The sequence below is a fragment of the Gossypium arboreum genome, chromosome 2 (genome assembly GCF_025698485.1).
Source record: "Gossypium arboreum isolate Shixiya-1 chromosome 2, ASM2569848v2, whole genome shotgun sequence".
NCBI classification, from domain to species: domain Eukaryota; kingdom Viridiplantae; phylum Streptophyta; class Magnoliopsida; order Malvales; family Malvaceae; genus Gossypium; species Gossypium arboreum.
This window is the reverse complement of record NC_069071.1, coordinates 70,710,678-70,782,766: the sequence shown is the minus strand read 5'-3', so window position 1 is coordinate 70,782,766 and position 72,089 is coordinate 70,710,678. Positions and strand designations below refer to the sequence as shown.

General features: G+C 36.6%; 2 non-coding genes across 2 annotated transcripts; one reads left to right on the top strand and one right to left on the bottom strand.

The window, feature by feature from the left end:
• Positions 1 to 40,092: 40,092 nt before the first annotated feature.
• LOC128290006 (small nucleolar RNA R71) lies at positions 40,093 to 40,199 on the bottom strand. The gene has a single exon (XR_008279646.1). It is a non-coding gene; the product is annotated as a small nucleolar RNA R71 (small nucleolar RNA).
• Positions 40,200 to 48,532: 8,333 nt separating this feature from the next.
• On the top strand, positions 48,533 to 48,638 carry LOC128289443 (small nucleolar RNA R71). The gene has a single exon (XR_008279091.1). It is a non-coding gene; the product is annotated as a small nucleolar RNA R71 (small nucleolar RNA).
• The last annotated feature ends 23,451 nt before the right edge of the window (positions 48,639 to 72,089 follow it).

Below are 72,089 nucleotides of genomic sequence, written 5' to 3'. Positions count from 1 at the left end.
TTTATGTTTTGTTTAATTAAAACATAAATTAGTTACTAATTTACCAATTTGACCTTGGTTTAAAACATTAATAAACATATAATGGATGGCTATTCATGTCAATTCCCACTATCCATGGTCTACTCACAACATAAGGACTTCACATTTGATTATCCATAGCAATTAAGCATTTAAAAATTTAAAATGCAACTTTTGTATTATGACAGCCCTAAATTGACCCTAGTCGGAAAGTGGTTTTGGGACCGCTAAACCGAGTCATCGAAGTATTTGAATATGATATTTATTGTCTAAAATATGTGAATATGAATGTGTGAAAGTTTTAAGCTTCGATTTAGTCGATTGCATGTGAATTTAATTAATAGGACTTATGTGTGACACTTTTAAAAGGTGATAGGTTAATCTATAAGGACCTATTAATGCATGTTATAAAAATGATGGGTTTACATGTCAAATTTCCATTTATAATAAGTAGTGGCCAGCCATGGTATGGGTCATTGATGATAATATGTATTTTCTATTAGCATTATTAGTTTACAAAATAAAATAAGGAATTAAGAATAATAAAACATGTGGTAAATGGGAGGAGAAACCAAAATTTTCATCTTTGCTCCTCATTCTTTGTGACTAGGAGAGAACAAGCTTGGAAAAATTCAGCTATGGTGGTTAGCTAAATCAAGGTAAGTTCAAGGATGATTCTTGGATTTCTAGCATTTTTTGAGTTAGTCATTAAGCTCCTTGCTTAGCCCATGTCCAAATTTTGAATCTTGTTGGTAACATGAGTAATCGGTTAAGAGAAAATGTTCAAGAAATGGTTGTTGTTCATGTTATTTGGATGAAAAGAAAAAAATTGGTAGTTAGGTGAAGTAGAGTCTAACAAATGAGCACATATGAGCATTAGTTGCTAGATGGAGAAAAATCGGCTAGCAGGTTGAGTACTAAGGCCGAATATGATTTTGGATATTATTGGGCAATGTATGTGTTTTGAATTGATGGAATGGAGAGGATGCTTTAATTGTGTTATGAACAATTATATGTTAAATTAAGGTTTGCTAAGCTAGCTATTAAGGTGAAGTGCAAATGTTAGTATTTGATTGCTAGTGTATATATGTGTAATAGCCGAAATGAAGATGCTTGATGTCATGAATAAATGTTGTTTATGAGTATTGGGATGTAAGTATATGTGTGTGCTTGGTCATAGGAGTTTGCTATGAAATTTTGTTTGGTTGAGTGATGAATGGCCGAATGAACTATAGGCTAGGGTGGATAAATTTTTGTACATAAGTAGTGTGTGTGACTATTGGTTAATGAATATTCGGCATAATGGGGTTTATGAGTAAATGGCATAATATATATATATATATGTGTGTGTGAATATGTGGTAGTGCATAAAACAAGAAATCGATTAAATTGGGATGGTCACACATAGGTAAATTTGGCTTGTAGTTTTATAAATGTGATATGAGTATTTTGTTTGTAAATGAGTAGTAAATATGTTAAGAATGGTTCTAAAATGTATATGGATGTCGTGTGATTGTGTTTGATTGGGAAGTAAATTGTTTGATTTAGCTCAAGAGGTTAGAGGATCAAAGTTGGATAAGGGAAAGGAAAAATTGATCGAATAGCCGTTGAAATCGTTTGACAACATTCGAGGTAAGTTTTCGAGTAATGAAACTTAGTTTATGATTTGATTAAGTCATGACATATAAGCATAACAAATAAACGGTGATATAATGATTCTACTAGAATTGTATATTGAGGTGATTAGTTTATACCCATGATGGGTAGCCGAATGTGTATGGAGATCATGTTATAAAGCAAATCAAAATCATGCTCTTTGTATGTGGCTATTGAGCCGAAAATGGTAATGGTTGATAAGCGTCTTGTGTTTGAATTCTAGTTATGATAATGAAATATGGATGTGTCATGATTTATTGGTATATGTGCTTGATTATTCAGATGATATTCGGGCTAAGTCCGAAGGCATTTGTCTTGATAGTTGCTATACCCGGCTAAGTCCGAAGGCATTTGTGCTAGTGACTATATCCGGCTAAGTCCCGAAGGCATTCATGCTAGTGACTATATCCGGCTAAGACCAAGGCATTTGTGCGAGTTGCTATATCCGGCTAAATCCCGAAGATACTTGGGTTTGGAAGCGAGTGATCTTGCTGTAATAATTTCAATTAATACGCTCATAAAATACAAACGATAAGGTATGTTTCGTATATACATCGGAAAGGTCGATTCCTTTCAAATAGTACTCGCTCAATTGATTAACGAGCTTCCAGCCTCTAGTTAGGTTTGATACCCTATGTATGAATATATTGGTTGAAGCGTGAAGAAATTATGATTTTGAGAATGTGCATATATGAAATTATTCATTTAGTCATATGAACGCTATACTTTAGTCGTAAATAATTTCGTTACTCAAAACTTACTAAGCATTAAATGCTTATTCCGTTTCTTTAATTCTCTGTTTATAGATTTTTGTTCGTCACCATCGACTCGGGATTGTCGAAGTCAAGTCGTCCACACTATCTAAGCCCTTTTGGTACTCTTTTAGTTAAACGTTGATAATGGCATGTATAGGACTAACCTTTGTTGTTAATCAAGTACCTTTGGTAATGTGTATATATTCGGATAGCCATTCAAAATGGCTTAAATATTTTGAGCATAGTATTAAAATCATTTTGTATATATATGGTTATTGAGAGGTGTGGAAATGCTTGGCAATGATTAGCCATTGGAATGGTTAATCACGATCATATTTGGTGCTATGTATGTCAAATGGCTAGTTGAATCATGGAAACTATGAAATAGGTGAAATTTACCTTAAAATAGATGCTGACAGCAGCAGTGATGTGAGTTTGATAATTCACTAAAACTAGTATGAATGTAATTAAATAATGAATAAATTATGTAATCGAACCTTGATGAGTCTATTTTCATATGGAAGAAGCGAAACGACCATATGAGCCGTATTTTATGAGATGTTTAAGTTTTCGTGAAACAGGGCAAAACAATTACTGGATCCCCTGTTCTGACTTTGGAAATTTACCATAAATTAACCAGAAATAATTAGAAGTCATGATTTATATTTAAAGATTCCTTTTTGAGTCTAGTTTCATTAGAAACAAACGGTATATGTATTGAATCCCTGAACAGGGAGATATCTAAGTCGTAATGCATGAAGGTCAGAGTAGTCGAACCCTGAAACAGGGGAGACTTTAACTAATAAACTGTACTAATTGGCCCGACCAAAAATTCTAGAAACAAATCTGTAGATGGATATATGAGTCTAGTTTCAGGGAAAATTTACGGAATCAGTTTTCGAGTTTTGAAACTCGAGATATGATTTTTAAGGTGACAGTGACGCAGTTAGCCAGCTTGTCTGGAAATTTTAAAATGAACTGTGTAAATAAATGAATTAAGTTCGTTAACACCTCGTGTTCGACTCCGGCAACGGTCTCGGGTGCGGGGCGTTACATGTATTTTACGTGATTTAGTCATTTTGTCAAATTAACCATCCAGTTGATAAAATTATTTCATGAAACTTTCACACATATATAATCGCGTGCTATATACACCAAAAATAACATTAAAATAATTTTTTGACCTCAGATTTGTGGTCCCAAAACCACTGTTCTGATTTAGACCCTATTCCGAATGGTGGTTTCGGGACCACGAATTCAAGATAAAAAAATATTTTAAAAATATTTTCTGTATTTATTATGTGTGAATTTATATCTGTGAAATTTTCATGTTTTAATTTTGTAGTTTGAGTGTCGATTTAATAAAAAGGGCTTAATCGCGTAAAATGAAAATTTAATGGTTAAATGTGAAAGGGCTGAGTTGTTGTTGTATTTTTAATTTAAGATATTTATTATGCAATATAACCATTGTTAAAGTGATGGACGGTTACAACCATGGCTTATAATGGTTTAAGAATTTTATTTTAAAGGTTAAATATGTAAAATAATAAACATGTTATTATAATAAAACATATAATAAGGTTATGATGCATTTGTCTTTCATTGTTCATGAACGAATATGAAAATAAAGGAGAAAGAAAAAGGTTTACAAGGTTTCGGCCATTGTTGAGCTTGATTAAGATCAAGAACCAAAAAAATTAGATTTGGATTGAGGGAAAACCAAAGTTGTCATTAGTCATCCTGTTCCTATTACTGTTGTCTGAGGTAAGTTTATAAGCGAATAGATGTTATTTATTTGATCAGATACGAACTGTATATGCTTAAATGTATAATGTGATATTATATATGTGGAAACCGAATATGTATAAGCTTGGAGTATATGTGTACAAGTTCGATTCGACCGAGTTACGACATTCGAAAGCCCTGTGTGAACCTTAGGAATAGCTAGGATACATATGTCATGACATAGGATTCCGAAATGTGATGTGCGAGTAAGACCATGGCATCGATATATGTGTGCGAGTAAGACCACGTTTAATACGTTGGAAACGATATGTGACTCCAATTTATGTGTGCAAGTAAGACCCTATCTGGGACAGTGGCATCGATATGTGATTACATGTAAGACCACGTCTGGGATGTTGGCATTGTACGATATGTGTGATTATCCGAGTATCCTATTCAATTTCGAATGGTTCAATGGGCAATGATAAGTTGTGATTGAATGTGTAAAACGAACTAAAACAATCAGGTATGAGTTAGATGATTACCTATTTGAAAATAAGGTAAGTTGGCTATTTGATATGTGATGCAAATTATACAAGTTACTAATGTAAACAGATGTATATTTGTGTAGTATTTGATCATATGCTATGAATATGTATGTGATGTTATATTTTGATTCATAAGTATATGTTTATAAGTGTAAATGTACTTGGTTACATAATGATATTCAGCCATGATAAAGTTTCCATGTGAATGTATATGTTATACATGAAATTGTAAGCTTGAGATTAAATGTGACTATGATAGTATAATTTGGTTTGGTTTAAATGAGTTGATTATGTCATTAAGTTGTTTATTTGCTTATGACTTACTAAGTTATGATAGTTTACTGTGTGTGTTTATATTTGCCTCTGTTTTATAGATTTTGGAGATTAGTTACGAGCTCGGGGATCATCAGCAAAGTCCGTCACACTATCGACTGTTTTTGGTATTTTATAAGTTTGAACTTGAATCTATGGCATGTATAGGCTAGATTATATTTGGCTAAGTTTGAAGTTGTGTATATATTAAGCTATACGAAAATGTCATGTTTATTTTATTAGATCCAGTTTTAAGGTTTTATTGAATTTCGGTTATATTTGATGTAACACCCCTAACTCGTATCCATTACCGGACTAAGGTTAAGAGGTATTACCAAATATATCGAAACACTTTGCATTCATTTCACAAACATCATAGCATCATAGCAAACATCAACATAAAGTCCCTTTCTAAGGTCAACGAGACCTTAAACATGCATTAGGAATCAGCCGGGACTAAACAGAACGCATTCAAAATTTTTAGAACTTAGCAAAATTTCTCAATTCTGTTGAGGTCACACGCCCGTGTAACCAGGTCATGCAAAACAGAGTTTACATACTGACTTTTCCCCACGGCCAACAGACACGCCCGTGTGCTATGGCCGTGTGGCACAATGTAGGCTTGGTTTAAGCCAAATTGCCACCCCTTTTTGGGTCAACCTGCAAGCATGGAAACAAGCATATATGTACAATCCAATCAACCAATTTTTTTTATGCTAAAACACATATCACTCATACCATAATATTATCAACCATTTACATACTTATAAACCTTACCTATTTATAATGAACATAATGTAAGGTTATATCAAATCATCATAAAATCTCATTCCAAAAATTCACAACACTTACCATTTTCTTTATCCAACTAAGCATACTACAATTACAAATTAACATCACACATCATAAACCATTATCAACTATGAGTTCAAACACAAATTAGCCAATTCACATGAATAAATATATATACATCACAAAACATACTTCCACAACTACTAGCCTATACATGTCATACTTTAAATATATATACATTTTCAAAAATACCAAAATGAGGTTCGATAGTGCGGCGACGATCGTTGATGATCCCTGAGCTTGGTAGCTTTGATATCTACAAAACAATTCAAACACACACACAAAGTAAGCTTTCAAAAGCTTAGTAAGCTCATACTCAAATCATCAACAGTATATGAAACATAAAATGACAACATATGAGTATTTGTACAATTTCAATCCATAAGACCCTATCAACTCAATGAAATTCACATATATAACATCATCTACCATTTCGATACTATACATACTTGAATCTTCCTGTACTTATTCACTTTCGTACTTACCTCTTGTTGAATGTTATAAGACTTTCCATAACTTATTTGTATTTTAGACATCTGCACACTTAGAGCAATAAGATTAGCCGAAGCTAAATATTTCTGCACACTTAGTGCCATCTCAAATAACCGAGAATAAGTTGAAATCACACACTTGGGGCCTCAAGTAGCCGAAGCTAGCTTAAATCGCACACTTAGTGCCAAAGCTAGTTTAAATCGTACACTTAGTGCCAAAACTTCCAATTCATCATGATATTATCCAATTCAATTATATACAAGCCATGTATAATAAAGGCATCGAAGCTTAATTAACATCATATTTTAAGTACGAACTTACCTCGTACTTGAAGGTGTCGACTCAAACGTTTATTCTACAATATTCGATTTTCCTCGATCTAAATCCGGACTCCTCTTTTCTTGATCTACAAGTATTCAAAATTAATCCTTTTATTCACCAAATACTTCAATTCAATCCATAAACACATATTTAGGGCAATTTGCAAACTAGCACTCACATTTTCACATTTTGACACTTTAGTCCCTATTTCACAAAATCACAAAATATACATAATTTGCATATACACAAGCTTAGCCGAATTCTCCTAGTACTCATACTAGTTCACACATTTCATTTATTTCACATTTTAGCCCCTCAAAGTAACATTTTTACAAATTAGCCCAATTTACTCAATTTCGTCAAAAATTCAAAGACAACATATGTCAACCCAAAACATACCTTCCATAATTCACCATTTAACAACACAAAACTCAAGAATTCATCCATGGAATATTTCAAAATCATCACCAAAATCAGAAATTGAAGCTTGGGCTTTGTAGTATACTAACAAACGATCACAAAAACATAGAAATTATCAAAAATCGAGTTAAAACCATACCTTAATCACCAAAAAAAGTAGTCGAACCCTAGCTTTGCTTTTCTTTTTTATTTTCTTTTCAATTTCGGTGAATGAGCATGAAAATGAGCTTATTTTAAGCTTTGTTTTATTAATATTAACATAAAAATTTAAATGACCATTTTGCCCTTTCATTAAACCAATATAAGTTCACCTATCACATGCCTTTTTATGTCCATTCGAACTTCTAATGGTCAAATAATCACATAAGGACCTTTATTTTAGAAAGCCAACTCAAATAGGTACTTTAACATCTAGCACAGAACTTTTACCTTTTACGCGATTAGGTCATTTTTACAAATTAGGCACACAAACAATTAAATTTTCACACGAGACTTTCACATATGTCAATTCACTTATAATAGGCACGAAAAATAATATTAAAATATTTTTTGACTCGAATATGTGGTCTCGAAACCACTATTCAAACTAGGGTCAAAACCAGGCTGTTACAATTCTCCAATTTAGGGATTTTCGTCCCCGAAAATCTTACCGTTAAACAGTTTTGGATATTGTTGTTTCATAGCATCTTCAGATTCCCACGTGGCCACTTCAATGCCGTGTCAATGCCACATCACTTTAACTAACAAAATCTTCTTATTACGTAACTCTTTAACCTCCCGAGCTAAGATTCAGACCGACTTTTCTTCGTAAGTCATATCAGACTGAATTTCATTCTCAGATGGAGGAATTACATGCAAAGGATCAAATCTGTACTGTGACAGCCCAAAATAGACCCTAGCCGGAATGTGGTTTCGGGACCCCTAAACCGAGTCATAAAAATAATTAATTGTTATATTCTATGCTTACTATGTGTGTGCATGCATATGTGGAAATTTCATTCTCTAATTTTACCCATTTGTATGAGAAAGTATTAAATAGGGATCAAAGTGAAACATGGTGAAATATGATAGGCTAATTTTAAATGGCTTGTTAGTACATGTTAACAAAAGGTGGAGTTGCATGTCAAATAATCCCTTCCTAAGGAGGAGTGGCCGGCCATGACAAGGTTATGGGCAAAGGAACATGTTTCCAACATGTTTTGCTAGTGGTGTATGTAGGAAGTCATAAAATAAAGACTAGCATTAAAGAAAAAAAATTGTTCATCCATTCTAAACACTTTGGCGAATGTCCTAAAGAAAGAAAAGAAAAATTTGTTCATCCTTTCTCATCTTCTTGGCGAAAATACTAAGGGAAAAGGGGAGGATTTTTGCTTCATGCTTGGGTTGGAGGAGACCTAGAAGGAGATTTGGCTAAGTTTGCATCAAGATTAAGGTATGTATGAGGTTGTGTTGGGAGTTTCATGCATGGTTTGGTTGCTAATTTGATGTGCATGTTAGCCATGGCTCAAATCCTTGTTATGCCATGGAAATGGTATTTGGCCAAAGTTGTTATGGTGATAAAGCCATTGCATGCTAAGTGTGAAGCTTGATGATGATGCATGCAATGATGGATTGTCTACTCTTGAGTAAGATTTTGAGTTTTCTTTTTGTGTTTAACCATGATTGAAGTTGAATGGAGCATGATTGTCATATTCGGCCATGATGCATTCATGAGCATGGTTCATGCTTCTTGCATGTTAGTTAAAATTTGTATTTTTGGATGGCTATGGACACCTTGAAATTCGGCCATGCTCATATTGTATATATATGTTTGCACATGATGTTTTGGCTATGAAGTAAGTGATGAATATATTGGTTTAAAGAAGAAGATGTGGAAGAATGCTTGTGAAATTGCAAGCACAATTCGGCCTAGCACACATATAAGTGCTTGATGCTATATTATAAGTTTTGGGCCACAATGTGCAAAGCATTAACTAGTAAAGTGCATGCTGTTTTTGTGAGGTATTAAGTGCAAAATTGACCTCAACATGAACATGAATATTCGGCCTTGTGTAGCCTATTGAAGGCCTTAGCTTTTCCTTGATGCTCAAATAAATTGTATTGAATTGCTTGATGTAGTATAAAATGTGCATGACCATTGTGTATTCAAGCTAAAGAGTGGCCATATGACCATTTAAACTCCTTGTCATATTCGGCCATACGCAAGCACAATGAGTTTTAATAAATTGAATTTGTTTGAATTAGCTCAAGAGCTAAGAGGGCCACAATTGGACAAGGGGAAGGAAAAGGTGATCGAATAGCCGAAAAAGCCGTTCGACAACATCCGAGGTAAGTCCTCAAGAAGTGACCTTACTTGAATTATGTGAGATGAAGTATGGATGTGTATGATTATTGATTTATGTGTGTATGAGAAATTGAATGATACCCGGGCTAAGTCCCGAAGGCGAATATGCTTGTGAATATATGTGCGTTTGAGCCTTAGTAACGAAAATGAAATATGTATGTCCAATGATTATTGATGTATGTGTACATGAGAAATTGAATGATATCCGGCTAAGCCCGAAGACAATTATGCTGAAATTATATCCGGTTAAGACCAAGGCAATTGTGCTAGTGGCTATATCCGGCTAAGACCAAGGCATTCGTATGCGAGTTATTCTATCCGGGCTAAGACCAAGGCATTTGTGCACGTGATTATATCCGGTTATATTCAAGAATCTTGGGCTGGAGGTGAGTGTTGGTTGCTGTAATGAATTCAATTAGTACACTCGAAAAGCCCAAAGGATAAGGTACGTTATATGTGCATTGGAAAGTCGACATGTTTGAGCAACATTCGCTCAATCGACTAATGAATTTCAGTTATTGAATTGATTGATACTTTGTGAAAGTATATAATGATGAAGTGTGAAGTAAGAATGTGTATTAATGAAATGATGCATTTGGCTATGTGAATGTATTGCTGTAATTAGAGCTGATTATATTCCTTGAGACTTACTAAGCATAAAAAATGCTTACCCGTTACTTTGGCTCTCTGTTTTATAGATTTCGCCGATAGCAATCGGATTCGGGATCAATAAAGTCGAAGTCATCCACACTATCCACGCCTCTATTTTGGTATAAATTTTGGTTGAACTTTGAAATGGCATGTATAGGACTACCCTTGTTGGTTGAATATGTTGTGATGTATATATATACGGCCATGCGAAAATGGCTCGTAAAAGTGAAGTATCGACTTAGACTAATTGTGGTTTGTATGTATATATTTGGTGTCATGATGTGGCTATGGCTTAGAAATGGGAATGTTGGTCATATGATCAGCCATTGGCATGGTTAAAATGATCATATATGAACCTATGTATGGCAAGACTAGTTGGTTCATGGAGACTACCAAATAGGTAAGACCTACCTTAAAAACAGATGCTGCCAGCTGCAGTGACGTGAATGTGAAAAATCACCAACATTCGTAGGAATGGAATTAAATAGTGAATAAGCTATGTAAATGAACCTTGATGAGTATATTTTCATATGGAAGAAACGAAATGGTCATAGGAGTTACATGTTAAGAGATATTAAAGCTATTGTGAGACAGGGCCAGAACGGTTTCTGGGTTCCCTGTCGCAACTTTAAAAATTTACTATAAATTATCCAAAAATAATTAGGAGACATACCTTATATTTACAGATTCCATTTTGAGTCTAGTTTCAGTAGAAACAAACGGAACCAGCATTAAAGCCCTGTACAGAGAGATATTCAAGTTATACCGCGCAAAGGTCAGAGCAGTCGATCCCTGTAACATGGGTGACTTTAACTAATAAACTGTACCAATTGGCCCGACCAAAAGTTCTAGAAATAAATCCATGGATGGATATATGAGTCTAAATTCAGGGAAAATTTACGAAACCAGTTTCCGAGTTTTGAAACTCGAGATATGATTTTTAAGGCGACAGTGACGCAGTTTTCCAGCCTGACTGGAAATGTCAAATGGATGGGCAAAACAAGTGAACTTGGCTTGTTAACCCCTCGTGTCCGACACCGGCGATGGTCTCGGGTTCGGGGTGTTACAATTTTATTGGTATCAGAGCCACGGTTTAGTCGATTCTAGGACTTTCGTGATGTGTTTGGGGTCTAGCTATACATGCCATTAAATAATGAATCGATAGTGTGGTGATTTCTGACAATTTGACTTTGTGTTTGTTTATAGCAATGGATCCCGATCCCAACCGAACGATAGCTGATGATGTGGAGAGTGTGGCGCCTGCTCCCGCGCAAGGGACAGCGCCGGCGGACTCTCAACCTATGGCCAGCAATCCTAATGACGAGGCTAGGCAAGCCTTTTATAGTGTGATGAACGAATGGTTTAATCAATACATTCGAACCAACACGGCTGTTCCACAACCTCCATTCCCGACAAATGCAACCCCCGCACCTACAATACCTCCGGTGATGACCAAATAAGGTCAAGTAAGCCCCAATCGATAGGATTCAAAACATGGGACCACTGAATTTAAGGCTACGGATGATGATGATGCCGAGCGAGCTGAATTTTGGTTAGATAACACTATCCGGTGCTTGATGAGCTATCCTGTACACCGATGAGTGCTTAAAGTGTACCATCTCCTTGCTACGCGAGTCCGCCTACTATTGGTGGAGTACTCGACTTGTGGTGCCTAGAGAGCAAGTGACTTGGGAATTCTTTCAAACCGAGTTCAAAAAAGTATATCGATCGAGATTCATCGACCAAAAGCGGAGGGAATTCCTTGATCTTAAGCAAGGTTCGATGTCGATTACCGACTACTGAACGAAAATTTGTGAGGCTTAGCCAAGATCTGCGAGAATGCATTTCTTCCGAAGCTATTATGTAAACGCTTCGAGGATGGGCTGAATGATGATATAAGGATGTTTGTTGGCATCCTCGAGATACGAGAGTTCGTAGTACTTGTTGAGCGAGCTTGTAAAGCCGAAGAGCTTAGAAAGGAGAAACAAAAAGCTAATGTGGGAACTAGAGAATTCCGAAAGAGGTCCTCGGGAAAGTCTCTTCAACAAGCATCGAAGAGATTTTGAGATGATGTGAGCCGGTCTAGAGGCGTTTCGGGCTTTTCTAGACGAGGACGCGATCGACCCCCTGTGACCACACGAGTCACCTCGACCGCCGGTGGTGGAAATGATCGCCGAGAAAGGGCGGAGTGTCCACATTGTGGCAAATGGCATTCGGGGAGCTGTAGGTTTCGTGATCGCTCCTGCTATAAGTGTGGATCGGCCGACCACTTTATGAAGGATTGCCCGAGGATGCATGAACAGAATGTAAGTCAGAGTGCAAACTCGGGTGCTACCATCGCCGAGGTAGGCCACCTAGAAATATGGGCAATGTCGTTGGCGGTCGAGAGGATCTAGAGATGCTACCATCAGATCTGAGGCTCGTGTTCTGCTAGGACTTATGCCATCTGCGCGCACGCGAGGATCTGCCTCTCCGGATGTTATTACCGGTACTTTCACTCTTTTCAATACAAATGTGATTGCTTTGATTGACCCCGGTTCTACTCATTCATATATATGTGAAACCTTAGCATCCAAAGAAGACTTTGCCCATTGAGTCTCTCGAGTTTGTAATTCGGTGTCAAACCCTTGGGTCATTACGTGCTTGTCAACAAAGTGTGCAAGAAAAGTCCCCTAGTGTTCCGAGGTTCTTGTTTTCCAGCGGACTTGATGCTTTTGCCGTTCGATGAGTTCGATGTTATTCTTGGTTTGGATTGGTTGACCATGCACGATGCGGTTGTAAATTGCAAGAGCAAGACTATCAATTTGAGGTGCGCGAATAATGAAATAATTCGGGTTGAGTCTACGGACTTAAAGGGTTGCCGGTAGTAATATCGCGATGTTGGCCCGAAATATGTAAGAAAAGGGTGCGGCGTACCTTGCGTCGTGCTTTCGATGACAAGGAATCGAAAAAGAAACCCGAATCTGTGCCCATGGTTTGTGAATACCGGATGTTTTCCAGAAGAATTGCGGGTTTACCACTGTTCGGGAAATAGAATTTGGCATCGAATTGGTACCGGTACCACTCAATTTCGATAGCTCCGTATCGTATGGCACCAACGGAATTAAAGGAGTTGAAAGCTCGGTTGCAAGAATTGGTGGATAGAGGTTTTGCTCGCCTGAGTTTTTCGCCTTGGGGTGCGCCAAGATTGTTCGTGAAGAAGAAGGATGGAACCATGCGGTACGTGCATCGACTATCGTCAGCTTAATAAAGCGACGATAAAGAACAAATATTCGTTGCCACGTATTAATGACTTGTTCGATCAACTGAAGGGAGCCTCGGTGTTCTCGAAAATAGATTTGAGATCGGGCTATTATCAATTGCGAATCCGAGATTCGGACGTACCCAAGACTACCTTCAGAACGAGATATGGTCACTATGAGTTCCTAGTGATGCCATTTGGGCTCACTAATGCCCTCAAGGTATTTATGGATTTAATGAATCGGATCTTTAGACCATATTTGGATCGATTCGTAGTCGTGTTCATTGATGACATCTTGGTCTATTCAAGAAATGAGACCGAACATCTTGAACACTGCGGTTAGTGCTGCAAATTTTACGGATAAGCAATTATATGCTAAGTTCAAGCAAGTGTGAGTTACGGTTAAGAGAGGTTAGCTTCTTGGGCCATGTGGTATCAGATCGGGTATTCGAGTCGACCGAATAAAATTTCAGCCATACTTAATTGGAAGCCTCAGAAATATTACTAAGGTTCGAGCTTTTTGGGGCTTCTTAGGTTATTACCGACGATTTGTAAAAGGCTTCTCAACGATAGCCACGCCGATGACGGCTTACTCCAAAAGGATGTTAAGTTCGAATGGACGGAGAAATGCCAAAAAGTTTCGATCAACTGAAAACTTATTTGATGAAGCCCCAATTCTAGTGCAACCCTAGTCCGCAAGGAGTTTGTCATCTATAGCGACGCCTCTCTACTTGGGTTAGGTTGCGTATTAATGCAAGAAGGTCGAGTTGTGGCCTATGTGTCGAGGCAATTAAAGCCACATGAGAAAAATTATCCGACTCATGATCTCGAATTGGCCGCCATCGTATTCGCCTTAAAGATTTGGCGACATTACTTATTTGGTGAAAGGTGCCATGTATACTCGGATCACAAAAGTCTCAAATATTTGATGACCCAAAGAGACTTAAATCTGCGACAAAGACGCTGGCTTGAGCTGTTAAAGGATTATGAGCTGATCATTGACTATCACTCGGGAAAGGCGAATGTGGTTGCGGATGCCTTGAGTCGTAAATCGTTATTCACTTTACGAGCGATGAATGTGCACTTGTCTGTTCGATCCGACAGTGTGTTAGTGGCTGAATTGAAAGCCAAACCATTATTGACACACCAAATTCGAGAAGCTCAGAAAGTCGACGACGAGTTGGTTGCAAAATGGGCTGCGTGTGTTCCGAACAAGGACTCGGAGTTTCAAATCGACGATGACAATTGTTTGAGGTTCAAAAGTCGTCTGTGTGTCCCAAAGAATTCGGAACTCATTTCGATAATTCTGAATGAAGCCCATTGTAGCCAAATGGCAATCCACCCGGGGAGTACGAAGATGTACAATGATTTGAAACATCGGTTTTGGTGGCATGGTATGAAGCGAGACATCTCCGACTTTGTTTCGAGATGTTTAATATGTCAACAAGTGAAAGCGGAACATCACTTGCCTTCAGGATTACTTCAGCCAATCACGAAACCCGAGTGGAAATGGGATCGAGTCACAATAGACTTTGTATCCGGACTGCCATTGTCAGCAAGTAAGAAGGATGCGGTTTGGGTCGTGGTAGATCGATTGACTAAGTCGGCCCACTTTGTCCCCGTACGTACGGATTTTTCAATGGACAAATTAGCGGAATTGTACGTTTCTCAGATTGTGAGATTACAAGGGGTGCCTATTTCCATCGTGTCGGATAGAGATCCGAGATTTACCTCGCGATTTTGGAAAAAGTTGCAAGAAGCTTTGGGTACCAAGTTGCATTTCAGACCGCCTTTCACCCCCAAACCAATGGTCAATCCGGCGGATAATTCAGATACTTGAGGATATGTTAAGATGTTGCGTCCTCGAGTTTAGTGGTTCATGGGAACGGTATTTGCCGTTGATTGAATTCGCTTACAACAACAGCTTTCAATCAAGTATTAAGATGGCACCCTACGAGGCCTTGTACGGTCGTAAATGCCGTACACCATTGTTTTGACCGAGCTCGGTGAAAGCAAGATTTTCGGTGGATTTGATTAGGGATGCTGAATGAAGTGAAAGTAATCCGTGAAAGTCTCAAGATAGCCTCCGATCGTCGAAGTCGACGCGGATCTGAAGCGTAAGGATATCGAGTATCGTGGGTGATAAAGTGTTTCTCAAGGTATCGCCTTGGAAAAAGATACTCGAGTTCGTAGTAAGGGCAAGTTGAGCCCGAGGTTCATTGGGCCATATGAGATATCGAGGCGAGTCGGTCCAATGGCATATCGCTGATTTTGCCCCGAACTCAAAAGGTTCACGATGTCTTTCACGTTTCGATGCTTGACGCTATAGATCCGATCCATCGCACGTGATTAGTCCATCGAAATTGAAATTCAAGCTAATATGAGTTATGAGGAAGAACCGATTCGTATCCTATCACGAAAGTGAAAGAGTTATAAAACAAGCGGGTTCCGCTAGTGAAAGTGTTATGGCTCAAGCACGGATAGAAGAAGCTACTAGGAGACCGAGAATTCTATGAAAGAGCGATATCCAAACCTATTTACGGTAAGATTTTCGGGACGAAAATTTCTTAAGTGGGGAGAGTTGTGACAGCCCAAAATAGACCCTAGCCGGAATGTGGTTTCGGGACCACTAAACCGAAGTCATAAAAATAATTAATTGTTATATTCTATGCTTACTATGTGTGTGCATGCATATGTGGAAATTTCATTCTCTAATTTTACCCATTTGTATGAGAAAGTATTAAATAGGGATCAAAGTGAAACATGGTGAAATATGATAGGCTAATTTTAAATGGCTTGTTAGTACATGTTAACAAAAGGTGGAGTTGCATGTCAAATAATCCCTTCCTAAGGAGGAGTGGCCGGCCATGACAAGGTTATGGGCAAGGAACATGTTTCCAACATGTTTTGCTAGTGGTGTATGTAGGAAGTCATAAAATAAAGACTAGCATTAAAGAAAAAAAATTGTTCATCCATTCTAAACACTTTGGCGAATGTCCTAAAGAAAGAAAAGAAAATTTGTTCATCCTTTCTCATCTTCTTGGCGAAAATACTAAGGGAAAAGGGGAGGATTTTTGCTTCATGCTTGGGTTGGAGGAGACCTAGAAGGAGATTTGGCTAAGTTTGCATCAAGATTAAGGTATGTATGAGGTTGTGTTGGGAGTTTCATGCATGGTTTGGTTGCTAATTTGATGTGCATGTTAGCCATGGCTCAAATCCTTGTTATGCCATGGAAATGGTATTTGGCCAAAGTTGTTATGGTGATAAAGCCATTGCATGCTAAGTGTGAAGCTTGATGATGATGCATGCAATGATGGATTGTCTACTCTTGAGTAAGATTTTGAGTTTTCTTTTTGTGTTTAACCATGATTGAAGTTGAATGGAGCATGATTGTCATATTCGGCCATGATGCATTCATGAGCATGGTTCATGCTTCTTGCATGTTAGTTAAAATTTGTATTTTTGGATGGCTATGGACACCTTGAAATTCGGCCATGCTCATATTGTATATATATGTTTGCACATGATGTTTTGGCTATGAAGTAAGTGATGAATATATTGGTTTAAAGAAGAAGATGTGGAAGAATGCTTGTGAAATTGCAAGCACAATTCGGCCTAGCACACATATAAGTGCTTGATGCTATATTATAAGTTTTGGGCCACAATGTGCAAAGCATTAACTAGTAAAATGCATGCTGTTTTTGTGAGGTATTAAGTGCAAAATTGACCTCAACATGTACATGAATATTCGGCCTTGGGTAGCCTATTGAAGGCCTTAGCTTTTCCTTGATGCTCAAATAAATTGTATTGAATTGCTTGATGTAGTATAAAATGTGCATGACCATTGTGTATTCAAGCTAAAGAGTGGCCATATGACCATTTAAACTCCTTGTCATATTCGCCATACGCATAAGCACAATGAGTTTTAATAAATTGAATTTGTTTGAATTAGCTCAAGAGCTAAGAGGGCCACAATTGGACAAGGGAAGGAAAAGGTGATCGAATAGCCGAAAAAGCCGTTCGACAACATCCGAGGTAAGTCCTCAAGAAGTGACCTTACTTGAATTATGTGAGATGAAGTATGGATGTGTATGATTATTGATTTATGTGTGTATGAGAAATTGAATGATACCCGGCTAAGTCCCGGCGAATATGCTTGTGAATATATGTGCGTTTGAGCCTTAGTAACGAAAAATGAAGTATGTATGTCCAATGATTATTGATGTATGTGTACATGAGAAATTGAATGATATCCGGGCTAAGCCTCAAGACAATTATGCTGGAAATTATATCCGGTTAAGACCGAAGGCAATTGTGCTAGTAGCTATATCCGGGCTAAGACCAAAGGCATTCGTGCGAGTTATTCTATCCGGGCTAAGACCAAGGCATTTGTGCACGTGATTATATCCGGTTATATTCGAAGAATCTTGGGCTGGAGGTGAGTGTTGGTTGCTGTAATGAATTCAATTAGTACACTCGAAAAGCCCAAAGGATAAGGTACGTTATATGTGCATTGGAAAGTCGACATGTTTGAGCAACATTCGCTCAATCGACTAATGAATTTCAGTTATTGAATTGATTGATACTTTGTGAAAGTATATAATGATGAAGTGTGAAGTAAGAATGTGTATTAATGAAATGATGCATTTGGCTATGTGAATGTATTGCTGTAATTAGAGCTGATTATATTCCTTGAGACTTACTAAGCATAAAAAATGCTTACCCGTTACTTTGGCTCTCTGTTTTATAGATTTCGCTCGATAGCAATCGGATTCGGGATCAATAAAGTCGAAGTCATCCACACTATCCACGCCTCTATTTTGGTATAAATTTTGGTTGAACTTTGAAATGGCATGTATAGGACTACCCTTGTTGGTTGAATATGTTGTGATGTATATATGTACGGCCATGCGAAAATGGCTCGTAAAAGTGAAGTATCGACTTAGACTAATTGTGGTTTGTATGTATATATTTGGTGTCATGATGTGGCTATGGCTTGGAAATGGGAATGTTGGTCATATGATCAGCCATTGGCATGGTTAAAATGATCATATATGAACCTATGCATGGCAAGACTAGTTGGTTCATGGAGACTACCAAATAGGTAAGACCTACCTTAAAAACAGATGCTGCCAGCTGCAGTGACGTGAATGTGAAAAATCACCAAAATTCGTAGGAATGGAATTAAATAGTGAATAAGCTATGTAAATGAACCTTGATGAGTCTATTTTCATATGGAAGAAACGAAATGGTCATAGGAGTTACATGTTAAGAGATATTAAAGCTATTGTGAGACAGGGCCAGAACGGTTTCTGGGTTCCCTGTCGCAACTTTAAAAATTTACTATAAATTATCCAAAAAGAATTAGGAGACATACCTTATATGTACAGATTCAATTTTGAGTCTAGTTTCATTATAAACAAACGGCACCAGAATTAAAGCCCTGTACAGAGAGATATTAAAGTTATACCGCGCGAAGGTCAGAGCAGTCGATCCCTGTAACATGGGTGACTTTAACTAATAAACTGTACCAATTGGCCCGACCAAAAATTCTAGAAATAAATCCATGGATGGATATATGAGTCTAAATTCAGGGAAAATTTACGAAACCAGTTTCTGAGTTTTGAAACTCGAGATATGATTTTTAAGGCGACAGTGACGCAGTTTTCCAGCCTGACTGGAAATGTCAAATGGATGGGCAAAACAAGTGAACTTGGCTTGTTAACCCCTCGTGTCCGACACCGGCGATGGTCTCGGGTTCGGGGTGTTACATGTACCGTCGAAGCATCGACGCATGAAACACATTATGTATCTTTTTTAACTCAGATGGTAGCCTCAATCTACAAGCAACAGCCCAACTCGCTCGATGATTTCATACGGTCCAATGAACCTTGGACTCAACTTGGCTTTTCTGGCAAACCGAATCACTTTCTTCCACAGAGACACTTTCAGAAACACTTTATAGCGGACCTCAAACTCAATGTCTTTTCTTTTCAAATCTGCATATGATTTTTGACGTTCAGAAGCTGCTTTCAAACTATCTCAGATCACTTTCACTTTCTGTTCAGTTTCTTTTATCAAATCAACCCCATAAATTTTATTTTCACTGAGCTCTGACCAATATAAAGCTGTACGGCATTTGCGACCATATAAAGCTTCGTATGGTGCCATTTTAATGCTCGACTGAAAACTGTTCTTATAAGAAAATTCAATCAAAGGTAAATATTTTTTCCACATACCTTCAAACTCAAGAATGCAACATCTCAACATGTCCTCGAGTATCTGAATAATCCGTTCAGATTGACCATCTGTTTGAGGATGATAAGCAGTGCTAAAATGCAATTTGGTACCCAGAGCATCTTGCAACTTCTTCCAAAATAGTGACGTGAATCTCGGATCTCTGTCAGACACTATAGACAATGGCACACCATGGAAACTCACTATATCAGAAATGTATAATTCAGCTAATTTATCAAGCGAATAATCAGATCGAACTGGAATAAAATGAGCTAATTTCATCAATCGATCAACTACAACCCAAATTGAGTCTTTCTTTCTTGGAGATAGGGGCAAACCCGACACAAAGTCCATAGTTACTCAATCCCATTTGCACTCCAAAATCATAATCGGTTGTAATAATCCAGATGGCACCTGATGTTCACTTTGACTTGCTAACGAATCAAGCATTTAGAAACAAAATTAGAGATACCTCTTTTCATTCCGGACCACCAATAATGCTGCTTCAGATCATTAAACATTTTCGTACTGCCCGGATGCACAGATAACCGACTACTATGGGTTTCACTCAAAATCATTTGAATTAACTTTGGATTTCTCGGAACACAAATCCTATCTCAAAATCTTAAGCAATTATCTTTATCAACTCTGAATTCTGAATCTGTCTCTACATCACACTGAGCTCGTTTAGCCAAAATCTCATTATCAATCTTCAGAGCTTCGGTAATTTGCTGTAAGAACAAGGGTCTTGCTTTTAATTAAGCTAAACTGAACCATCATCAGATAGAACCAAATGAGCATTCATTGCACTCAAAGCAAACAATATTTTCTGACTTAAGGCATCAGCAACAACATTTTCTTTTCCCGGATGATAATCAATTCCAAGTTCGTAGTCTTTTAATAGTTCTAACCACCTTCTTTGTCGTAGATTCAAATCTTTCTGAGTCATCAAATACTTCAAGCTTTTATGACCAGAAAACACGTGACATTTCTCACCATACAGATAGTGACGCTAGATCTTCAAGGCAAACACAATAGCAGCTAACTCGAGATCGTGAGTTGGATAATTCTTTTCATGTGGCTTCAACTGTCTCGAAGCATAAGCAAATATTGTTCCTTCTTGCATTAGAACACATCCCAAACCAATTAAGGGAGCATCACTATAAATCACAAATTCTTTACCCGATTCAGGTTGTACCAAATCTGGAGCTTCAGTCAATAAAGCTTTCAACTGATCAAAGTTGTTCTGACACATTTCAGACCACTCAAACTTCACATCTTTTTGGAGCAATTTTGTTAACGGAGTCACAATCATCGAAAAACCTTTTACGAATCTTCTATAGTAACCAGCAAGTCCCAGAAAACTACGAAATTCAGAAACATTTCTCGGTGGTTTCTAATCCAAAATATCTGAGATTTTACTTAGATCAACTCGGATACCAGAGGCTAATACAATATGACCCAGAAAACCCACTTCTCCCAACCAAAACTCACATTTACTGAACTTTGCATATAATTGTTTATCTCGCAAAGTCTGTAACACTATTCTCAAATGCTAGACATGTTCAGATTCGTCACGTGAATAATTCAATATGTCATCAGTGAATACCATAACAAATTGATCTAAATACGGTCTGAAATTCTATTCATCAAATCCATACAAATAGCAAGTGCATTAGTCAATCCGAAAGGCATAACTAAAAATTCATAGTGGTCGTACATCATTCTGAAAGCAGTCTTCGGAATATCTGAACTTTCACTCGTAGCTGATAGTAGCCCGATTTCAAATCTATTTTCGAAAACACAGTAACGCCTTTCAACTGATCAATCAAATCATCATTTCGGGGCAAAGAATACTTATTCTTGACAGTCACTTTATTCAACTAACGATAATCTATACAAATTCTCATCGTACCGTCTTTCTTTTTCACAAATAGAACTGGAGCACCCCAAAGTGAGAAACTTGATCTAGCAAATCCTCGATCGGTCAATTCTTGCAACTGAGACTTTAATTCTTTTAACTTAGTTGGAGCCATTCTATATGGAGCTATCGAAATTGGATTAGTACCAGGTACCAATTCAATGCCAAATTCTACTTCTCTAACGGGAGGTAATCTCAGAAGTTCTTTAGGAAACACATCAGAGAACTCATGAACAACAGGTACAGATTTAACTTTCTTTTCTGACACTTTCGAATTAATCACATAAGAAAAGTAGGCTTCACAACCCTTTCTCACAATACTCAAAGCTTTCATCGAAGATATTACAGAAGGCAATCCATTCAAATCACTAGATTCAATTCTGACTATTTCATCATTCTTGCATCTCAAATCAATACTTTTCTATTTACAGTTCACCACAGCATCATGCAAGGTTAACCAATCCATACCCAAAATTATATCAAACTCATCAAAAGGTAATAGCATCAGATCAGTTGGAAAACAATTATCTCGAAACATTAACAAACAATTCTTGCACACTTTATCAACTAGAACACTTCTGCCTAGGGGGCTCGAAACTCTAATCACAAATTCAGTAGACTCTACAGTTAAAGTCTAATTGTTCACTAAGTTCATGCATATATATGAATGTGTTCATCCAGGATCTATCAAAGCAATCACAGAAGTATCATAGCGAGTAAATGTACCCGTAATCATATCTGGTGATGAAGCTTCCTCGCGAGCTCAGATAGCATACGATCTAGCAGGTGCACGAGCCTCAGATCTAATAGCTCTGTCTTTCATTCCTCTTTGACTACCACTTACATTTCTTGAATTTCTGGAAGGTCTACCACGAGAAACATTACCACTCTGCTTCAGATTCTGAACATTATCTTTTTCAGCTGAATCTGGACAATCTTTAATAAAATGGTTTCTTGAACCAAAACTATAACAAGCTCGATTATTACTTTTCCCCAGCATTCACCAAAATGTCGTCTTCCACATTGATCACATTCAGGCCTTTCATTCTTTGCATTAGCAACACTAGCAACAGACGTGGCTGAAGATTTGTAATTCGATTGTGATCTAACACGATCTCTATTCAAATGCCCCGCACTAACCTTTGAACGACTGCTATCATCTCTAAACTTTTTAGAGCCAGATTGAAATGATTTACCCGCTGATCTCTTTCATATCTCTCTAGCTTCAAAATCATCCTTTCTTTTCTCTTCCCTAAGATCTTCCGGTTTACATGCTCGTTCAACAAGCACCACTAATTCTTTGATTTTTAGAATACTAACTAGCAGATGAATATCCTCATTCAAACCGTCTTCAAATCTTTTGCACATTATTGCTTCCAAAGATACACATTCACGGGCATATTGACTCAATCTTTCAAATTCCTACTCGTATTTTGTGACATACATACGGCCTTGTTTAAGCTCAAGAAACTCTTTGTGTTTCAGATCAATGAATCTTTGGCTAATATATTTCTTCCGAAATTCAACTTGGAAGAACTCCAACGTAACTCGTTCACTCGAAACTACAGATGTCAAAGTTTTCCACCAATGATACGCCGTGTCTCTCAGCAGTGAAATGGCACATTTTATACATTCTTCCTTATTCAATGACAACTCATCAAACACTCTTGTTGTGTTCTCTAACCAGATTTTGGCTTTTTCAACATCGTCACTTGTTGTAGCTCGAAATTCTTCATCTCTATATTTTTTAATCTTGTCAACTGGTGGTCTACTCAACTATATTGGATTCACTCGTGACATGATAGGAGTTTGAGAAGAATAACCGGGGGTGGAGGTTGTTGTATAGCCGGAGTAGTTCTAATATACTGAGTGAACCAATCGTTCATCATCTGATAGAAGGCTTGCTTAGCCTCACCATCGCGACTACTCATAGCCGGTCGAGAATCAACTTGCACCATCCCTTGCGCGGGAGCAAGCGCATTGCTTTCAACATCGTCAACTACAGCTTTATCGGGATCCATTACTGTACAAAAGCACATTTCCATGACAGGATTCCTCACACTATCACAGTTTCAATTATATGGCTTGTATAGCTAGACTCACATACGCTATGATAGTTCTAGAACCGACTAAACCATAACTCTGATACCAACTAAATGTAACACCCCTAACCCGTATCCATCATTGGACTAGGATCGAACATATTGAAATACTTTGTATTCATTTCACAAATATCATAGCATCATAGTCAAACATCAACATAAAGTCCCTTTCTTAGGTCAACGAGACCTTAAACATGCATTAGGAATAGGTTGAGACTAAACCGAACACATTCAAAATTTTTAGAACTTAGCAAAATTTCTCAATTCTGTTCAGGTCACACGCCCGTGTAACCAGGCCGTGTAGAAACAGAGTTTACATACTGACTTTTCCGCACGGTCAACAGACACGCTCGTGTGCTATGGCCGTGTGGCACAATGCAAGCTTGGTTTAAGCCAAATTGCCACCCCTTTTTGGGTCAACTAATTTAAGGTCTATACAATCCAATCAACCAATTTTTTTTATGCTAAAACACATATGACATAGTATTACCAACCATTTACATACTTATAAACCTTACCTATTTATAATGAACATAATGTAAGATTACATCAAATCATCATACAATTTCATTCCAAAAATTCACCACAGTTACCATTTCCTTTATCCTTACTACAATTTCAAATTAACATCACATATGATAAACCATTATCAACTATGAGTTCAAACACAAATTAGCCAATTCGCATGGCTAAATATATATACATCACAAAACATACTCCCACAACTACTAGCCTATACATGCCAAACTTTAAATATATATACATTTTCAAAAATACCAAAATGAGGTTCGATAGTGTGGCGATGATCTTTGATGATCCCTGAGCTTGGTAGCTTCGATATCTACGAAACAATTCAAACACACATACAAAGTAAGCTTTTAAAAGTTTAGTAAGCTCGTACTCAAATCATCAATAGTATATGAAACATAAAATGACAACATATGAGTATTTGCACAATTTCGATCCATAAGACCCTATCAACTCAATGAAATTCACATATATAACATTATCTACCACTTCGGTATTATACATACTTGAATCTTCCCATACTTATTCACTTTCGTACTTACCTCTTGTTGAATGTTATAAGACTTTCCATAACTTATTTGTATTTTAAACATCTACACATTTAGTGCAATAAGATTAGCCGAGGCTAAATATTTTTGCACACTTAATGCCATCTCAAATAACCGAGAATAAGTAGAAATCGCACACTTAGTGCCTCAAGTAGTCGAAGCTAGTTTAAATCGCACACTTAGTGCCAAAGCTAGTTTAAATCGTACACTTAGTGCCAAAACTTCTGATTCATCATCATATTATCCAATTCAATTATATACAACCCATGTACAATAAAGGAATCAAAGCTTACTTAACACCATATTTTAAGTACGAACTTACCTCGTACTTGAAGGTGTCGACTTGAATGTTTATTCTATAATCTTCGAGTTTCCTCGATCTAAATCCGGACTCCTCTTTTCTTGATCTATAAGTATTCAAAATTAATCCTTTTATTCACAAAATAATTCAATTCAATCCATAAACACATATTTAGGGAAATTTACAAACTAGCACTCACATTTTCACATTTTGACACTTTAGTCCCTATTTCACAAAATCACAAAATACACATAATTTGCATATACACAAGCTTAGCCGAATTCTCCTAGAACTCATACTAGTTCACACATTTCATTTATTTTACATTTTAACACCTCAAAATAACATTTTTACAAATTAGCCCAATTTACTCAATTTCATCAAAAAATCAAAGACAACATATGTCAACCCAAAACATACCTTCCATAATTCACCATTTAAAAACAAAAAACTCATTAATTTATCCATGGAATATTTCAAAATCATTACCAAAATTAGAAATTGAAGCATGGGCTTTGTAGTATTGTGACAGCCTTAAAACGACCCTAGTCGAAATGTGGTTTCGGGACCACAAAACCAAGGCATAAAAATAATTTAATATTTATTTTATTGCCTATAATGTGTGTTAACTCATGTGTGATATTTTTTATGCTTTGATTTAGAATTATAGATGTGAATTTCACTAGAAAGGACCTAGTAATAAACTTTGAAAGTATGAGGGAAATGTGTGATGACTAATTAAAGGATGCATGCAAAACAATGGACTTGCATGTCAAATTTCCCCATAGCTAGTGGCCGCCATGACAAGGATTTATGGGCAAAAATCATGTCATGAAACATGTTTGGTAAATGGGTTATGATGGAAAGAATAAAATAAGGGTATGGAATAAACAATTAATGTTAGTAGATGAGAAACAAAAAAAAAAAAGTGTCCATCTTCCTCCATAGCTTGGCGAATGTCCTAAAGGAAGAAAGAAAAATTTTGTTCATCTCTTTTCACTCTCTTGTTGGCGAAAATACTAAGGTTAAGGAAGGAGTTTTGCTTCATACTTGGTTTGGAAGAGGATTAGGAAGAGGTTGGCTAAACTTGCATCAAGATTAAGGTATGTTTGAGGTTCATGCATGTTTTTAGTTGCTAGCTTAATGTTCTTGTTAGCCCATGGTTCAAATCCTTGTTATGTCATGGGAATGAAATTCGCCAAAGTGAATGTGGTGTTAATGCCATTGCATGTTAAATAACAAGCTTGGAAGTGATACATGTGATGGAGGATTGAAGATTCTTAGATTTTCTTTTAGCATTTTTTTGAATGAGATACTAAGTTCTTTGTTTCACCATGACCAAATTGAAATGGTGTGGTGTTGTGGTATTCGGCCATGATATATCCATAAGTATAATTCATGCATGTTGCATGGTAAGTAAGATTTAAGCTTTGGAAATGTGTATATATTTGGGATATAAGCCACTTGAGAATTCGGCCCTTGCACCTACATGAATATATGTTTGCACATGATGGATTGGTATGACATATATACTAATTCAAAGTGTATATTTGCTTGTGATGATGTGTTGATTATGAAGTAAATAAGAGATGTGCAATGAATTACGATATGTAATGTGTTAGTAGTAAAATGTATGCTGTTTTTTTTGTGTGGTATTAAGTGTATATTCGCCACATGAGGGGTAATTAGTGTGCATGCATTCGGTTTGAGGCAAGCATATTGATGCCTATTCTTGGCTTAGAAAATTGCTAAGAGGAATATTAACTAATGTGTTGAGTTCGATTTATGATTTCGTACATATACAACTTTGATGCCTAATGTATATAAGGGCCAAGTACTTTGAACTTCACGTTGATGTTTGAATGTATTGAATTGCTTGTTGTGATGTAAAATGTGCATGACCATTGTGTATTTGAGCTAAAGGATGGCCATATGACCATTTACACTCCTTGTCATATTCGGCCATAAGCTATCATGATGAGATTTTAATAAGTTAAATTTGTGTAAATTAGCTCAAGAGCAAAGGGGAGCTAAATCCGATAAAGGGAAGGAAAAAGTAGTTGAATAGCCGTCGAAATCGCTCGACAACATCCAAGGTAAGTCTTCGAGTGATGACCCTACTTGAATTATATCAAAATTATGCTCCTTGTTTGTGTGGCCATTGAGCCGAAATAGTAAAGGTTGATAGATATTTTGTGTTAGAGCTTTAGTAACGAAAATGAACTATGGACGTGTCTTGAATATTGATATATATGTAAGTGAACATTAGAGATATATCCGGGCTAAGACCCGAAGGCATTCGTGCGAGTTGATATATCCGGGCTAAGACCCGAAGGCATTCGTGCGAGTTGATATATCCGGGCTAAGACCCGAAGGCATTCGTGCGAGTTGATATATCCGGGCTAAGACCCGAAGGCATTCGTGCGAGTTGATATATCCGGGCTAAGACCGAAGGCCTTTGTGCAAGTCACCAAATCCGGGTTATGACCAAGGCAATCGTCTTGAGTCGCTATATCCGGTTAAATCCGAAAGTATGTGATTCGAAGTGAGCAATCTTGCTGTGAAAATTTCAGCCTATACACTTGTGAAAATTCCAGCAATGAGGTATGTTTGTATGTGCTTGTACTAATTGAATTCTTACAAGTAAGTATGCGCTAAGTTGATAAACGAGCTACCGCCTTGGGCTAAGTTGTTCTTTTGTGTATGAACATAAGGGTCGGTGATGTGAAATAAGTATGAGTATGGGAATGTGAATTAGTAAAGTGGTTTAATTAGCCATGTGAATAAAATACCTTAGTCAAAGCTGATTTCATTGCTTGAGACTTACTAAGCATTAAAATGCTTACCCGTTGCTTTGGCTCTCTGTTTTATAGGTTTAGCTCGTTAGCTATCGGATTCGGGATCAAAGAAGTCGAAGTCATCCACACTATCGAAGCCCCATTTTGGTACAAATTTTGGTTGAACTTTGAAATGGCATGTATAGGACCATCCTTTGTTGAAGGTCATGTACCTTCCGGTTTGTGTAAACTTGGATAGCCATGCGAAAATGGCTTATATACGTTTTAGCATAGAACTATAATCGTTTGTATGTTGACCCTTATGAGGTATGGAATTATTTTGAAACGATTAGCCATTGGAATGGTTAATCATGATCACGCTTTGTGCTATGTATGTAAAAGGGCCAATTGAATCATGGAAAGTATGAAATAGGTAAAGCCTACTAAAGGCAGATGCTGACAGCAGCAGTGACGTGGATGTGAAAAATCACTAAAAATAGTAGGAATGGTATTAAATAGCAAATAAATTATGTAAGTGTACCTTGATGAATCTACTTTCATATGGAAGAAACGAAATGGTCATATGAGTTATAAGTTAACAGATTTTAAAGTTCTTGTGAAATAGGGCCAGAACGGTTTCTGGATCCCTGTTCCAACTTTGGAAAATCATTGTAAATTAACCAGAGATAATTAGGAGTCATTCCATATATGTGTAGATTCCTCTCTGAGTCTAGTTTCTATAGAAACAAACGGCATTAGTATTGAAGCCCTGTACAGGAGATATCCAATTCGTAACGCACAAAGGTCAGTGTAGTCGATCCCTACAACAGGCGAGACTTTAACTAATAAACTGTACTAATTGGCTCGACCAAAATTCTAGAAAAAATATGTAGATGGACATATGAGTCTAGTTTCAGGAAAAATTTACGGAACTGATTTTCGAGTTGTAAAACTCAAGTTATGAATTTTGGAGCGACTAGTACTCAGATTGGCAGCTTGTCTGAAAATTGTCAATAAGTGGGTTGAAGTCAGTTAACACCTCGCGTTCGACTCGTGACGGTCTCGGGTTCGGGTGTTACAATTTTATTGGTATCGAGCTACGGTTTAGTCGATTCTAGGACTACCGTAATGCGTTTGGGGTCTAGCTATACATGCCATTTTATGTGATTATATGATAGTGTGGTGATTTCGACGTTTGAACTTGTGTTTATTTATAGTAATGGATCCCGATCCCAACCGAAGCGATAGCTGATGATGTGGAGAGTGTGGCGCTGCTCCGCACAAGGGACAGCGCCGGCGGACTCTCAACCTGTTGCTAGCAATCCGAATGACGAGGCTAGACAAGCCTTTTATAGCGTGATGAATGATTGGTTCAACCAATACATTCGAACTAATACTACTGTTCCACAACCTCCATTCCCAACAAACACATTTCAAGCACCTACAATGCCTCCGTAATTGACCAAATAAGGTCGAATAAGCCCCAGTTGATAGAATCCGAAAACATGGGGCTACTGAATTTAAAGCTACGGATAGTGATGATGCCGAGCAAGCGAATTTTGGTTGGACAACACGATCCGGGTACTCGATGAGCTATCTTGTACACCCGATGAATGCCTAAAGTGTACCATCTCCTTGCTACGTGATTCGCCTACTATTGGTGGAGTACTCGACTTCATTGTGCCCGCGAACAAGTAACTTGGGAGTTCTTCCAAACCGAGTTTGGAAAAAGTATATCGATCGAGATTTATGGACCAAAAGCGAAAGGAATTTCTCGAACTTAAACAAGGTTCCATGTCGGTTATCGACTATGAGCGAAAATTCGTGAGGCTTAGCCGATGCGCGAGAATGCATTTCTTGAAGTGATGATGTAAACGCTCGAAGATGGACTGAATGATGAGATAAAGCGTATGTTGGCATTTTGGAAATCAGAGTTTGTGACTCTCGTCGAGCGAGCGTGCAAAGCCGAGGAGTTTAGTATGGAGAAAAGGAAAGCGGAAGCGGGAGCAAGGGAGTTTCGTAAGAGGTATTCGGGGAAGCCCTTCCAACAGTCATCAAAGAAACTTAGAGATGGCTTAGGCCGATCTAGAGACACTTCGGGCTTTTCTAGACGAGATCGCGATCGACCCCTGTGACCACGAATCACTTGATCGCCAGAGTGGGAATGATCGACGAGAGAGGACGGAGTGCGATGATTGTGGCAAATGGCATTTTGAAGTGTAGATTCCGTGACCGCTCCTGTTACAAGTGTGGATCAGTTGACCACTTCATTAAAGATTGCCCGAGGTTGTCTGAACAGAATGTAGATCGGAGTGGGAAACCGGGTACTACCACTGCTCGAGGTAGACCATCTGGAAATACGGGCAAGGCTAGTGGTGGTCAGAGAGGATCTAGAGATGCTGCGACCAGATCCGAGGCTCGCGCTCCAGCTAGGACTTATGCTATACGCGCACGCGAGGATGCCTCCTCGCCAGATGTTATTACGGGTACTTTCACTCTCTTTGATACTAATGTGATTGCTTTGATTGACCCTGGTTCTACTCATTCCTATATATGCGAAACCTTAGCATCCAGTAAGACTTTGCCTATTGAGTCTACTGAGTTCGTAATTCGGGTGTCAAATCCTTTGGGTCGTTATGTGCTGGTCGACAAAGTGTGTAAGAAATGCCCCCTAGTAATTCGAGGTACCTGTTTTCCGGCGGACTTGATGCTTTTGCCGTTCGATGAATTTGATGTTATTCTTGGGTTGGATTGGTTGACCGTGCATGATGCGGTTGTGAATTGCAAAAGCAAGACTATTGATTTGAGATGCAAACAACGAGATGATCCGAGTTGAGTCTCGAACTTGAAGGGTTGCCACCGTAATATCATCAATGTTGGCCCGAAATATGTAAGAAAAGGGTGTGAAGCATACCTTGCGTCTGTATTTGATGATAAGGAGTTAGGAATAGAACCCAAATCATGCTTGGTGGTTTGTGAATACCGGACGTTTTTCGAAGAATTGCGGGTTTGCCACTGTTCGGAGATAGAGTTTGGCATTGAGCTTGTACACAGGACCACACCGATTTCGATAGCTCCATATCGTATGGCACCAACGGAATTAAAGGAGTTGAAAGCTCGGTTGCAAGAGTTGATGGATAGAGGTTTTGCTCGCCTGAGTTTTTCACCTTGGGTGCACCGGTGTTGTTTGTGAAAAGAAGGACGGAACCATGAGGTTGTGCATCGACTATCGTCGACTTAATAAAGTGACAATAAAGAACAAGTATCCGTTACCACGTATCGATGATTTGTTCGATCAACTGAAGGAGCCTCGGTGTTCTCAAAAATAGATTTGAGATCGGGCTATTATCGATTCTTGAATCCGAGATTCGGACATACCCAAAACCGCCTTGAGCGAGATATGGTCACTCGAGTTCTTAGTGATGCCGTTTGGGCTCACTAATGCCCTACGGTATTTATGGATTTGATGAATCGGATCTTGAGATCATATTTGGATCGGTTCGTAGTTGTGTTCATCGGCGACATCTTGGTCTATTCAAGAGATGAGACCGAACATGCGAGCACACGAGATTAGTGTTGCAAATTTTACGGGATAGCGGTTATATGCTAAGTTTAGCAAGTGTGAGTTACGGTTAAGAGAGGTTAGCTTCTTGGGTCACGTGGTATCTCGCATCGGTATTCGAGTCGACCCAAGCAAAATTTCAGCCATACTTAACTGAAACCTCCAAGAAATATTACTTGAGGTTCGAGCTTTTTGGGACTTGCGGTTACTACCGACGGTTTGTAAAAGGATTCTCGATGATAGCCACACCCATGACGAAACCGCTTGAAAGATGTCAAGTTTGAATGGACGGAAAAGTGTCGAAAAAGTTTTGACCAATTGAAAACTCATTTGACGGAAGCTCGATTACTAGTACAAATTTAATCGGCAAAGAGTTTGTCATCTATAGTGGCGCCTCCCTACTTGGGTTAGGTTGCGTATTGATGCAAGAAGGTCGAGTTGTGGCCTATCGTCGAGACAATTAAAGCCACATGAGAAAATTATCCGACCCATGATCTCGAATTGGTCGCCATCGTATTCGCCTTAAAGATATGGCGACATTACTTATTTGGTGAGAAGTGCCATGTGTTCGGATCACAAAAGTCTCAAATATTTGATGACTCAAAGAGACTTAAATCTGCGACAAAGACGTTGGCTCGAGTGTTAAAGGATTATGAGTGGTCATTGACTATCACCCGGAAAGGCTAATGTGGTTGCGGATGCCTTAAGCCGAAATCACTTTTTGCTTTACTGACGATGAATGTACACTTGTCTATCCTACCCGACAATGTGTTAGTAGCGAATTAACAGCCAAACCATTGTTGACTCATCAAATTCGTGAAGCTCGAAAGTTGATGAGGAGTTGCGTGCAAAACGGGTGAGTGTGTTCGAACAAGGAATCGGAGTTTCAAATTGATGATGACGATTGTTTGAGGTTCGAAGTCGTTTGTGTGTTCCAAAGAATTGAACTTATTTCGATAATTCGAGCGAAGCTCATTGTAGCCGAATGGCAATCCACCCGGGAGTAATGAAGATGTACAATGAGTTGAAGCGTCGGTTTTGGTGGCATGGTATGAAGCGAGACATCTCCGACTTTGTTGCAAGATGTTTAATATGTCAACAAGTGAAAGCGGAGCATCAAGTGCCTTGAGGTTACTTGACCGATCACGATACCCGAGTGGAAATGGGATCGAGTCACAATGGACTTTGTGTCCGGACCGCCGTTGTCGACAAGTAAGAAGGATGCAATTTGGGTTATTATTGATAGACCGACTAAGTCGGCTCACTTTATCCACAATGCGTATGGATTTTTCATTGGATAAACTAGCTGAATTGTGCGTTTCTCAGTTGTGAGATTACACGGGTACCGATTTACATTGTGTCGGATAGAGATCCGAGGTTCACCTCGCGATTTTGGAAGAAATTACAAGAAGCATTGGGCACCAAGTTGCATTTCAAAGACCGCCTTTCACCCCCAAACCGATGGTCAATCCGAGCGTATAATTCGGATACTTGAGGATATGTTGAGATGTTGCATCCTCGAGTTCGTGGTTCGTGGGAGCGGTACCTACCTTTGATTGAATTCGCACAACAATAGTTTTCAATCAAGTATTAAGATGGCGCCTTACGAGGCTTTGTATGCGAGCGTAAATGCCGTACACCATTGTTTTGGACCGAGCTCGGTGAGAACAAAATTTTGGAGTGGATTTGATTAAAGATGCTGAGCAGTAAAGTAAAAGTAATCCGTGAAAATCGAAGATAGCCTCCGATCGTCGAAATCGTATGCGGATCTGAAACGAAAGGACATTGAGTATCGGGAGGAGATAAAGTGTTTCTTAAAGTTTCGCCGTGGAAAAAGATACTCAGATTCGGTAGTAAGGGCAAGTTGAGCCGAGATTCATTGGGCCGTCTGAAATCTCCGAACGAGTTGGCCCGATTATGTATCGTTTGATCTTGCCCCTGAACTTGAAAAGATTCACAACGTCTTCCATGTTTCAATGCTTGACGCTATAGATCTGATCCGTCGCACGTAATTGGTCCATCGAGGTTGAAATTCAAGCCGATATGAGATATGAAGAAGAACCGATTCGTATCCTAGCTCGTGAAATGAAAGAGTTGCGAAACAAAAGGGTTCCGCTAGTGAAAGTGTTATGGCTCAAACACGGGATAGAAGAAGCTACTTGGGAACCCGAGAACTCTATGAAAGAGCAATATCCAAACCTATTTACGGTAAGATTTTCGGGACGAAAATTTCTAAAGTGGGGAGAGTTGTGACCCTTAAACGACCCTAGTCGAAATGTGGTTTCGGGACCACAAAACCAAGGCATAAAAATAATTTAATATTTATTTTATTGCCTATAATGTGTGTTAACTCATGTGTGATATTTTTATGCTTTGATTTAGAATTATAGATGTGAATTTCACTAGAAAGGACCTAGTAATAAACTTTGAAAGTATGAGGGAAATGTGTGATGACTAATTAAAGGATGCATGCAAAACAATGGACTTGCATGTCAAATTTCCCCCATAGCTAGTGGCCGCCATGACAAGGATTTATGGGCAAAATCATGTCATGAAACATGTTTGGTAAATGGGTTATGATGGAAAGAATAAAATAAGGGGTATGGAATAAACAATTAATGTTAGTAGATGAGAAACAAAAAAAAAAAAAGTGTCCATCTTCCTCCATAGCTTGGCCGAATGTCCTAAAGGAAGAAAGAAAAAAATTTTGTTCATCTCTTTTCACTCTCTTGTTGGCCGAAAATACTAAGGTTAAGGAAGGAGTTTTGCTTCATACTTGGTTTGGAAGAGGATTAGGAAGAGGTTGGCTAAACTTGCATCAAGATTAAGGTATGTTTGAGGTTCATGCATGTTTTTAGTTGCTAGCTTAATGTTCTTGTTAGCCCATGGTTCAAATCCTTGTTATGTCATGGGAATGAAATTCGGCCAAAGTGAATGTGGTGTTAATGCCATTGCATGTTAAATAACAAGCTTGAAAGTGATACATGTGATGGAGGATTGAAGATTCTTAGATTTTCTTTTAGCATTTTTTTGAATGAGATACTAAGTTCTTTGTTTCACCATGACCAAATTGAAATGGTGTGGTGTTGTGGTATTCGGCCATGATATATCCATAAGTATAATTCATGCATGTTGCATGGTAAGTAAGATTTAAGCTTTGGAAATGTGTATATATTTGGGATATAAGCCACTTGAGAATTCGGCCCTTGCACCTACATGAATATATGTTTGCACATGATGGATTGGTATGACATATATACTAATTCAAAGTGTATATTTGCTTGTGATGATGTGTTGATTATGAAGTAAATAAGAGATGTGCAATGAATTACGATATGTAATGTGTTAGTAGTAAAATGTATGCTGTTTTTTTTGTGTGGTATTAAGTGTATATTCGCCACATGAGGGTAATTAGTGTGCATGCATTCGGTTTGAGGCAAGCATATTGATGCCTATTCTTGGCTTAGAAAATTCGGCTAAGAGGAATATTAACTAATGTGTTGAGTTCGATTTATGATTTCGTACATATACAACTTTGATGCCTAATGTATATAAGGGCCAAGTACTTTGAACTTCACGTTGATGTTTGAATGTATTGAATTGCTTGTTGTGATGTAAAAATGTGCATGACCATTGTGTATTTGAGCTAAAGGATGGCCATATGACCATTTACACTCCTTGTCATATTCGCCATAAGCTATCATGATGAGATTTTAATAAGTTAAATTTGTGTAAATTAGCTCAAGAGCAAAGGGAGCTAAATCCGATAAAGGGAAGGAAAAAGTAGTTGAATAGCCGTCGAAATCGCTCGACAACATCCAAGGTAAGTCTTGAGTGATGACCCTACTTGAATTATATCAAAATTATGCTCCTTGTTTGTGTGGCCATTGAGCGAAATAGTAAAGGTTGATAGATATTTTGTGTTAGAGCTTTAGTAACGAAAATGAACTATGGACGTGTCTTGAATATTGATATATATGTAAGTGAACATTAGAGATATATCCGGCTAAGACCGAAGGCATTCGTGCGAGTTGATATATCCGGGCTAAGACCCGAAGGCATTCGTGCGAGTTGATATATCCGGGCTAAGACCCGAAGGCATTCGTGCGAGTTGATATATCCGGGCTAAGACCCGAAGGCATTCGTGCGAGTTGATATATCCGGGCTAAGACCGAAGGCCTTTGTGCAAGTCACCAAATCCGGTTATGACCGAAGGCAATCGTCTTGATCGCTATATCCGGTTAAATCCGAAAGTATGTGATTCGAAGTGAGCAATCTTGCTGTGAAAATTTCAGCCTATACACTTGTGAAAATTCCAGCAATGAGGTATGTTTGTATGTGCTTGTACTAATTGAATTCTTACAAGTAAGTATGCGCTAAGTTGATAAACGAGCTACCGGCCTTGGGCTAAGTTGTTCTTTTGTGTATGAACATAAGGGTCGGTGATGTGAAATAAGTATGAGTATGGGAATGTGAATTAGTAAAGTGGTTTAATTAGCCATGTGAATAAAATACCTTAGTCAAAGCTGATTTCATTGCTTGAGACTTACTAAGCATTAAAATGCTTACCCGTTGCTTTGGCTCTCTGTTTTATAGGTTTCGCTCGTTAGCTATCGGATTCGGGATCAAAGAAGTCGAAGTCATCCACACTATCGAAGCCCCATTTTGGTACAAATTTTGGTTGAACTTTGAAATGGCATGTATAGGACCATCCTTTGTTGAAGGTCATGTACCTTCGGTTTGTGTAAACTTGGATAGCCATGCGAAAATGGCTTATATACGTTTTAGCATAGAACTATAATCGTTTGTATGTTGACCCTTATGAGGTATGGAATTATTTTGAAACGATTAGCCATTGGAATGGTTAATCATGATCACGCTTTGTGCTATGTATGTAAAAAGGGCCAATTGAATCATGGAAAGTATGAAATAGGTAAAGCCTACTAAAGGCAGATGCTGACAGCAGCAGTGACGTGGATGTGAAAAATCACTAAAAATAGTAGGAATGGTATTAAATAGCAAATAAATTATGTAAGTGTACCTTGATGAATCTACTTTCATATGGAAGAAACGAAATGGTCATATGAGTTATAAGTTAACAGATTTTAAAGTTCTTGTGAAATAGGGCCAGAACGGTTTCTGGATCCCCTGTTCCAACTTTGGAAAATCATTGTAAATTAACCAGAGATAATTAGGAGTCATTCCATATATGTGTAGATTCCTCTCTGAGTCTAGTTTCTATAGAAACAAACGGCATTAGTATTGAAGCCCTGTACAGGAGATATCCAATTCGTAACGCACAAAGGTCAGTGTAGTCGATCCCTACAACAGGCGAGACTTTAACTAATAAACTGTACTAATTGGCTCGACCAAAATTCTAGAAAAAATATGTAGATGGACATATGAGTCTAGTTTCAGGAAAATTTACGGAACTGATTTTCGAGTTGTAAAACTCAAGTTATGAATTTTGGAGCGACTAGTACTCAGATTGGCAGCTTGTCTGAAAATTGTCAATAAGTGGGTTGAAGTCTGTTAACACCTCGCGTTCGACTCCGGCGACGGTCTCGGGTTCGGGGTGTTACAAGTATACTAAACAACGATTACAAAAACGTAGAAATTATTAAAAACCGAGTCAAAACCATACCTTAATCACCAAAAATTGTAGCCGAACCCTAGCTTTGCTTTTCTATTTTATTTTCTTTTCAATTTCAGTGAATGAGCATGAAAATGAGCTTATTTTAAGCTTTGTTTTATTAATATTAACATAAAAATCTAAATAACCATTTTGCCCTTTTACTAAACCAATATAAGTTCACCTAACACATGCCTTTTTATGTCCATTCAAACTTCCAATGGTCAAATAATCACATAAGGACCTTTATTTTAGAAAGCCAACTCAAGTACTTTAACATCTCACACACAACTTTTACTTTTTACGCGATTAGGTCCTTTTTACAAATTAGGCACACAAACAATTAAATTTTTACATGAGACTTTCACATATGCCAATTCACTTATAATATGCACAAAAAATAATATTAAAATATTTTCTGACTCGGATATGTGGTTCCGAAACCACTACTCCAACTAGGGTCAGAACCAGACTGTTACATTTGATATGGTTGGAGTTTATTTTGGTATGCATATTTTATTATATGTATTATTTGTGGTATATTTTGTAAGGTGTTTGATTATAAAATTTGACTTAAGTGAGGTTAATATGGTTGATAGATATGGCTAGGTATGATGTTTTAGTATAAACAAGTTTTTGTCTTGATATATATATGTGTGAGGTGGTTAGCATATTTGCTAATGGTTGTGTAATTATGGTTATGGTTTAAGCCTATTTTGAAAACAATATACATACGATAAGTATATGATATACTTGGTATATGGATAATGATATAGACACGAGAGTTGGCATGATTAAGTATATGAAAAGTTAATGTTATATGTGTATGAAATTGAATTAATTATTTAGGTTTGGATTATAAATGATTTTGTAGGTTGTACGAGTGATGTTTAGACACGTTTCATAGTATATGAAAAGGACTTGATATGATTTAGTGTGATTGTTTGAGTATGACCCAAATTGATGTGTTCATATGTGCATAGATTTGTGATGAGTTTAAAAAGAATATTTGATCTTAATATAGTGCTTGTTATGTATTATAAATATAAATGTATGTCTAAAATTCCATGTGAATATTATAATATAGTTTAATATAATGACCGATGATAAACTATAATTTATACATATTTTTACCCCATGTTTAACGCATTTTATGGATGATTTTCTATTAGAATTTGTGAATTCGATGCTACTAATGATTTAATTTCATGTTTTACACTTAGGAGAGCATAGGAGAGCTAAAGGAACAAGAAACGGACCAAAAATGGAGAAAATGGGCCAAAGTACGAAATCAACATGGCCTGGACCTCCTCACACGGGCAGACCACACGGCCGTGTCAATTTGGCAGGCTCGAGCACGGCCTAAAGTAATCGTACATGGGCGTGTCACACGAGCGTGTCCCTGCCAAGCCCAAGTTGAGTCCAATTCAAAAAAGGCTAATTTTGAGGGCTTTTAGGCATTCCAAAGCCTATAAATACACCCTAGAGAAGGAAGAAAGGGGAGGACGGAGTAGGAGGTAAGGAATTACTCCAAGAAAGCTGATTGATTCATCTCAGAAGCCGGATTCATCATCAGGATTAAAGATCTCTCCTCAATTCCCCTTCAAGAGTTTTGGGTTTTCTTTATGTTTTGTATTCTTTATTGTTATGAGATGTTTTCTTATTTAGTTATGAACTAAATCCCCTAAATACCTAAGGGGAATGAAACCTAAGACGAATCTTGTTATTATTTTTTGAATTGTATGATAAATATTTGACTTGTTCTTAATTATGTGTTCTTAATTCTTTTTTTGATATCCTAGGATACCGATTCAAGATAAGCTCTTATTCAGAGGAAGAATAGACCCTTTTTAAAAGTACATTTGTCATAATTAAGCGGAGTTGATTGCGCACCTAGACATAGGGTGACAAGATTTTGCTGGATTAGGGTGAAACCTAATAAGGGGATCAATAGATCGAGTTAATGCAACCCTAGAGTGTTAATTAGAGAAAAGTCTCGGTTATTAAATCTAGGGATTAGACGTTATTAGTCTTGAATAGGGATAATAACATAACTTAGGGATCTCTACGGAACAAGTTAAATGAATAAATTGTCCGATTCAGAGCCAAAATAACAAGTACAGTCTAGGTGGATTTTTCCTTAGGTATTGTCTTCATTCAATCAATATTTCCAAAAGCAATTCCCCAATTCCATTCTTTGTGCGTTCTTAGTTTAGATAATTAGTTAGTTAAAACAAAAAACCTCTTTATTTTTAGGCTAGAAAATAAAAAGACAGTCATTAGTAGTACTTTTAGTTCATTTGGGTTCGACAATCCAGTCTTGCTAAAACTATACCACTGTTCGATAGGTACACTTACCTACATCGCGATAATAGTTAGTTCAAGAACGAGTAATTATAAATATTTAAAAAATATCACGAAATCACATGATCAAGTTTTTGGTGCCGTTGCCGGGGAACTAAAATATTAGGAACACTCAATTTTTATTACTTTAGCCATTTATTTTTCGTGCACTTTAATTTATTATTTTTATTTATTAATTTACTATTTCCTTCTCTTAGCAGGTTTTTATAGTTTATGACTAGAAGAAATCCATCAGGACCATTACTTTTTGACGAAAAAATCGATCATACAGTTCGCAGAAATCAAAGAGAAATAAGGCGAAGCTTAAGATATACAAAGAACGAGCAAGAAGATGATACTCAACCCCTAACGAAGAGATGGCTGAAAACCAAGGCAATCAACTACCTCCTGCAATTGCGGTTAATTAAAATCCTGCTCCACGCACTATGTATAATTATGCTAAACCTTCTTTAACAGGAACTGAATCGAGCATAGTTAGACCTGCTATAGCTGCAAATACTTTTGAATTAAAACCTAACACTATTCAAATGATACAGCATTTTGTTCAATTTGATAGTTTGCAGGATGAGGATCCCAACGCTCATTTAGCCAACTTCTTAAAACTATGCGATACATTTAAAATTAATGGTGTCTCTGATGATGTCATTCTTTTTCAGTTATTCCCTTTTTCATTGAGGAACAAAGCTAAACAGTGGTTGAACTCGTTACCACGAGGGTCAATTACTACTTGGGAACAAATGACCGAAAAATTTTTACTAAAATATTTTCCGCCGGCTAAAACGGCTAAATTAGGTAATGATATCTCTTCTTTTGTGCAGATTGATTTAGAAACACTCTACGATGCATGGGAGAGATACAAGGACCTTTTGAGAAGGTGCCTTCACCATGGGTTACTACTGTGGCTACAAGTTCAAACGTTCCATAATGGCCTGAATCCTTCGACTCAACAAATGGTTGACGCAGCTGCTGGCGGAACCATCAATAATAAAACACCTGAAGACACCTATGAGTTTATAGAGGAGATGTCACTAATAACTATCAGTGGCAAGTCATGAGGACAAAGCCAACGAAAACAACCGGCATTTATAACGTCGATTCGGTCACCATGCTCTCTAATCAGGTAGAACTCTTAAATAAAAAGATTGATGATTATCTTAGTTCTTCACAGGTTCACCCAGTAATGCAGTGCGAAGCTAGTGGGGGTGGAACAAGCCATTCGGAATACCAACCTTATGGCCACAACATGGATAACGAGCAATTAAACTATATGGGTAATAATCCTACCAATAGGAAAAGAAGCTGAACCTTGAAGAGATGCTCTCAAAGTTTATTTCGGTGTCAGAAACTTGTTTCCAGAACACTGAGACAGTACTTGAAAATCAACAAGCGCCGATCCAAGGGCTCGAAACTCAAATAGGTCAGCTTTCCAAACTAATTTCCGAACGACCACAAGGTAGCTTGCCAAGTAATACTGAACCCAACCCAAGGGAACAACTCAACGTAATTAATATTCAAGATGAAGAAGGAGTTGTTGAGCCTGAACCAGAACTGAGGCAAGAAACTGTGGTAAGTAAAGTTCAAGGTGAGGTAGATAACAATAAAAAAAAGGGTGAATGTCGAATAAAACCTCGTGTGCCATACCCCAATGCGACAAGGAAAGACCGCTTAGATGAACAATTTGGTAAATTCCTTAAACTCTTAAAAAAATTACAAATGAACTTACCATTTATTGAAGCCCTATCGCAGATGCCGAACGCAATGAAATTTTTAAAGGAACTTTTAACAAATAAGCAGAAGTTGGATGAGGCATCACACGTGGAGCTAAACGCAGTTTGCTCAACTATTCTCCAAAATAAACTACCGAACAAACTAAAAGATCCAGGGAGTTTTACAATTCCTTGCTTAATTGGTAGTTTAGGTGTTAATAATGCATTAGCTGATTTAGGGGCTAGTATTAACATCATGCCTCACAAAATGTTTAAGCAATTAGGTCTCGGGAAACTCAAACAAACTAGGATGAGCATTGAATTGGCAGATAAAACTATAAGGTTCCCTGGGGTATTATTGAAGATGTACTAGTTAAAATCGATAAATTATATTTCTCGTTGACTTTATTGTTCTAGATATAGAAGAGGATAGCAACACTCCTTTAATTCTGGGAAGGCCCTTTTTAACAACTGCTAAAACGATTATTGATGTTGACACAGGCGAACTCACACTTCGTGTGGGAGACGAAACAATCACCCTTCAAGCTCGCAATCCTGGCAACACATCGGGAATTGAAGGTGATCGTTTAACCCATTCTCCTAGAACTGACAATATGGTACAACCTACTTTATAGGAAATGAGTTTGAAGGAAGTACACGAGTCATTCTCAAGCAATAGTAGAGGACCTGTTCATGATGATCGAAGATTACAAATCGAGGAACTCGATGAATGGTGGACGCATAAACCAAGAACAGCTGACAAACCAAATCTACGATAGAACGAGCTCAATAGCTTTCCAAATCAACTTAAGATTAGAGATAGAGTCTTATTAGATGCCGCAGATCCCCACATTGTCGCTACTACACTGAATGAAGAAACCCCTTTTACAGTACTTAGTATCTTTCCATTTGGTATGGTCGAGGTAAGGCACCCCAAGTTCGTCACTTTTAAGGTAAACAACACCTGTTTAAAACCTTATTTTGGTGAGATTGATGACAGGAATGAGGAGTATAAACTCCACAAACCACCATGATTATTCAACAGAGAGGTAAGTCAAGCTTAGACTATAAATAAATGCTTCTTGGGAGGCAACCCGAGCACTAACTGTATTAACATCTTTAAAAATATATAGTCTTCAACTTCTAACTTACTAACAGAGCTCTCGAATACAGGTTTTCCACAAAGACACGGCCAAGCACACGGGCGTGCTTATAGACATGTGAAATCAGGGCAAGGATTTTCCCAAACATTGGCTATAATAAAATGCCACTACCTTGCGACATGGCCGTGGTCGAGCCTGCCAAAACAACACGGGCATGCGACATGCCCGTGTGGAAAACCCGTGGTTAAAACTAAGAAACTAACATGGGCGTACGACACGCTCGTGTCTAACAATCGTAGACGAACCTATTAGATTGACACGGGCGTTGCGATTTCCCACACGGGCGTGGGAGAAGCGAAAGATGCCAGACACAACTGTGCGACACGGCCGAGTGCACCCATACGCCCAAGGAACACGGGCATGTACTAAATGTCAGAGGCGCCCAAATTCAAAATTCGCAAATCAAACAGGCTGAAATTGGGGAACACAGGCATGTGCCCTGGCCGTGTGGCCCAAAATCTATAAATACCCTGCACTATTCACTTTCTTCCTAATTCAAAAACCCTAACCCTAGCAACAACTTCTTCACACGGCCTCGCCTTGCCTTTGTCGCCACTTTCCACTTCATTTTTGACGCTCAATCTATTTCCCTTAGTGTTTGTTTGCTCCTTTCACTTCTATTTTACTTATCTCTAATGCTTATTATCAACATAATCTTCATATCTTTTGAACTATTTTTCATTTTTCTATTATTTAATTTGCATTCTTAGGTTATTTATCATACATTTCGTGTTAAATCAAGTTATTAGGAACACCTCATACCCATGACATTACTATGCTTATTCTCATGCTATTACAATGCCAATGTCTGTCAATTAATTTGTATTCCTAGGTTAGTTATCATACATTCCGTGTTAAATTGAGATTAGGAAAACCTCATACCCATTACATTTCTATTTTCATTCTCATTATTATTATGGTTGAGCTTGCTTCATATTAGTAGTCTTGGTTGAATTAGTTAGTTCAAATTCATGCCTTTTACTTCTTAGAATCGTTTACCAATTATTATTATTCTTTATATTACAGGCTTTTAATGTCATCTTCACAAGGAAATAAAACTGACGTACCTGCCTCGAAGAAGAGGAAGGGAGTGTCTTCTTCCACAGGTCCAACCACGAAAATTCGTCACCCTCTCCTGCAGTTCCCCCGAGGGCCCTAGGAAGAGCTTTTCCAAATACTTCGGGCCCGACCCTTAATTACGGCCCACTGTAGAACAAGTTCAGTTGGTTGATGCGATTCGGGCCCTCTTAACCACTGACCTTTGGGAGCTATTCTTTGGGATCATCGAACCAACATACCTCAAGCTCAGGATAGAACTATGCTCAACGTTCCATCTTCAGACAGTAATCACAAATTACGATGATCCCAGCACGGTCCAGTTTCGCCTAGGCAGGTTGTCTGCCAGCTAAGCGTCCCAAAGTTTGGTGCTGCACTAGACTTATATACGGAGGAGTTAAAGGAGAAAAATGAGCTACATGCTCTCACTCACCACATACATTTTTCTCCCTCAAAGTGCTGGCACACTTTGGCCCCTGGCGTAGCCTCTCACAATCCTAGCCGCTCCAAGGCATCAGTTCTCCCACCATCCCTGAGGTACCTACACGCCATTTTAGCTCACACGATTACAAGGAGGCGAGAGAGCACTGGCGTCATCAACACACACGACGCCTACTTCTTATGGTGTATGTCACGCGGGTACGTCATCAACTTTTCCTACTTCATCCCCTCGCGATTCAGTACCAGACGGAGCGTCATAGGAAGGGGGTCATCTCCATTAGCCCCTATGTGACTCGATTGGCGCGACAATTCGGCCTCCTCAACACCGCGGCTCAAGAATCATCCCTCACCCTCATCGGCCAGATGTATCCACAAGGCATCTTGAGCATGCTTAGCATGAGGATGATCGAGAGGCACCGAGGAACCTACCCTCCTCAATATTGTCTCGCCCAATCCACCGAGGAGGAGGCCTACGAGGACATTCCTGACTATGTCCCTCTGCAGCACGACGACCCACTGACTCAGCAACCACCACCCTCTCGTCTAGTTCATGCGGCGGCTTTATATACTGAGCGCCTCACTCAATTCGAGGAGCAGTGTTTTCAACGATTTGACAACATTGATGGTACTCTACAGTAGATTTGTCAGCACCTCCACATCTCATCGCCAGTCCCACCTCGCGAACCATCTAGCGATGAAGATGTTTAAAAACATTTATTTTTTATTTTATGTTTTTAATTTTTATTAAAACTACTTTTTATTTTTATTAGATTTTAGAAATTTTATTTTTAATTATTAATTTCGGTTATTTCTTTTTGAGTAATTATTCTTCCTAATATCCCCTAAAAAGTTCCTAATTTTATCACAGTTATATAGAGCTCTTAAGCTCATCATCACATAGGAACTAAAACTACACCGGGAAAGGTTCTCCATGACTGCCATGTCCTGCTCACCTACGACTATAGCTTCCACTAGAGATAATATCCTCTAGGCGTAGGACTTATGGCCTAATGAACCTCTACGACCGCCGGAGTATCCTCCTCTAGTCTCGAACCGATTACTCTCCAGAACTCCAGTTCGAGGAATTCATCATACAGGAAGTTTCACTTCTCTCCCTATCTTATTTTTATACTTTAGTATCTATCTTTGTACATTGAGGGCAATGTACATCTTAAGTGTGGGGGGTATTTATTTATTATCAGAAATATCCCTGAATGACTGCCTTGTTCTCTTAAAAAGCTCACATATCATATTTAGGATAAATTTTGATTGATTTATAATTTTGATTGATATATCTTGAATTAAAACATAGGCATTTATGCATTGATTGTTTAAACTTTAAGAAATTAGAGAATCAAGCATGATAAGTTGATTTTTTAGAATTTAAATCTTAGGTTGTTTCCCCAAAGTTTTGGTATTACTTTGAGTTGGGATTCACAAGTTTTAAACATCAAAAAGCCATAATTTTTGTGAGATTTTTGAGCCTTTTGAGCATCTATTAATTCTTTCATGCTCACTTTTATTATTGCTTTGAGTGCGTCAGTAGTGAACTGTTATTCTAGAACTTACTTGATTATTCATGTTGAGACCACATCATTTGATTTGATATGTCAAAATGATTAAGGCACTTAGGATTAACCCACTCATGCCATGAAAAGCCTACCTCCACAATTAACCCCTAGTGAACCCCCTTGAGCTTAACAAGCCATTTCTTGTATTACCCTTAATATAAAACTTTACCCCATTATTGTTGAAATCCCTTAAATTAATTTAAGCCTATTTTTGTCGAGATTTGAATTGAAATAGTTGCTTAGCTATGTTTTATTCTACTCTGTAATTTTATGTCTTCTTAAAAAAAAGATTGTATACATATTAGTAGTGATCTTCTGTTTGTAAGCTTCAGAAGTTAAATTCCTTAGTCTAAGAAGAAGCTCTGTTGTACGTAAGTGATGATTCACTCTTTTTCTAGTTAGGTAACTTTTCAATTTAATCTCGATTCTAACCCTTTCTTTCAGCTTATGACTACACCCCCTAACCAAACCTCATTACAACCCTCTAAAGACCTTTTGATTGGTGTATCATCTTAAATTATAATGGTGGAGAATTGATTTTTATGCAAGCCTATGGTAATGACTTTTCATTATTGACTATTGAGTCATTCATTTATTGTCCTTAAACACCTCAAGTGATTTGAGTGAATCTATAGTGAGGATGTGAAACTCTGTGGTATTCTGAATCAAAGGTAATTACTTAAATGAGGAGAGACACCTATGTTTGCATGATTAAACACTCAACTTGGAATGTTTGAAACTTTTATGTTCCTTTAGTTGAAATTTCAATGTATGATTACCTATGGATTATTCTGAGATATTATTGATAGAAATTATAAGTTGAGAAGAATTTTTTTTGATTATGAGTTGAGAATTTTGCTTGAGGACAAGCAAATGCTTAAGTGTGGGGGTATTTGATAAACCATAATTTATACATATTTTTACACCATGTTTAACGCATTTTATGGATAATTTTCCATTAGAATTAGTGAATTCGATGCTCCTAATGCTTTAATTTTATGTTTTACACTTAGGAGAGCATAGGAGAGCTAAAAGAACGAGAAACAGACCAAAAACAGAAAAAATGGGCCAAAGTACGAAATCAACACGGCTTGGACCTCCTCAACCGGGCAGACCACATGGCTGTTTCAATTTGGCAGGCTCGAGCACGGCCTGAAGTAATCGCACACAAGCGTGTCACACGGGTGTGTCCCTGCCGAGCCCAAGTCGAGTCCAATTCTGAAAAGGCTAATTTTGAGGGCTTTTAGGCATTCCAAAGCCTATAAATACACCCTAGAGAAGGAAGAAAAGGGAGGACGGAGTAGGGGGTAAGGAATTACTCCAAGAAAGTCGATTGATTCATCTCAGAAGCTGGATTCATCATCAAGACTGAAGATCTCTACTCAATTCCCCTTCAGGAGTTTTGGGTTTTCTTTATGTTTTGCATTATTTATTATTCTGAGATGTTTTCTTATTTAGTTATGAACTAAATCCCCTAAATACCTAAGGGGAATGAAACCTAAGAAGAATCTTGTTATTATTTTCTAAATTGTATGATAAATATTTGAATTATTCTTAATTATGTGTTCTTAATTCTTTTTTTGATATCCCAGGATACCGAATCAAGATAACCTCTTATTTAGAGGAGGAATAGACCCTGTTTAAGAGTACATTTATCATAATTAAGCAGAGTTGATTATGCACCTAGACATAGGGTGACAAGATTTTGCTGGATTAGGGTGAAACCCAATAAGGGGATCCATATATCGAGTTAATGCAACCCTAGAGTGTTAATTAGAGAAAAGTCTCGGTTATTCAATCTAGGGATTAGACGTTATTAATCTTGAATAAGGATAATAACATAACTTAGGGATATCTACGAAACAAGTTAAATGAATAAATCGTCCGATTCGGAGCTAAAATAACAAGTACAGTCTAGATGGATTTTTCCTTAGGTATTGTCTTCATCCAATCTATTTTTCCAAAAGCAATTCCCCAATTCCATTCTCTGTGCATTCTTAGTTTAGATAATTAGTTAGTTAAAACAAAAAACCTCTTTATTCTTAGGCTAGATAATAAAATGACAGTCATTACTAGTACTTTTAGTTCCTTTGGGTTCGACAATCCGGTCTTGCTAAAACTATACTACTGTTCAATAGGTACACTTGCCTACATCGTGATAATAGTTAGTTCAAGAACGAGTAATTATAAATATTTAAAACCTATCACGAAATCACGCGATCAACTGATTAGATGATGTGATGATTAGCAAAGTAGATGCATGTTTTAGGAATAATTGATTGGCTATATAGGTACAGTGATGTTGGAAAATAATTATTAAGATTTATATAACCTTAGTATTTGATAAATAGGTGTTTTGGGTATGAATATATTCAGCAAGTATGTTTAAGTTGGTGAATAGCACTTTGGAAAAAAATGCAAATTGTATAATGAAACAAATGTACATTTGAACTAATCATCAGATTGTTAATGTAGCATATATGATTAGTCGAATATATATACATTGGTTTGATTAGTTTCAATAGTTATATGTGTAAAGGTATTATAATGAAATATTTAATATTATAACAAATACATAAAGGTTTGCTTAATGATGGTTGAACCCTTAACTTGCATTCAAAAATATATATTTATGAAATTTCTTTCTATGAAATGGAAAAATGTTTGATTTATGTTATGTGGGTATTCGAATACCATTATAGAGATAAATATATAGGTTGAATTATGTATTTATAAAGTGTATAATATAAGACATTGAGATATGTTTATTAACTTGAGAATATGATGTATGTTTGATATCGATGAACTTTAAGATATGAATAGTTTATGCAGTATTTTTTATATATATAGGAATATGATCTATGTTTTGCTTCATTGTTAAATGTGTTACTATGTCTGGTAATAACTCTTAACCTTAGTCCGGCAACAGATATGGGTTAGGGGTGTTACATACAATAAACATTGGCTATATTTTCAAATTGATTCGATAGTTGAGTTGCAAAATTATTAAACCCGTTAGTAGTAAAGCTTTTAAGCATTAAGGATATCAAGGATACATGAGATAAGAGTGAAGTGAGAGCGTCCACTTCATGTATTCATATGACTCCTCTTCTTGACACTGCTCGAATGGTTAGCCATTGCAAATTATTCATAGAAATTCTCTTAATGATTTCGTAAGCTTCATTATAAGACTTAGAGAGGAGAGCACCACTAGCAGAAGTGTCTATTACCATCCACGTATCAGCATTGAGACCCTTTTAAAATGACTCTAATTGGATACAATGTGGGATTCCGTAATGAGGGCATCTTCGTAATAGTTCTTTAAATCTTTTCTATGTTTCATATAAGGCCTCGTCATCCATCTATAGGAAGGTAGTGATCTCATTCCATAATTTAGCATTCTTGCTAGGTGGGAAGCACTTAATAAGGAATCGTTCTGCTAACTCTTGCCATATGGTAATGGAATCTAGTGGCAACAAGTTCAAGTAGGCTTAAGCTCTATCCTACAGTGAATATGGGAGCAACTTTAATCTTAATGCTTCTTTGAGTACTCCGACTAACTTGAAGGAGTCACTCACCTCCATAAACAATCTGAGGTGAAGATACGGATCCTCAGTTAGCATTCCACTGAATTGGCCCACTGTCTGAAGCATTTGGAACATACTGGCTTTAGCTCGAATTGTTGTGTAACACCCCTAACCTATATATGTTGCCGAAATAGGGTTGCAGAGCATTACCGAAGATTACACTTTAAAATTAACCAAAACTATAAAACAATTAATTCACAATATGAATCAATGCAAAACCAATCAATGACATACATATTTTTCCTTATATGAGCCCTTGAGGCCTTAAAAACACATTAGAAACTAGTTGGGACTAAATCCAAAACATATAGAATTTTTCAGAAAAAGATAAAAATTTTCAAACTGCAGGGGTCACACAATCGTTTGGCCAGGCCATGGACATTAGAAGTAGGGACACACGATTGTGTCTTAGCCCGTGTCCATGCCCATGTAACTCTCTGGCTTGGGTCACACAGCCAAGCCACACGCTATGTTCGAGGTCGTGTACCCTTAGAAATAACCTCACACCCGTGTACTAGGTCGTGTAAGAGCCTACCTTGCAACCCTTCGAAAGGTACAGGGGACACACGGCTGTCTCGCACGGCCGTGTGTCACACACAACTGAGATACACGCCCGTTTCTCTGCCTGTGTGGACAGAAAATAGATTATTTCAAAGCCATTTTTCTTACCTATTCATACATATACTTACAACCAAATTTTCACATATATACAAGCCTTCAAATTGCACTAAAATCATGCATAATCAAGCTATCCAAATAAAGCATAAGAATACAACCAATATGCCCCAAAAGGCACCCCAAATACAACATCTAAACATGTATAATCATATGCATAATTTAACCAAAACTTACCACTTTGCTCACATGTCAAATTCACATCCACAAGTACTATTTACAACCAGCCAATTAAGAATTCTTAGATGTACTAGTACTAGCAAATGCCTCAAAGATGCAGTCATTGATTCTTCCGAGAGGCCACAATTACCGTGAGCAAACACATTAATTTAATGAGGAGGAGCGCATTTTTTGTAACACCCCGTACCCGAGTCCGTTACCGGAGTCGAACACAAGGTGCACACAAACTTGACTTAATCATTTCCACTGTCCATTTAAAAATTTCCAGACAAGCTGGTTACTGCATCACTGTCGCCTTAAAAATCATATCTTGAGTTTCAAAACTCGAAAATCAGTTTCGCAATTTTTTCCCGAAACTAGACTCATATGTCCATCTACATATTGTTTTCTAGAATTTTTGGTTGGGCCAATTAGTACAGTTTATTAGTTAAAGTCTCCCCTATTCCAGGGTTCGACTACACTGACATTTATGCATTACGAATTGGATATCTTCCTATACAGGTCTTCAATGCTGTTACCGTTTGTTTCTATAGAAACTAGACTCAGAGAGGAATCTATACATATATGGAATGACTCCTAATTATCTCTGGTTAATTTAGAATGAATTTCCAAAGTCGGAACAGGGAATCCAGAAACCGTTCTGGCCCTGTTTCACGAAAACCCAAATATCTCTTAACATACCACTCATATGACCGTTTCGTTCCTTCCATATGAAAATAGATTCATCAAGGTTCATTTACATAATTTATTCACTATTTAATTCCATTCCTACTATTTGTAGTGATTTTTCACATCCACATCACTGCTGCTGCCAGCATCTATTTCTAGGGTAGACTTTCTCTAACACATAGTTTCTATGATTCAACTAACCCTTTTGCATATATAGTCCAAAATATAATCATGATGAACCATTCTAATGGCTGATCATTGCCAAACATTTCCATGCCTCTTAATGAGCATATACATACCGAATGATTATAACATTATGCTCAAAACATTTATAAGCCATTTTCGCATGGCTATTCAAAATTTTACATACCAAGTTCAAACAAAACATAATAGCCTATACATTAACCATGATATCCTCTCACTACTAGTCTGTTCTATACATGCCATAAGATGTTCCAAAACATAGCTGTACCAAACAGTGGATAGTGATAGTGTGACTAGTTGCTGACGATCCCCGAGCCTGTAGCTTCCAAATGAGATCTATAAAACAGAGGAAACAAAGTATACAGAGTAAGCATTACAATGCTTAGTAAGTTTCAAGCAGTGTCAACAGATAACAATCAAGTTATAACATAGTTGTTCGTATGTTTATTTCACTCTTCCTTCGGGCATACCACCCCTTTATCCGAATATGCACATCTCATCATAATCATGGGAATAGTCTCATAGATTGCTCTCGTATACATCACATAACTACCTTATGGTTTAGTTTAAATCAAGCTCACATGTAAACTTGGAGCACATACCTGTTTAACCTTTCGCATTGCGTATATTTATAAGCAATTCTTAATACGAAGTCTTACCCGGACATAATCTCCACACGTAGTCATCGGGTCGTACCCGGACATAATCTCCACACGTAGTCATCGGGTCTCACCCGGAACATATTTCCAAGTTTCATGTACACTTAATCACATGTTACAACAGTCACATTAGCCATTCGGCTTTACCACATATATATATACACTTTCACATTTAACACGTCGGCCATTAGGCCTCATCACATATATATACATTTTCACATTCATCACATCGGCCATTAGGCCTCATCACATATATATACATTTTCACATCCATCACATCGGCCATTAGGCCTCATCACATATATATACATTTTCACATCCATCACATCGGCCATTAGGCCTCATCACATATATATACATTTTCACATTCATCACATCGGCCATTAGGCCTCATCACATATATATACATTTTCACATTCATCACATCGGCCATTAGGCTTTATTACATATATTATTATGTACAGACTTGGTCTTAGCCGAATCTTCATCAATCATTTTCCAACGAATAATTCAATTTCACGCCATACTATCATTTCATATTCGAATACTCATAAACTTACAATTTCACAAATTTTGATATCAAAGATCCATCTGACACTCATGTATCATTTTACAATATCACAATTTAGAATTCAAGTATGGGATCAATCAATAGCTTATGAGCATCTAAAACAAGTTTTTATCCATGTTTACAACAAAATCACATATTCGCTACGAGCTGTTTTCCTGAGCAATGGTCACTAAATTATTTATACCCAGAGCTACAAGACTCCAAATCACTTGCCGTTAATTTTCTCAGAATATAGACTCATATATCTTCCATCCATGAAATTTTCAGAATTTTTGGTTTGGCCAATCGATACCAGATTTTTCTTAAAGTTTCCCTGTTTCACTTTGTTTGACTAATCGACCACTCTTCGCTCTTTAATTAAATTTTTCATTGTACAGAATTCATAGTGTATTCTATTTGATTCCATTTGAAACTAGACTCATTAAGGAGTCTCAGCATATAAATCTTATCCTACAACCATTTTTGTACAAATTATAATGATTTTCAATGAAAGAGCATTAACATACCTTAATCCCCCTTTTTAGCCTTTTACTTGAAAATTTCAACTTAGAAGCAAACAAATTTCATGGTTTTCCACTACATGCAGCCGGCCTCTCCTCTCTAGCTTCCTTTGCAAGAGACAAGGAAGCAAGATAGAAAATAATGTTGAAGCCTTTCTTTCTTCCCTTCACGGCAATGGAGGGGGGGGAGACAACTTTGGTTTCTCCTCCCACTCCCTTCTTTTTTTATTATTCTTCCCACACATTTTAACATAATATGTCTATAATATGCCTTACCCCATAGCATGGCCGGCCACCATTTAGATTTTTGGCTAATTTGACATGCAAGTCCCTCATGTCAATAACTCATGCATTATTTGGCCACTTTAAATTTCACCTATCACATTTTTAAGTCCTATCACATGGGTCCTTTCTTATAAATTAGCACCTAATTGATAAAATCAAGGCACGAAATATTCACACATACAAATCCCACATATAATAAGCACAGAATATAACATCTAATTATTTTTGTGACTCGGTTTTGTGGTCCCGAAACCACTTTTCGACTAGGGTCACATTAGGGGTGTCACATTTTTTCTATGCTACTAATACTTGTACTAAAAATACCAATTATCATCTACCACCATTAGCCATATATGTCATCTATAACCAATATGGCAAAACACCAAATTCAAACAAATCAAAGGATCATTTAACACATACACTCTAACAACCATTTTAACTTTCATCATTAGTTACCATAAACACCCAAAATAACAAACATTGCAAGGCAAAATATATACATGCCAACTTAACACTATTTCATCATTCGAAACACCAAAAGCACAAGCCAAAATAGATGGCTACTTCATCAATCAAAATAGCTATACATACTTGATAATAGAACAACTATTCCATTACCCAAATTACCATATTTACAAGCCAAACATAATGGCTAATATCATCAAACAAGGACACCTATACATGCCATTATAACCATTATCAAAGCATCAAAATCTACTGATAAAGTCGCTAGATAGTGTGATGAATCTCTGACTAGCTTCCAAATAGATCGAGTTTTCGATAATCTGTAAAATAAGAGAAAGAAAACCACGTAAGCAATGAATGCTTAGTAAGCTCGTAAAAACTTTAAAATGCAATAATCCATTTCAACAAGAACTTTATAGGTTGTAAATAACCCTATACCAATGCCTCAAGATTTATCAACTATATAACTATCAATTCCCAAATGTATAAGTTCATTAACATTTCAAATACTTTCCGTTTATAAAATAATGTGGTCTAATAAGTTGAATTGCATAATCATCGGTCTTTTCTTAAAACGATGAACCATTTCCTTACTTACTTACCAATCCATTTACTTAGCATAAATTTAATTACGTTATTAACTCACGAATTAGTATATTTGTTCATGGCATAAGTAAATTCACATATATCAGAAGTAAATTTCCTTCCTTACGAATAAGTCCTTTAACTTTACAATTCTTTTATTTCATCACATTACATCTTAACTATGCACTTATCATTTCATTACCTACTCTCGCCCATTTCATTTTCATACACATAAGACATAAACATAACATTAACTATAACCACCAGTTAGTTCATTTAAACATAACCCTTTTAGAATCAACTTCATGATAAACCATTTCATAATAAATTACATACTTTGATTCTTACTACATTTTTCATGAACATAATCATCTTTGTATTCGACCATTTATTATTTCAATGCATAACTTTAAAACTATCATAATTTAATTCAACTACTAGCTTAGCACAAACTTTAGCACTATTAACAACACAAGTTAGTGATTAAACTCTCAACTTAGCAATATCATCACAGGGCAAGATAAGATACATAAACATAGCATCACAAAAATCATACTTTTCATAATCATGAAGATTCATACTTTGGTCATCAATGATTCACACCTTTACATAATTTTTTAACTTAGCTTTTCATACACTTACTGTTCTTTCCCTTTTTATGCTCGTTGAACTAATAACTTGACTCAGAAAATGGGTAAGTACACCATACCAAGGGCATCATAGATGCATAATAGGACACCAAATCAAGAGCACGGATGTGTGATCAGGGGCACTGAAGTGTAATCAGAGGCACATAAGTACAATCAGGGGTACCAAAGTACAAACAGGGGCACGTAAGAGCAATCAAAGGTACCAAAGTGCAAACAAGGGCACATAAGTGTAATCAAGGGTACTAGAGTACAAATAGGGGCACGTAAGTGCAATCATTGAATAATTAACTATGGACATTTGATTAAATAATTATATTATAAAAATATAAGTAGAAATTTATTTATGTATTGAAACACTATGAGCTTACCTGACTAAATTGAAGAAATGTCAAAGTTCAGAGGCATTTTGGTAATTTTCTATTCTTCTCGGTTATCCACCTGATCTTGATCTAAATTAATAGTTTTATTCAATCTATTAACTTAGACAGTAAAAAAAATGTATTTTATGCAATTTAGTCATTTTAACATTTTTTACAAAATTACCCGAAAGTTTTACTTTTATTCAATTTAGTCCTTGAGCCCAAAACATGCATATTAACCATTTTTAATGCCAATTTATAATATCCAATTTTCATGGCACCCATATCGGCCCACAATTGCAACCATTTCACATCAAATCCTTAAACTTTTGTTATTTTAATAAATTAGTCCTTAATCGATAAATTTATAAAAGATCACTTAACAAAATCATTTAAATTATCTATCAACATTCCAAATTCATCATCTAACATTAAAAATTATAAGAATCATCAATGGAAACATTCAAAATCTTTAATATTTTCAAAATCGAAGGTACGGACTTGCTGGACCTAGTTGCAACGATCTAAAAAACATAAAAAAAATATAAGAAATAGAATCAAAATGGACTTACATGCATTGAAATTAAGTTGGCTGAACCTTGAAGGTTAACATCCATGGACATTCAGTGAAGGAAAATGCCAAATGAACAAGATGATACTATTTCTTTTATGTTTTGTTTAATTAATTAATTAATTTACTATTTTACCCTTGTAATTTAATTAAAATTTCCCAACTTTTCACCTTTAAACCATCCAATAAGAATAAATAAGGTATATTTACCTTTTAAAACCCTTAATTCATGGTTCTTTAGTCATTTAATACAATTAAGCTAATAGCAATTGACTTTTGAATCCTTTACAATTTAGTCCTTTTCCTTAATTTTCTATCTAAACATTAAAATTTTTCAACAAAACTTTAATACCACATTAATTACACTCCGTAAATATTTATAAAAATATTTATGGCTTGGTTTATTGAAACATGGTCCTAATACCTCATTTTCTAAAACCACTTGACCTCAAGGTCATACCATTGAAACTTAATAAATCGTTTATATAACATAAATTATCATATTACAAACCTTTTAAAAATCATATTTTACTCATAAATATTAAATATAATATTTACAAACTTACTAGTCAGATTTGGTGGCTCCAAAACCACTATTTTTTGCACCACTAAAAAATGGGTTGTTACATGTTGTGTCTCAATTTTAGGTCTCCTAATACCCAGATTAAGCTCATGAAACACTGGCACATCATACTATCTTAGGGCTCTATTCCTATTATCAGTAATAAGGATAGTATTTTGAGTATTATTTGCTCCATTTCCTTGATTTTGGTTTTCAAGGTTCATGTCCTCGGTCCTTTTCTGAACTGCTTGTCTTCTTCTTTGTCGAAAAGTCTTTTCAATTTCAAGATCTATAGGGAGTAAGTCGATAATTCGGTCAATACTCATAAAAATCTAAAACAATCAAAGAAAAATGATTAAATTAAAATTAAATAGAAAAATAAACCAAAATACAAAGTTAACAATTTCACGACTAATGCCTTTTAAATTAGTCCCTAGCAACGGTGCCACAAACTTGGAACGACGAAAATGTGCAAGTATACACAATCACAACAAGTAATAAAGTGAAAAGTAATGTTGAGTTATCATACCCATAGGGCTTGTGCAAGAAAATATTTATGAAATGCAAAATTAAACAATTTGGCGTTGAAAAATTTATTGGTTTGAAGAGGTTTTATAAAAACTATAAATTAACTAAGTAATTTAATTAAGAAAATGTAACACCCCAAACCCGACCTAGAAGTTAGGCACAAATCTGGCATGTCACATTGAAGTGTTTTTCGAAAACCATGTTCTCATTGAAAACCCTTCTTACTGCTCAAAACCTCTGGCCATTTTAAAACTTGTGAAACGTTAATTCCCTTAAAACCTTACTTGCTACGGAAGCTTACTTTTAAACAGTTGCGGAAATGTGATATTTTAAAAAGCAGTTGTTATTTTGGAAAATCGTGCCCTACTTTTAACAAATACTAAGCATACTAAATAAATTTCCCAAATAAAAAGTTAAGAAAATAAAGAGGCCTTAATACAACTTAAATCAAAAACCAAAGTGCTTAACTAAATAAATGAAATAGAAAAACATATGTAGTTGTGTCCTCGTCTCCGAGTCGCTCTGCAACACCGATCCACCTAACGCTGGGGATTACCTGCACAGTCAATAAACGGGGTGAGTTTACGGAAACTCAATGTGTAATCCCCTTACTAGAGTAATCGATCAAGAAATGATGAATTCAAAATCGATCGAGCGGAGCCCATTACAAGATAAAGACAATCCAGTTCAGAGCATACATGGGCCAAAGCCCGTTACAATATCATTTGGGTCACAGCCCATAACAGAATCAATTAGGCCTAGCCAATCTTAGCCTCAGTTGGGCTGAAGCCCATATCGCAATAATATCACAATTATATCATACATGCAATGTTGTACAACCCACCCCAATAACCCAACCGCTACACACCAACTCCATCCCCTGATACACATCATGTAGGGATATAAATATCGACCCACCCATCTGATACAAATCAATGGTAGCCCGGTTGCGGTACTACCTTCATTGCAGCAAGCTGCTAATCAAATATTAAGCTTAATAGCCATCGGTGGATCCACGGTCGTCAAGCAACCATGCGATCCTCATATACTTCCTCAGTTCCATAATTCCCAACCCATGCAATATGTCGTGTATGACATGCTCAATCATCACACGTGTATGCAGAATGGCCATACTTAGTAACAGTCTTTTAAACATATACTAAAATCATATCAGTCATACAACCACAATCAAGTCAATTAAAACATAGTCATACATACATAATCAAATCAATCAAATTCGAAATCTAAGTCAGTCATTTACCCTCAAGGGCAAAACAATCATTTTACACTATAGGGGTATGTCTATCATTTTACACTACAAGGGTATTTCGGTAATTTTACACTACAAGGGTATTTCTATAATTTATCTTTATTACTGGTTAATTACTTACATTGGCCCGTTAAAAAGTCCTCGTTGGCTAAAGTGAACAGATACTATACACCAGGTAGGATTCCAGAGAAGAAGAGGTGAGTCAATAAGACCGCTTAAGTACAAAGCTCTCCCTAGATCCAATCCTAGACATGCATATACCCATTGCCACACCTCAACCTTATAACTCGTCTACGGTCACGATTAATTCATTATTTAAGTTTTATGTCTGCTTGAGTAGTTACCAAAAACTAGGTCCACAACCCCTTTACTAAACACTAACAAATCCACGCTTATTCATTTGGCCCCTTTAGGCCCAATCTCGTTTACATGGCCCATCAGGCCCAATCTCGTTCATATGGCCCATCAGGCCCAACTACTTCCTACCTAACAGTTGACTTACACAAGCGGGCCCACGGGCCCATTCGGCCCATCGATGCCCAGAATAGCCCTAGCATACGAGAATGCTTGTGGCGGCTTTTAGCTTTTGCCGATTTCTAACAAAGAAGGGCATGAAAACACATGTTTATGAGAACACGCCGAAATCCGCGATCACCAACCTCGGCACATCCTACATTGGGTCTTAATCACCTTTTTCTTTTTCCCCAACTCATCCGGTTCGATCTATTTAAAGCCAGCTTCCCACCAATTCCCATGTTAGCTTCCTGATGTGGGATTACCTTCAACCATTAGGGAAATTCCTTATTTTCTTATGATCACCTCAACCACAGAGTTCCAGTCCAACTCCACCTCCTACACAGCTCAAACAGCAAAATAAATACTCTATTGCGCATCCCAAGACTTGAACCTTAGACCTCACAATTACACAACACGCCACCTTGCCACTCCACCACAAGCTCTTTCTGTGTCATATTTTATCCTCAATTAAATATAAGGTCTATAGGCCAAAGTCCAGGTTCCTTTAAAAGAAAAACCAAAATAAATTGCAAGAGCCAAGACTTGAACCCAGGCTCCCTTACAACCTTAATGACCCCACAACCACTAGACCACATGCTTCCTTGTGACATTTATTTACCACAATAATTTAAGTGGCCTTCATCCAAGCACTCAGGGTTTTATTCACTTAAAACCAAAATATTTGCTAAAACCCAAGTTTGAACCCAAGATTTCTCCAACACTTCTCAGGGCCATTAACCACTAAAGAAGGCATTTAATTGTGTCATTTTCTTGCACAATTAAATGCTTATATACAACCTCCTTACGGACCCATACTCAAGGCCCAAAACTTCTAGGCCCAAATTCGGGGCGTTATAGAAAAAGTAAAAGTAAAAGTATTCTGATGCACGATTTTTGAACGATGAGTTTAATCAATATGACATAAATGTCTTAGATCATTTTTTTTATTTAACTCAGAATAATTAAAGATGGGTTCATGTTGTTACGAATAATTTCACAGCAACTCGATAAATTGCTAACTAATGCGCATACTTACCTATTAGAACCTAATAATATCTTGATCATATCTCTATGTAAATTCAATTGATTAACCAAATTTTAATAAACAAGTACAAGACTAAGTGAAGTAACAATATATCTATATATTGAAACAATTTAATCACAATAATCTTGGAATAGCCTGTTTTCAGTGAAATTGGAACAATAGTTTCAGGACCACAAATCTGAAGTAAAAAAATTTATTTTATTATTATTTTATTTCCTAAAGCATGATAGTAATACTGTATAAAAATTTTTTCAAGAAATTTTACCGTTTACATGCTCAATTTGATAAAAAGGACTAAATCGCGTAAAATTCAAAAGTTGAGTTCTTGTAGCTAAAAGTATTAAATAGCTATAGAACCTTAAATTAAGAGTCCTTATATGGTAATTAGACCACTAATGAAGATAATGGAATGTGATGGCTTGGCATTTGTGTAATTAATAATGTTTTTAAAGGTTAATTAAGTAAATTGGTAATTAATGATAAATTAAATAAAACCAAATTAAGATTTCATTTGTTTCATCTTAATTCAATTGAAAATTAGAGAGAAAAGAAGCCATTTTTGAAGCTAGCTTCGGCCATGCTTGTCTTGCTTGATTAGGTATGCATTTTTGCCCCATTTTTAAAGATTTTTATGTTTTCGGGATCGTTGTAGCTTAATCTAATTAGCCCGGGGACTAATTTGTGAAAATGTTAAACTATTATAGTTTTACCATTAATGGATATATGATTTTTGATGTTCGTTGATAGAAAATGGATAGTTGTTGGTAGATAAACAACTTTTGTAAAGAGATTTTTTATGAAATTATCAATTAGAGATTAAATTGGAAAATATAAAATTTTACATGGTGAAATTGTGAAATAAATGAAATATAGGGCTTGTTAGGGACCTAATTGATATTCATCCATAGTGGGCTGTGATGGAATTTCATGAATTTCCATTTTTATGAGCTAGGGACTAAATTGTAAATAAATTAAAAGTATACGAGCAAAATAGTAATTTTTCCAAAATATGATTTTAGGCTAAATTGAATGAAATGTATATTGAATTGAGTTAAATTTATCCGTATAGATCAAGACAGACCTCGTACGGCTTTAGATTGGGGCAAAGATAAAGCCTCAGATTAGTCGCCTCAGTATCTATATTTACTCGTCGATGTAAGTTCGTGTGATTAAATTGTGTTTATATGTTCTATATAGAATTATGTATGAATTATGAATTGAGATATATATACACGGTTGCATATCCAACCAAGTTTGACAATTACCGAGCCTCGTTTCAACCTTAGGAATTCGTAGGATACAAATGACATGTCATTAGGGTTTACATAATCTGAAAGCTGGTCTTGAACATCCTACCAATGGTTGAGGTCAAGCATGTGTTGCGGATACTCCACAGCTCGAGTGAGCAACATTGTGTAGCGATGCTCTGACCCACAGCTCATGTGAGCAGGCCCATTTTCATAGCTCGTGTGAGCATATTAATTCACAGCTCGTGTGAGCATACATGTACTGGATTTGATGGATTACAGTTATATGATTTAGCACACTATGTGTGAGCTATCCTGAGTATCCAACGGTATTCTACATGGTTCAACGGGCAATATTATAAAACGAAATGGTAGGAGTTCAATACGAACTATTACAAGGACACATATGAATTACATGGTATATGAAAAATTGAATTGGATGATACATTTATATGAAACTTAATCAATTGTTGTGCTTGTAACACCCCTAACCCGTACCCGTCGTCAGAACAGGGTTTCGAAGTATTACCAAAACATTTTACAGATAATTCTTATACATTACTATTCATTTATCGATATCATTCAAAATGTCCCTTAATTGGACCCTCGAGATCTAATACGAGCATTAGAATTGAGTTGGGACTTATTTGGAAACTCATAAAATTTTTCACGGCATTTCAAAAGTTTTCCAAGGTGCAGGACTCACACGCCCGTGTGGTTTAGGGACACGCCCATGTGGTCAGGCTGTGTGACTACACACGCTCATTTTCCTAACCTGTGTAACTCTTTGACTTTTAAGGCGTGAAGAAATTTAAGTCAGACGGCCAAGACACACGCATGTGTGCTAGGTCGTGTGACGAATTTTATTTTCGAATTTTAGGTGCAGTTTTCACACGGCCGTGTAACACGCTTGTGTCAAAGACCTTGTCAACCACACGGTTTAGACACACGCCCGTGTCTCTACCTATGTGCCCAATTCTAAGCATTTTGTTTCTCATTTTTAAGATGCAAGGGATACATGGCTGAACCACATGCCCATGGGACAAGCTATGTGTCTACCTGTGTGGACAAAATAAGGCCATTTCCTAGCCTCATTTGTCACCCAAAACTTTCCATTTTCCTGCACCAAAACACTCAAGCATATATCCACTAATCCAACATCATATTCACATAAAATTAGCTATCAATCATGTGGTCTAATCTAAGGCATCAAAATATATGAACTTACTTTTAACATAAACTTATATGCTAACATAATTCCAATAAACTAACACCTAATAAGCAACTTATGTGATTACCAAAATATTACTTCAAAAATAGCGAAACTTAGACCATCGCTAGTCACTCCATTGGCTAGATTACAAAACCACAATTACAAGCCATCATTGGCCAAATAAGCTTATACATGCCATTATACCAAAATGAGATTTCTATTTATACCAAAATGAGATAGTGTATAGTGTGATGATTGCTCCAATGACTTCCAACCTTCACTACCTTTGAGCACTAGAAAATAGGGAAAATTAAACGGAGTAAGCATTTTATGCTTAGTAAGTTCGTATAATGGAAAATAAACTTACCGATCATATTTATTAATACAAGCATACATAAATTTACATTCCATCGATTTTGGGTAAGTTACCTAAACACATACACTTATTCAAACAAGTTAGTCACATAATCTCATATTAATATAAAGTAAACATAGATGAGCTCATCACATTACAAGCTTCCATTAATTTCACCTTTTCACATTACAAGAGTCTTTTCCATCGAACTATTGAAATTTTGATGTATGTCTGGGTAATATATTCATGTGCCAAAAGTACTCATTAGGGTACAAAATAAAATGGCATACTCTTGAGCCACATATTTTACAGCAAGATTACCAGTCAGGCTAAATCCTATCCCTAGCATATGCTCTAGAGAGCTTAATTTGGATTAATCGTCTGGGCTAAATCCAATCTATAACATAAGCTCAAGAGTGCTTACATTAGAACTACCCGTCCGGGCTAAATTCTATTTGCAACACCTACAGTATTATTCTTATTCAAGAATTTTCCTTAATCCATCGAAATTCAACATTCTACCGAAACATGACAATTTGTCCATAATTCACAGCTTAGGACTATTTCATATAATATATATCATCTCACACATATCAACACAATCATACAGTTCAATTCAAGCATATTAACATACATATTTAAGTTACATGAACTTACCTTGAAAATGGTTCATATTTGAATTTCGACTAATCCGAAACCTTTTGCTTTCCTCAATCTAGTTCCATAGTTGGTCTTTCCGGATCTATATGGATAAATTTAACTATTAATCTCTCACATATCATTTACATTTGCATTATATTACACTACCTTTTTCAAAAATTTTGATTTCATCCTTAGGCCCAGAAAATGAAATTCATGAAATTTAACCCTCTTTCCAAGCCTAGCTGAAATTTACATACTACATTTACAGCACATATATTTCAAAAATTTCAAAATTTTCCATAGATTTTACCACTTTTTCATTTTAGTCCCTAAATCAAGTTTTCATAAAATATTGCTCTGTAAAAGTTGTTTACCTATGAATAACTTTTCATTTTCTACCATAAATTTCTAATTGTCAGTATACTTATCCATGACCCAATAACTTTTCAAATAAATCCCCTAAAAAATTTATTAAAAACAAGACTTGATTTCATACCTTATTGAGATTAAAAAGTTCTCTTCCTCTTTCTTAGGGTTTCCATAGAAACATTGGGGAAGATGATATCAAATTAGATTATTTTTTCTTTTTAATTAATTATCATCTAATAATTTTTTGATTTCCAATTTAGTCCTTACCCTTTTCTAATTTTTCCATTGATGAGTCATTAAAATATCTACTAACTACTCTTCAATGGTCTAATTACCATATAAGGACCTTAAGTTTTGAATTCCATAGCCATTTGATACCTATAGCTATTAGAACCCAACTTTTGTATTTTATGCAATTTAGTCCTTTCCCTAATTGAACACACAATCGGTAAAATATTTGCACCAAAATTTTCATTTGACCTTCATATCATGATGCCAACCATAAAATAAAATAAATACATTTTAATTTTGGCTCAGATTTGTGGTCCCGAAACCACTGTTCCGATCTCACTAAAAAAGGGCTATTACAACTCTCCCCCTTAGAAATTTTCGTCCTCAAAAATTCTTACCAAAAAAGAGATTAGGGTATTGCTTCCTTAAAGTATCATCCGGCTCTCAGGTAGCTTCCTCTAATCCATGCCATTTCCAGAGAACTTTTACCAATGCCACCTTTTTATTTATTAGTTCTTTCGTCTCATATGCCAGTATTTTAATCAGTTCGTCATTGTAAGTCATATCAGACTGAATCTCAACTTCTATTAGAGTAATAATGTGTGAAGGATCTAATCGTTATCGTCGTAGTATGGACACATGAAACACATTATGAATTTTATCAAGCTCTGGTGGTAATGCTAACCGAAATGCAACAGGCCCAAATCTTCCAATGATCTCATATGGCCCAATGAACCGTGGAGTCAATTTTCCCTTACGGTCAAATCGAAAAACTTTCTTCCAAGGTGACACTTTCAAGAATACTTTATCACCAACTTGAAATTCTATCTCTTTTCGCTTTAAATCGGCATAAGACTTTTAACGATTTTAAACTGTCTCGAATTATCTTCACCTTATCTTCGGTTTCCCGGATCAAGTCAACTCTTTGTTTCTTTTTCTCACTTAACTCTATCCAATACAAAGGAGTTCTACATTTACGACCATATAGAGCCTCATACAGAGCCATTCTAATACTAGACTAATAACTGTTATTGTAAGAAAATTCAATCAAAGGCAAGTATTTTTCCCAGTTACCTCTAAATTCAAGTATACAACACCGAAGCATGTCTTCTAAAATCTGTATCACATGTTTAGATTGTCCATCTATTTATTGATGGAATGCAATACTAAAGTGTAAACGAGTGTCCAAAGCTTCTTGCAACTTACTCCAAAATCGGGATGTAAATCGAGGATCTTTATTTGAAATAATGGAGACAGGCACTTCATGCAATCTAACAATCTCAGAGACATATAATTCAGCCAATCTATCCAATGAGAAATCCATATGTACTGGAATAAAGTGTGCAGACTTTGTTAAATGATCAACAATTACCCCAATCGCATCTTTCTTTTTCGGGGATAAAGGTAATCCCATTATAAAGTCCATGGTAACTCTTTCCCATTTCCATTCCGGTATTGTAATTGGTTGCAATAATCTCGAGGGTACTTATTGTTTAGCCTTCACTTGTTGACATATCAAACACTTTGATACAAATTTAGAAATATCCCATTTCATTCCCGGCCACCAGTACATCTTTTTCAAGTCACTATGCATCTTATTACTACCAGGATGGATAGACATGTTACCATTATGAGTTTTATTCAAAATCTTCTGTACTAGTTCTGAAATTTTCGATAACATACTCTGCCTCTAAACAATAAACAACCATCAGTCCCAACCTAGAATTTTGAGTCAAGTCAATTCACTTTGTGTCCGTTTTGCTTGCAACTTACTATCATTTTTCTGAGCTAAAGAGATTTGTTGCATAAACATCGGTCTAAATTTTAACTCAACTATGATCGAACCATCATCAGATAAAGAAAACTGGGTGTTCAATGCCCGTATGACAAATAAGGATTTTCAGCTCAAGGCATCCGCCACTACATTAGCCATCCCCGGATGGCAATCTATAACGAGATCATAATCTTTTAGTAATTCCAGCCACCTACATAGTCTCAAATTCAATTCTTTTTGTCTCATTAAATACTTCAGACTTTTGTGATCTGTAAAGATGTGACATTTTTCACCAAAAAGATGATGCCACCATATTTTCAATGCAAAACAATAGCTGCTAATTCAAGATCATGTACCAGATAATTTGTTTCTTGCGGTTTTAGTTGCCTAGATGCATAAGCCACTACTTTACCATATTGCATCAATACACATCCTAAACCATTCAATGAGGCATCGCTGTAGACTACAAATTGCTTGCCCGATTCAGGTTGGGCTAATATAGGGCGCTTCCGTCAATAAAGCTTTCAATCTATCAAAACTCTACGGGCATTTATCTGTCCACTCGAATTTCAGTTCTTTTTGCAACAATCTAGTCATCGGAGAAACTATCATTGAGAGCCCCTTAACAAATCTCTGATAATATCCTACTAGTTCCAGAAATCTTTTGACTTCTGAAACATTCTTCGGTGGATTCCAACTTATAATAGCTAAAATTTTGTTCGGATCCACCCAAATACCCTCTGCAGATGTAACATGTCCAAGGAAACTAACTTCCTGTAGCCAGAATTCACATTTACTGAATTTAGCATACATCTATTTCTAACGCAGAGTTTGAAAAACAATTTTTAAATGCTCAGCATGTTCATTCACATCCCAAGAGTAAATGAAAATATCATCAATAAAAACAACCACGAACCTGTCCAGGTATGGTCTGAAAATTTTATTCATTAAATCCATAAATACCGTCGGGGCATTTGTTAATCCGAATAGCATCGATACAGACTCATAATTCCCATATCTAGTTTTGAAAGTTGTCTTCCGCACATTTGAATTTTTTACTCGTAGCTGATAGTAACCAGATCGTAGATCAATTTTCAAAAATACAGCGGCATCTCTTAATTGATCAAACAAGTCATCTATATGAGGCAACGAGTACTAATTCCGTACTGTGACTTTATTAAGCTATCAGTAATCGATGCATAATCTCAATGATCCATCTTTCATCTTTAAAAACAATACCGGTGCTCCTCATGGTGAAAAGCTGGGTCGGGCAAACCCTTTATCAATCAACTCTTACAATTGTACCTTCAGCTCTTTCAATTCCATAGGAGCCATTCTATTTGGTGTTATAAATATCGGTGTCATCCTTGGTACAAGGTCTATGGAAAATTCCACCTCCCTAGCTAGAGGTAAATCAGGTAGTTCTTCTGGAAATACCTTAAGAACCTCACAAACAATAGGAACTGATTGGATTTTCAACTTTAACACTTTGGTATCCAGTATAATAGCAAGGTAAGCCTCATACCCCCTTTTAATATATCTCTGTGCTGATATTACTGAAATTACATTAGATAACCCATCCAGTTTCCCATATTCAACCTGGAGTAACTCACCATTCTAATACTTCAATACAATGTATTTATGCTTGCAATTTACCGCTGCAACATGTTGGGTTAACTAATCCATTCCCAATATTACATCAAATTCATTCAATGGTAACAAAATCAAATTAGCAGGAAAACAGTAACTCTCTATCATCAATGGGAAATTTTTACAAATTTTATCCACCATAACATGCTGACCCAAGGGGTTTGAAACTCTAACCACAAATTCGGTGAATTCAACAATCATATTTTTAACAGGCACTAATTTTGTGCATATATATGAATGCGTGGAACCAGGATCAAAGAAAGAATAATATCAGTATGAAGTAGAGAGAATATACCAGTGATAACATCTTGTGTCGTAGCATTTTCCCTTGCATGTATTGCATATGTTCTTGCTAGAGCCCGAGCCTCAGATTTAGCTATGGAATCTTTTGCAGCACCACGACTACTTCTGTAACACCCCAAACCCAGCCCAGACGTTATGGCCGAATCTGACGTGTTACATTGAAGTGTTTTAGTGAAAACTGTGTTTTCATTGAAAACCCTTCTTAAAATAAAAGAAACCTTAATTAATTAAAAAGAAACTCCTTAACATCACTTGTTTGAAGCATTTGATTTTATGAAAACATGTTATTTAAAAATTAAGTCGCGAAAGCGTAGAAAAACATATTGTAGTTTAAGAAACCATGTTTAACTTCTTATAATTACATCGCATAAAAATAGTAAACCAAATAATTCAAGCAATAATAACATAATGAAAACGTTATTACAATCTAATCTGAACACACTTAATAAAGAAATAAAAACTTAAATACTAAAAAAAACCAAGTCCGAATTATCTTGCTAGCCAGCCACCCAGAGTCCCTCCAAACATCGAACCTTCTACTAAGCATCACCTGAAAATAAAATAAAAGAGGGGGTGAGTTTTCGCAAACTCAATGTGTACAACACTCGATGAAAAACAAGAATTCAAAGAGAAATCATCAAACATGTAATGCAATCCCATCCAAATTATCCATCCGCTACACACCAGCTCCGTCCCCTGTCACACCATGTGGGGATATAAATATCGACCCACACAACCCACACACCAATGGTAGCCCAGTTGCAGAACTACCTTCATTTACAAATTGGACTTTAAAAGCCGTCGGTGGATACACGATTGTCAGGTAACCATGCGATCCTGATATACTTCCTCTGTTCCATAGTTCCCACCCCATATGCATCCTAAGCAGAACATCATATGTATGCATGTCACATCCATAAAACTTACATTCAACACCTAGGGGTATTTTGGTCATTTTTTCCCTTATGGGCATTTCGGTAATTTTCCCTTAATTATGCTTTTCACTTACCTTGACCCGTTAACAAGTCCCGCGAGCTAAGATGAACGAATACTATGCACCAGGTAGGATTCCAGAGAAGAGGAGGTGGGTTATTAAGACCGCTTACGTACCAAGCTCTCCCTAGATCTAGTCCTAGACATGCATATACCCGTTGCCGCACCTTAACCCTTTAACTTGTCCATGGTCGCATTATATTAATTAAGTCTTATGTGGATATCATATACTAGGCCCAAAATCCCTTACAAAGCCCAAACAATTTCACATACCTGTTTCTGGCCCATTAATCCCAATCATATTCATATGGCCCATTAGGCCCAAATGACCCGTATATGGCCCATTAGGACCAAATCACATTCATATGGCCTGCTAGGCCCAGTCACATTCATATTCATGCTCACATACAAATTCCTATCACATAGCATCAATATTCAGTTTTTGCCTATTATGGGCCCAACAGCCCATCGGGCCCATTTAGCCCATTCTGGCCCATATGGCCAAATCACAACCCAAGTCCACGGAATCACCCATGGGTTTCAGGAAACCTATCGGTCTCCCTCTTACGAGTGTTCGCGCACTCGCAAGACTACCATAGCCAAACCTTCGGCTTTTCGGCATTTCTACTTTTCAGCATTTCGACTTTTGCCGATACATAATCTGTGTGCAGTGTATGTACACACCTGGTAAGCAAGTGTGATACGATCTCCTTAGCCACAAACCTGCAATCGTTATCACTGTTCAATTAATCACACATTTAATACATATCTTACTAAAAACTGAAACCTCACTTTAACCTTACCTTGAACACAAATCCCTAATGGCTTTTCCTTGATCACGTACTCCTTAGATCTGCATTAATCTTAACTATTAAACCGAAGTAAGAGATGACTCGTATCCAACATAAGTCCCCTTACATTAACTATAAACATTCAACCAACCAAGATCAAGAGAACTTACCAAAACCGGAAACACCTAAAGAGCAATTGGGTAAAGAGCTAAGATCTGAGATTCGATACTAATTCCCTACCAAAGTTGATTGAAAGAGTGAGGGACAATAATTGATACCTAGAAAAGAAAATTGATTGGAAGAGCAACACTTGCACTAGATCCAGTCAAAGAGTATTCAGCCCTTGGGAGATTCGGCTTTTCGGCTTTTCAAGCTTAGTATGGTACTAAGGTTTATTTGGTACAAATTAAAGAATAAGAGTAGAAGAAGAAATCGACTAAGTGAAACAAAGAAAATTGTGTATAGAAGATTAGAAATCGGCAGGAAGAAAAGAAAGAGAAACAATATGGTTTTCGGCTTTTGGAGAAAAGGGTTTTTGGCAACAAGGTGAAGAAGAATTTTGGCAGTAGCCTGGAAACCCTGTATTCGACCCCTATTTATAGCCCTTATAGCTAAATTTTCCATGCTGAATTCCCAATTCGGCTCCATCACGTCTCCCTTCTCATCTACTCGTTTTTCTCCCTGATAACCCCTTGATCTTTTCCTTAATTTTCTCTTCTGAACACTCCCCTTGGAGTCCATCTTCACGCCACTTCCATCCTTCTAGAAGGCCAAAATTAAACTTCTAAAAATACTAAGCTAGGATTCGAACCTTGGATCCCCTTTCTAGCTACTAACGGCACCTCACTACACCTTATGTGGCGTCACTTAGCCACTCCTCAATAAGGCTTTTTGATGCTATTTTCCCCTATCTTTATTTAAAAGCCCAACTACTTGCCAACCCTAATTCTTTTAATAATTAAACTATAATTTCATTTATTCCTAGGTTCGAACTCAAACCTTAATTAAGACCTACTATAATTATCACATGGCTAGGAACATAAAACACAATTTTAATCAAAATCGAAAACAAAGAAAGTTTGGGATTTCAGGATTTTTGGGTTTTGGGATTTTTTGGGCATTACGACTACCGACATTTCTGGAATACCGTGGTGGTTTACCCCTTGAGACAGGATTACTCAGCTTCGGGGTCTATTCAATGTCTTTCTTAACCCTTTTCAGGCAATATTTAAGAAAATGGTCGAGAGAACCACACTTAAAGTAGGCCCTACTTCTCATCCAGCACTATCCGAAATGCAATTTATTACAGGTATTGCTGGAACGATGGAAATGTGCAAGTGTTCACAATCACAACAAGTAATAAAGTGACAAGTAAATGCTGAGTTATCATACCCACAAGGACTCCGAAAACAATTATTTATGAATGCTATTTAAAAAACTTTGGTGAAGAAAAATAATTATTTTGAAAAAGGGTATTTAAAAAAATAAGATTTTAAACTAAATAAAAATAAAAGTTCTAATGCATGATTTCAAAATATGATTTAATCAAGATGACATAATTGTGTTGGTTTAATTACATTTCTTTAACTTAGAATTATTAAACCCATGTTATGTTGTTACGAATAAATGGATGGAAACTCGGTAATTTGCTAACTTATGAACACACTCACCTACACAAATCCATTCATCTCTTAACATATCCCTATGTTAATTCAAACAATTAAACAGATTTTTATAAGCGAACATGTTATTGCACATACATACTCATTAAATTGAACTAGTCTCTTGCATATCCCTATGTCAATTTAAATGATTAATTAAATCTAATAAGCACATAAAAGACTATGTGAGGTAACAAGGTATTCTTACCTTGAAACAGTTTAATCACAGTAATTTTGCAAGTTATGCAAGGCAAGTGTATCACCAGATACATTGCTAATTTAACCTTCAGCTACCTTAGAAGAATAAGCATGCACTGATTAAGTGTTGCATCAATTAATTACAATTTCAATCTATTTAAATAATTAATTCATTAGCTACCTCACAATTGTAATGCAAGAATAACTTAGGCATGATTTTACTTAATCAAGCATTTTACCAAGGCCTATAATAGCATAAACACAATTTTAATAATTTAAGTAAATGAAATGCAATCAAACCAACATGAATTAAATTCAAGCTAAGCTGATTAAATTAACCATTCCAACAACATAAATATTCATAGATATGTTCATCATAACAACAAAAATTAAATAGATAGGGAACAAGAATCAAATCTGGTGTTTCTCCGTGGCTTGACTAGTTTGCTTTAGCTTCGTTCTCTATTTGCCTTGACAATCAAGGATGCTATGAACACTTAAATGTTGCTCCAAAATGGCTGATGAATACCCATTTTCCAAGAGGAGAAATCGGCAAGAGAGCAAGGGCTTGGAATGGGAAAATGAGAGGAGAAAGTGAGAGAGGAGAGAAGAGATGTGAATGAATGAGGGATGCTTTGAATGATCAGCTGAGGGGGGTTTTTATAGTTGAATGTCGCAGCTAAAATTTTCTAAAAATAGCAGCCAAAGAGCTACCTCTTGGTCGGCCATGTATGTGGCAAAGTTGATGGCTTCAACTTTGCTAAATTTGGCTTGGGGCAAATCTTCAAAGCCATCAATTGTGGAGGGGCTGATTTGCAATTTGAACAAGTGTTCAAGAGCTTCTTTGTAGCTTAAATAATCAGCTAATGAGCTGAATTAGGTCAGCCTTGGACAGTTTTGGGCTATCCTCTCCTTGGCTAGTTCAGTTCACTCGATTCGATTCAATCGGACCTTTTTTTCATAATTAATTAATAATAATCTATTAGCCCAAATTAACTTGGATGTAAATTAATATTTATTATGATTTAATACATATAATTTTGGACCATCTTAGGTTGGAAATTAATTCTAGTTAATACTTCAAATTTCTACTCGATTCTGTGGTTCTGGTAGTGTCTGCCGAGCCATTTTTCGCCCTTTGTGCAAATCTGTCGAAAATAACCAAGACTCATAAAAAATAATTATAAAATTAAGTAAATTTAAACATGTTCATATTTTAAGTGAACTTTAATTATTTTATAAAAAAATAATTATTTTTCGACAATAATTTATCCGAATTCACATGAATTTAAGTTAAAAAGGGGTACGAAAATGTGTGTAACTTTTATGTTTCCACACCCCCAAACTTAATTCATTGCTCGTCCCGAGTAATACACAAATTTTGAAAAGAATTTCTCAGAAACACCTTTGAATAATTCCTTTAGAACAACATTTTTCTCAAAATTATGAATTTAATATACTTATCCTCAAAGGCAAGAAATTTGATAGTTATGCTACTTAAGCATACATATCGTTCAAATTAATCTCAACAACTATT